The sequence below is a fragment of the Uloborus diversus genome, chromosome 3, assembly GCF_026930045.1.
Source record: "Uloborus diversus isolate 005 chromosome 3, Udiv.v.3.1, whole genome shotgun sequence".
Lineage (NCBI taxonomy): Eukaryota > Metazoa > Arthropoda > Arachnida > Araneae > Uloboridae > Uloborus > Uloborus diversus.
The window spans coordinates 28102955-28175043 of record NC_072733.1 but is presented as its reverse complement, the minus strand read 5'-3'; the positions used below and the strand labels follow the sequence as shown (position 1 = coordinate 28175043).

Sequence of the window (72089 nt, the reverse complement as noted above, 5' to 3'; positions counted from 1 at the left end):
CCAAAAGCTGTGCACGTGTAAGAAAAATACACATGTAAAATATTATCAAGTTTGAACAACTCCTTGAGGGTTCTACCAAGGCTTGAATTTCTCCAAAAATAGGAAAAAACGTCAATTTTCCAACATTTTTATAAAAATAATAAGATTCAAATTTTTTGTTCTAATACCATTAAAATGTTTCCTTTTAACACGCTTTTCATGTATCTTCAAAATTATTTACATTCTTTGCAGTATTAGCTCCACAAGTTCGTAAAATTTCGTGAAATTTCCAAAAACTGACTTCTTTCAAGCCTTTTTGCACATTGCAATATTTTTCCTTTTAAAGTCCAATTTTTTTGGCAATGACTGTGCAGAATGCAGTTTTAAATGGAAATGAAATTATACTTTATTATATTAACAGCCCAGCACTTACGACAAGGAGCGTAATTGCTTCAAACTGGACCGTGGTAAATTGTCGCACCTGTCTAGCAATTTACCTATTGGTCCTGCGAAAATTCACATGGACCAGCAGTTTCACCATCAAGTAATGCGAACAGGTGACGCAAAGGCTGCTCGTATGCAGTTCGCAGATTAATCATGGGACATGATGTCCAATTTTACTCTCTATGACCGCAATTGCACCGTTCTTTTTTCTGGTATTCGTGGCCGTGCCATCACAGCCAAAAGCTAAAAGATCCTTAAGGCTTAAACATTTTTTCAGTTCAAAAATCATTGCTGTCACGACATGTTTTTTCGTTCCAGAAGTTGGCGTCACATGACCCAAATAAAGAGAATTGGATTTTTCAACCATGGATGCCTCGCTTATGGTTCTTCTATGTAGCTGTCTCCAACCATTTCTTTTTGTCATAGTTTTGTCTTTTCGGCTATCGAAAAATGTACTATTCAAACCCTTTCACTTCTAGTTTGCAGGTTTTGAAGAGAGGCACGCACTTTGTCTGTGACACCTGTGACACTTCTGTCGCTGTCTTCGAATTTTATTCCTATCAACGACTTTAGAGCGATAATTATTTGACACAGTACCAAAATCCTATAATGTTTCTGAAGCAATTGCTGCAGCACATCGCACATCTGTCAGAAATACCGTACTGGTAGCATCTTGATAGCGTTGGAAGAGAAAGCCTCATTTGTTCCACTTTTGAAGTGACATCAACACCAAAAAATGTTGATGGCTCTGTTGACGGGAGTACAGTCGTTGCAAATTTTTCTTCTTCTGGAATTGAAACAAAACTTTGCTGTTCCTCATCAGTGTTATTACAGCATCTCGTTACGTAAGTGAAAATCTGAAAAAATTATTGATCCTGTCATTCAACGAAATGCCTATTTTTGCCACCTGGAAAATATTATTTTTACAATAATCACTGATGAACGAAGTACATCAGAGAACTGGTTTTGCGAAGATTTTAAAGACCAGACAAGTGGCTTCTGTTCATGAAGAAATAAGAGAATTCTATAATTCAAGGATTATATTTAATGCATCAGACTACTCTGATGTTACCAACCGGCAAGAATGTGCAATAACTGCCACCCCACTCCTATTTTAGCTGGCATATTTAATGAAAATCTTCAACAATAGATTGAAAACACCAACACCAATTTTGCATTCGTTTAGTTCTCCTGTCACACTCAGGTGGTGGAACGCTGTGCTAATATGGTGACAGAAGCTTCTTTTTTTGTGATTAGTCAATCGGCAAGAGATGGCTTCATAAGAGCAAAAATCAAATCTCGAAGTATCATGTCATCGTTTGAATCAAAAATGATTTCAACGAGGTTTCGTGAATGGATGTGACGAACTGACTATTTTCTGTGGCTTTAACTAACTGATGCTTTTCAAGTCCCTCATTTTGTGAAATATTGATGCTTATATGTCAGAGCGACTGTGTGTGAGTAAATATACATTCTTTGTAACCTATACACTTCTCTCTATGTTTTTTTTAGTTAGTACAACTAAATAATTTTGATAGTTTACTTCTAATGTAAAATGAGTAATAAATTTATATTTAGAACATGTTGCTCGGCAGATGGAAAAGGTAAAATCGAACTCGAAATGCAGCCACCTGTTTTTAGTGGATGCTGGGCTGTTAATGTAATAAAGTTTAACTTCATTTCCGTTTAAAACCGCATTCTGTACAGGCGTTGTAAAAAAGAAAACTGGACTTTGAAAAAAGAAATATTGCTATGTACAAAAAAGCTTTAAAAAAGTCAATTTTTGGTTAATTTCGCGAAACTTAACGACTTATGTATGAACTTAATGGTGCAAAGACTGTAAATAATTGTGAAGATGCATGAAAAGTGGGTTCAAAGGAAGCATTTTAACCATATCATAACAAAAAATTTAAACACTTGTAATTTCATAAAATTTTTGGAAAATAGATCTTTTTTTCTCTTTTTGGAGAAATTCAAGCCTTGGTAGGACCCTCAAAGAGTTGTTCAAACTTGATAATATTTTACATGTGTGTTGTACTTACGCATGCACAGCTTTTGGCAGGTATTCCAAATTAAAATTCAAAATTTCGCTTTTTTCGATCCACCCTACTCAACAGGCCTTTGTGAGCCCAAGAATCTTTTTTGTACAAAAATATTCTTATTTTTCTATGTCTTATACAAAAAGTGCACATTTTAAGTTGAAAATTTTGACAACTCATTATGCCCTTTTTCAGAATTAATAAATTTGATTCAATTATAATTAGGTTGCCAATGAAATAAAAATTTTGAAATAAGAAACAGATTTTAATTTAAATGGCATGAATTTTTACTATTTAAATTCTGGGACCTTTTGGAGTCACTGTAGATCCCTTGTCAGCTAGGGCTTGCCAGCCCTCCATAAATATATCACTTGGATTCCAAGCTAGGCCCACTATAGTTGGGGCAAACCTAACCTGGGAATATTGTGAAGGCTACGCAAATCCTAATCACAGCATTACAGAGCTGCCGGTTAGGTTTACACCAGGCAGACATGGCCTCTTGTTGACCCCGTCGAAATTTAAATTTCCTATAAGCAAGCCTGTCATTTAGGAGGGTCAATTGCCTCACCCCTAGCTTTGAGAAATTAATGTTACATATAAGGGGTTGTAATTCCTGCAATAAAATTTGCATTCAGTAAACACTCTCTCCCACCCCTCAAACCCTGGAAAAATTTGAAATGACAAGCCTGCTTATACGAAGTATTAGCAGTTCAGGAATACTAAGAAATTAAGAATTTCTGTACTTATTCATGTCTTGAGCAAACCAATGTGATTTTAGCCAATTGTAATAATTACTGTGAATAAGAAACAATTACCTTTTCACAGATTATAGGTAGTTCAAGTATTTGGTAAATATTCACTTCAAATTACTTCAGAGTTACCAGAAGATTAGTTTTCAGTGGCTGATTATTTATGGGTTTAAGAGGCCCATTGAAATATATTTTTGGGAACCCCTTTGTCTGTAATTATCATCATAATTGGCTGGATAGCCCATTGCGAGCCTTGGCCGCAAGAGATCCAGCCAGGAGATCCCGCCAGGCTGTCCTCCTCTTTGTCGTTGACCTCCAGTTTTGATTTTAATGAAATCAAATTCAGAGTCCACACAGTTGACCTATCTTGCTTTTGGTCTACCCATTGGTAGCTGTCCAAATGGGACCGCACTAAAGACCGTCAACGCAGCTCTGTCATTTTCCATTCTTGAGAAATGACCAGCCCATCTCATTGTTTAGTTTGGTAAATTTCAAAATATTGATATTTCTAAAAAGTTTATTAAGTCTTTGTCTATCGTAGAACTAAGTAAAAAAAATAAAAAAAGGCTGCAATTTTGAATCATCTTTCTAGCCTTATGGTCCTGGGAGCCCCTTACAATTGCAACATGGTAGATCTGCCATTCCATCTTTAGAATTTTTTTTTTTACTCGTCTTGATGCTGCCTAGATATTTTGGTCTAAACTCGGATTTTTTTATGCAAAAACAAAATACATCATAGCTTCAGAACAACAGTAACATACCTAATCACAGATATAACACCAAGATATCTTACTGTTGATTTGAGGGGACAATATAGGTTTTTTTTTAAGAAACATAACCGAGATTTTATTGGTATTTAAAATAAATTGATATGATATTCCGTTATCATTCTTTATTTTCAACTTTAACTTTTTAATCACCAGTAGGATTGCCAGAAAGGTAGGAAAAATTATTAATATTTTTTGACTGTTCCACAATACAACTAGTTTTTAACTCATAAGTAAAATGCATTTTAATATTTTTCGGAAAATATAAAAGGAATATCGTCTGCAATTTGAATTATGCGTAACTTCAACACACAGAAAAATTAAACTGAAGTATATTTACGAATTCAAATTCATTGAATCAATACTGAATTAAAAGAAATGTCAAATATATCCTAAAAAAATCATATATTTTTTACATTATATTAGTCGACAATGTAACAACTTTTTAGTAACGCTAACAAAATTCGTGGTTGTTTCACAAAATAAGATTGTATGTGACAAAACATAAGTTTCAAGGATTTTAAATATAATACGAGTTAAAATTTGTAGTATTTGTAAACAAAATTTATAAGTCTCAATACAAAATTTAACTAGCGTAATATCCATACACGACTTGCAACATTTAAAAACTTGATACATATTGTGTTCAAATAATTGTTTAATTAGACCAAGAATATCGTTCAGAGTTTTAAAAATTCAGAACTTTATGACAATCACGACTATTACAGAGAGCGCTTGAGCAAAGCATAAGCAGCATTGCGCTCCGCAAAGAGCAGCACTGCGAAATTCTCGCCAACCATTTTGGCAGCTTCCGAATTTCGCCAATGCACTGTAATTGAGAGGGTTTCAAAATTCGCTTGCCGGCGCCTAAAATGCTCGGCGCCCAAAGTTCCCGGCGCCCAAAGTGCTCGGCGCCCGAAACGCTCGTTGCCCAAAGTTCCCGGCGCCCAAAATGCTCGTCGCCCAAAGTTCCCGGCGCCCAAAACGCTCGTCGCCCAAAGTTCCCGGCGCCCAAAGTGCTCGGCGCCCAATGTTCCCGGCGCCCAATACGCGGCGCCCAATAGTCGGCGCCCAATCTTCCCATTTCGAGAAAGAACGACCGAAAAGGGGAAGAGCAGCTCATGCAGGAGGGGATTCCGTCTATCCTTCATCGTCGGATGGCGGAAGATCTTCAAATTCAATATCCTCGTCCTCTTCTTGGGGAGGAAGTTGTTAGGATTTTTCAGTTAATGATTTCGTCAATTTTACTTTCTTGATAGAAAGTAAAAAGTCCTCCTTTTTAAAGTTATGAAATTTTGGGAGCCTCTGTTTAGAGGCTACCCCAATTTTTGCGCGCGTTCGGATAATTTTCTTTTTTTTTTCAATTGTTTTCTTTTGCTTTTTATCAAATGGTTTGTTCGAAATGAATTTAGTTGAATAACTTGTGCTGGGGTTTTGTGTACTTTGTATTTTAATTTCGTTACTATTTTTTTGTTGAGGCTTAAGAGTATTAAGCTGTTAATTTTTTGATTTAGGAGAGTTAGTTGATTTTGTGCTAGTTACTGTGTTAATTTGAGGATCTGTTTGTGTACTTAAGGAATTGAATACTTTTCTTACTGCTGCAGCATATGATCGTCCAGCTGAAGGCGTACGAGACTGGACAATTTTTTTTGCGTCGGGGTATCATATATTCTGCGTGGTTTTGATTACTTGGATTTCTTTTTCAGAGAGCCATTTAGGGCACTTTCTAGAGTAAGAGGGGTGGTCTCCTTTGCAGTTGACACATTTATATTCCTTTCTGCATTCATTGCTGTCGTGCCCGGGTTCAGCGCACCTGGCACAAGTTTCTGTACCACGGCATGACAGCTTGGAATGCCCAAAGCGCTGGCACTTAAGGCTCTTCTAAACCTCTCCGTAAAATCTGACACGGCGAAATCACGAAATCTGTGGCAACAGGGTGTATCTGGGAGGGTCTAACTCTATTTTTTTCGCACTGCTAATTGGTCAGATTTCATGATGGACAGCGTCAATCACTGAGTACGTGAATGGACAGCCATAAATCTAAGCTGTGCCCGAAGGTACTGTCTTTGCGATCGGACGAGGGCAGAGAGAGAAAGATTCGAAGGATCCTGTTCCAAAACATGTTTCCCACCCGGCCTGTTTCCCCACCTAAACATGTGTTTTCGTTTCAAAGTGTTTCTAGAGCTGACTGCTTACGATTTCCGAGAATTTGGTATTCAGCGAAAGGAATAGCAGGGAAAGCTGTCTGAATTGTCCACTCAAGTTCTCCCTCCAAAGGGTGACAAAAGAAAAGAAGAAAGAAGACCATGTGTCAGGAAATTAACTTATTCTGCAAGCTAGAAAATTTGCAGAATGCGTAGAGGCAGAAACAAAAGAGAGAGAAGAAAAGTTATAACATAAATTCAAGTGCTTTATTAATCATCTAAATTTCAATATTGAACATGGTGCGCACAAATGATGAACAAAATTTTTAAAAATCGAATTTCCGAAACTACTGCACATATCACAATAAGTGATACTTGAGAATAAATAGGAACAAGGGGTGGAGGGCGGGAACAGAAATTAATGTTGCGAGGGGGGAGGGGGATGTATAATAGTCATTGAGATAAAAGGCGCAATTTCAAGAACTACACTGTTAAAACTACAGGTTGCATTTGGCACTTTTCGAGGGTGAAAAGCTTGTTCACCAGCGGCACTCTTTACGGTGCCGAAATTGCACCCTTAACACGGGCGAAAAACCGGCACCCTTCACCCAGCGTGCACCGCGGTGAAAAACGGAACCCTATGGCAGAACATTGGCACCCTCTATTTTCTGTTGCTGAGCACCCCCCCCCCCCCTCGGTTTTGTGTGCATTTCCGTAAACAATTGTATACATTATTATTTATTGTTTTGAGTTATAAAAAGCTAAGTCTTGGTACATTTTCCACATTGAATAGTTCTGAAAATGATTAAAACTTGTACTTTAAGGCATTTGATCACATTTCAACTTTCGAACATAGTTTAGAAGTGTTCATGACTTAAATTTGTCTGCCGTGCACTAATTTTCGTACATCCACTTGGATTGCTCAGTAATTTTAATATGTTATTGACATTTACTGCAGCACGATCGTACCGAAAATGAAGAACGTAGGTACTATATGTAAATCATTTACACGAACAATAAATATTCAATTATGTTGCAATTATGGAAAAATAAAACCTTTCATCACGTTCAAAATTTTAATCAAAGAGCACCATATTAGTACGTACGTATATATGATTCGACATTTGAATATCCGTAAAGAATATAAAAGAACAAAAGTCTTTCGATAAATTAAGAGCCAAAACAAATTCTAACGAGTTATTCATTCTTACTATTACTAGAGTGACGAAAAAAGTTCAGTCATTCGCTTTAAGCAATAACGCCGAGGAAAGCTAGTTAACTTAGACACGAGATAATAAATAAAAAAAAAAAAAATCGAGACGGAGAAGAAATTTCTTTTTCTCAATCCGCTTTCCTTTTTTTTTTCGTGCTTTTATGTTTTTGCTATTTGCATCATCGTAATTAGAGTTTCCGTTCACTTGCTGAGTGCATCACATTGCTAACAATGAATCTCTTAGTTAAAAATCCACAAGATTGTTGATAATACAAGCAAGTAAAACCACATAGTCAAAATTAATAGTTGAAATAACTTTTCAAATATCATCTAATTTAAGCGTTTTGATTATTAAATGTTACTTATCCGGTGCTGATAGCTATTTTTAGGTAAAATTTATGCATGATAGGAATAGCAAATGTATATAACGGCTAACTGAAGAATCAACGTACCTTTGAAACAATTTTAAATATGTTCGAAAGCCTTAAAAGCTACACTATGATCAATTGCATGTACTTACGCGAAACTTTGAAGAGTAAATCGCAGAAACTTATAAGTTTTAATCCAATTTCGTACTTTATTCAATGGGAAAGTGCATGTGCGTAATTATTCTTGCGTCCGCCATTGATTGTGGTTGAATGATGTCAGAGCGGAGAGCGCATGCGCCAGCGTTTCACCCATGCATTTAGGAGGTCCGTTTTCACATTTATTAGCGTCATTCACCTTGATCACACTTCCTAGCCTCTACTGCACCCTGAGGCCCGGTGTTTTCACCCCAGGGAGCCAAATAGTTAGTCAAAGGCACCCGTAGTTTTGACAGTGTATCACTAACAAAAACATACTCCACTATAAATATGGATGTTATTCTCAGACATTAGTCATTCGCCCTGAATAAAATTTTATCAGTTCCACAATGCTACAAGTTAGAAATGAATTCCCGTTCCTTGAATCTATTTTTTCATATCAATTGATGTATTTGACTGTACTCGGGTTTTCAACGCAACATTTCAATCCGAAGAAAGGAGTAAGTAATAAAAACTACCTAATAACATAACATAAAATCAAGTTACATGATATAAAGTGGAAACAATAGATCGCAGTCCGACGGAAAAAGTATTTCTACTTCTTTCATTCGATTTAAAACTGCTCAGGGTTTGAATTTTTTAATGCAGTAATGAAAATAATTGAGATCAATATCATTAAGTACAATAATGACACCTTGAGAACAAAAATTAACATTACACAAAAACGGTGAACTGTGCACTGGAAAATTGTTAAAAGCCATTTTATAACTGCCGAGCACAGACCAGGCATTAAAACAAAAGGTTCGCGTACATTCAAGGAGGATATGATAAAAATTCTAATTTTATCAACCCAGTATGTCGAAGGGAAACATGTTAGGAAATATTTTTTTATCATTTCATTGAACAAAAGAACCTTTCAGTAATTCATGCATTAGAGACGTACCGAGTAGCACTTTGGTCGAGTATCGAGTTCCAAGTTCCAATTATGTTTTAAGAAGAACCACCGACACACACGTGACGAATTTTGAACTCAGTGGTCAGTGGAAGAGTAGTATATACCTCCATGTCCACACACACACATACACAAATAATAGTTTTAAAAACAAAATTCCAGTCGAAATTTAATTGCGCATTATTGAAAAGATTTGTTTCTGTCAATAATTTTGACAAATAAGTTATTTTTTAAATTAAAAATAAACAAATACATAAAAGGTAGTGTTAATCAAGTTGGAATTAAAACAAATTATATCAATCCATACTTCTAGTCCGCCAAACGTAAATAATGTTTAAAAGCAAGTGGAACAACGTTAAAAGCACAAATGTGCAGGAGCACTGCAGACACGTGTTTCTGCATCACAAGGAACATCTTTTTCAGTGCATAAAATGTGAGCTAATGAATGTTTAATAATACGACTTTTGTCGGATGTCTTCAAATCCATAAGCTCACGTTTTGTGCATTGAAAAAAGCATTTCCTGTAATGCCAGAACACGTGTCTGCAGTATTCCTGCACATTTGTGCTTTTAACGTTGTTTTATTTTTTAAGAAAAGGTACTTTTATGCTGCAAAAATCCATTTAATAACATAAAAATTTTATATTTTCTGTACTTACCTTTTTTGCTCCATTTTTAATAAATAAGTTTCACTAACTTTGGGTATTAAAATATAAGATTTACTCCATTGAAGCATAAAAAAATTCATTATTCTCAAAATTTGAATTTGACTTTTAAATTTGAATTGTAAATGATTGCAGTATATTATATGCTTGTACTTTTTTATTAATTGTAAAATCTGCTTTGAACAATATTCAATTTTTTATAACTACGCGGTATTGGCCGAGTTCATGTTCAAAATATGGCCGAGTACCGAGTACTAGATGCGTCTGTAGCATGCATGTTGCAACAGGGAAACTGACAAAAAAATTTTTAAAAGTTAATGACAATGTCTGAAAAATATCTACTTCACACTCTTGCAAAACTCTACCTCGCAATAATCTATTCTGTTGTGCTAGTAATTAAACTTTCCATAGCTGTAATTCTGTGATCAAAATATAAATATGCTACAATCCTACAAAGTTTTTTTAAAAAGGTTTCTTTTGGTATTTCTGCTTTATTTTCGTTCACGTGGAATAGGAATGAGGCTCTTTTCCGTTACGATTAAAATTTGTAATTAACGTATGAATGCTTGGTGTTTTTTCAAGTTTTCTTGAAGATGTAAAATATGAGCACCTAACATATTTGATTAAAAATTTATTTTAAAATGAGGGAGAAGAAGAAGGAGAAAGCTATAAAGATATTTTTTAAAGTTTAAAACATCTTCAGGGGTGCCAGTGCCAAATCTTTCTGCGATGCTCGAGTATACTGTTAAAACTACAGATTGCATTCGGCACCTTTCAGGGGTTGAACACTTGACCACTAGCGGCACCCAATACGGAGCCGAAATGGTACCTCTAACTATGGTGAAAAACAGGCACTTTTTAAAAAATAGGCAGCTGGGGTGAAAAATAATCATTCTCAAAGAAAGAAAACGGCAAATTAAAAGTCCCGAAAAAATTAAACACAACCCTCCATAAATACAATTAAAATCCACCCCCCCCCCCCCCCAAAAAAAAAGAGAAGATAAATCGCCAAACAATAATTAAAAGAGGAATTTTTTACCTCAAAACAAAAACAAAATTTTATTTAGGCACAACCGAGAAAAAAATACCTAGCAACCAACTGAACGCTAATTTAAAATGAGATCGTGCAAACGATAGTTTTTTCCCGGTGATTTAACGGCCTTTTTTTTTTTCAATTCGAAAGAAATGAATGAACTGTATGGGAGTTTTACGAGCGTTTTCGAATGGCGCCAAAATCGAACTGAACGGAGCCAAAATCGAACTAGTTATTTCGGGTAGAAAGAGTCATTTAATGTCATTTTCGGACTCTAAAATTAAAATTCGAATGGTTCGGTTCTTTTTTGGCGTTTGAACCTCCCCCCCCCCCCTACGTTCCTTCTCGGGTGCCCAAGTACCTCCCTGCTAAATTTGGTCCAGATCCGACGAAAACTGTGGATTGGTATAGGGAACATATACACACACACACACATATATATATATATATATATATATATATATACACACATATAGGGTAAACCTACCCAATTTCGTGATACTAAGGATTCAAACAGTATAATCGATAATTTTTTCTGAATTTATTGACTTAATATTTTTTCCATAGACATAGTAAACTTTATTCTTAATTATTAAACCATCAAACAGAATTAATACATGATAATATAATGTAATTTAATTATTTTCCAAAAAAAGTATCACATGTACCTAAATTCGTGATAGTCTACCTTATTCCGTGAGTCAGTGTACCTAACTTCGTGGTAATGACTTAATCACTGTCACTGTCATTTTCTTCATTACGTGCACATACACTACACATGAACACTGTTGGTGGATTTTTTGAGTCAACTGCCTGGCAACTTTCATGATACCAATTTAAACAAAAACAACATTGGATCCATGGGCTCTTGTTATGTCCTTTGTAGTAACTTTCATTACAGTTGGGGCAGAACCATTCATCTTCAGCTTCACCTTTGCTCTTATTGGTGTTCTTTTTGGCTTTAACCAAACTGCTGGTACTGGCACTGACACAGGATTTGGTAGTGTCACTAGTACTGGAACTGGTACTGGCGGTGGAAGTATTACCACATGATTTCTCCCCTGGAAGATGAACTGCAGCTGATGGATCACGCCTCTTCCTTGCAGGTTTTGGAGCACGTGCTGTAAAATCAGGTAGTTTTAACACATCATCGATGCCTTCCTTTGTAGCAGGTGCATTGCTGACTGACAGGGAATTTTCATCCATACACCTGTTATCCACGTTTGTTGTCAGGGCTTCATCAGGAATTTTCATCTTGTTTAGTGGGAAAACACCAGCCTTGCAAAATGCAGAAATGATATTTTCTCTGCTGAATGCTTCCAGAAAAGCGGGACTGAACATCCCATGGAAATCGAATCTTCCTGGTCTTCTCAGCGGATTACCTTCTTGAAACTGCCTCAGGTGTTTCTGCCAAGCCAATTTCAAAGGCCGGTATACTGCTACATCCAAAGGCTGTAGCAAATGACTTGTGTACCAAGTACCTCCCTGCCGTGTGTGTGTGTAACGGAAACAAACTGTTGATTATATATAACTAGCGACGATTATTCATAATTTTCAATAGACTTGGTAAATATGATACATTATGTAATGTTTATCAAATTTACTAGTTTATTCACATACTTTCCTATTCTTCGTGGATAATGCAATAAATTAGGATTATTTGTGGAGTAATGAGATCTTAATTGCAAAAACTGAACATTTTCAAGCAACGCAAGAAAACTCAATCGTCTAAAAAAGGAAAAATGTCTCGGTTGCAATTAAAATTTCTAATAATATTTCAATTAAAAAACTGAAAAGTGCCTTTTTTTGCACATTACTTCCATTTCTTGCCTTGGAAAATGTATATTAGATAATAGTATTAATTCTATTTAAAAAAAGTTTATATTATTAACTATTTAATGTTTACCTAAACAAAACGGAACTTCAAATTTAATTACATATTTAGAATTCTATATATTGTCAAAGTCTTGAAAATTAAAGATCTGAAAGTAAATGCATAACACACAAAGCCTCCATATCAAAAAGCAAACCAAGCCAATATTCTAAAGAAAAACATTTTCTTGTAAGATAACCTATTCAGACTCATTCTGCTGTGACTTTCCGAATTATTACCAACTTTTTTACTTAACTTCATTTTCAAAGGCATCGTTGTGTGTGATATATCTGATCCTTCCAGTAAGAGACGATTATTTTTAATTAATATTGCTAGTTCAGGAACATTGTCAAGCAAAATATTTTTTCTATACAAATTGACCTGATTTTTAGTAAAGCTATGGACTTTTATTGGATTCACCACTACGAGTCAAGAAATATATTTGATAAATATTAAATAGTAGTCGTACCCACACGGCTTTGCTTGTGGTAGAAAATTAAAAGGTCTTATGGTTCGCCTGTATAATTACAAAAAATGTATGGTGAATTTTTCGCCTATTGGCTTACCATATTACGGTTCCACGTTATGATAACTTGGTAATTTACTCGTCCGTCGTATGATAATTTTGCTCAGGAAAGTGTTCTTAAAATTGGAGTAGAAAAAGAACAAAATCGAATTTTCGAAAAATTGCTTCGAGGTGCACACCCCACGCTACAAACTAACTTTGTGCCAAATTTCCTGAAAATCGGCCGAACGGTCTAGGCACTATGCGCGTCACAGAGATCCAGACAACCAGACATCCAGACAGACAGACTTTCAGCTTTATTATAACAAAGACTATTTCCCAACTTTAGTGGCAATGGGGTTGTTTCCAAAATTAAAAGTTTTTTTTTTTTTTCTGAAAGAGCATGCTTAAAAACATTCGCAACTCCAATAAACTATAGGGGGCGCTGCAATCACTGTCTAATGGTGGATGAAAAAGGTAGAACAAACAGATGCCGTAACTTATAACCTGCTTTGACGGTGAATGACAGTAATTTTTGATCGTGTTTGTGGGAAGCTTTCTTTTCTATTCTTCTGAAATTACATTACACAACAAACTGTCTGAAGCCTGTAATTTACCCCAAAGAAAACACGTGGAATGGAATGTTTTACCTTTTTCTTTAGTATTGTTAATCACCGCAAGGTAGCGTATTCGAGCTCTGGAGTTGCAAATAGAATCTGACCGTTCTTTAAATAATTTGAATAAGTTTAATAATTTTAAAAATTTATTTTAATCGGTACGCTTTTATTATGTACGCTTCTGCCGATGACATCACAAATGATGAAATACCATTCACTATTCCCATTCGTAGAGCGTAATATTTAATTCGCATCTTTACTCAAGTGTAATGGCAACGATATGGTTGATAGCAAGCGTAGAGCGCAATATTTAATTCGCTTCTTGATTACAATAACGTGAAAACGCAATACACAAATGCGCATAAGTACATCATTTGTGACGTCATAAAGACCACGTCTTATTTTCAAAATCGGACATGTTAAAAAATAAGCATCTGGAAATGAAAGTTTTTTTCTCGCTTCATGTTTTTTTTTTTTTTTTTTGCTTATTCTATCAATTTCAATGACTAAAAATAGTACTTTTGACTGAAGGAAACAACCCCATTTTGAATAATCTCTGCGGAATATGTATAATCGCCAGATTAATCTCATTCTACTGCACATACACTCAGGAGTGGGAAATTTCATGATTTACTCGCCACTTTTCCCCTAATGTGGCTAGTGTATTTTAAGTGAATTCGTTTAAATTTTTGCAAATTTCACATCGAGATATAAATCGCAATCACTGTACTTGGGTATATATATTTTTTAAATTAATAATTTAATAAAGAAATACATAAATAAAAATGGCATTTCGAATTTTTTTCCCATTATAAGATGCGGTAATTTTCACTGATTTTTCAAACAAAATAACTTCTACATTTAAACGGGGGGGGGTACTTATATTAAAACAGCATTGAAAAATATATCACCTAAATAATTACAAAAACTTATCGAATAGAACTCGAAAGAAGAAAAAAACTGTTCTTTTTAGAACGAGTTTCGTCGATGTCACAGAAATACAAGACCAACACACAAAACGACAAAGAATGAATGGTCATTAGTAGGGATTCAGTAATTTATTGCCTGCCATTGAGGCAAAGCGGAGGAGCGGAGAAGCAGAAGACAAGACCCTGAAGACCCTGAGGGAGAAGAGAAAGTGGTCCCTCAAAGTGGGAGGAAATGGGTGTGGTCTGGTGAAAGGCGTGTTTTTCGCAGTTTTTCACAATTTTTCGAAAACAAGGCTTTACTCCGTGGATAATATCAAGAGAACAAATTGTCTCAGAAACAAACTCAAAATATGTTTTTAAAGAGGAATGTTCAATCTTTTGCGCTCCTTTTTCAGTTTTTCCATATCATTTTTCAAACGTGTTAAAATAGTCGTTTTAAAATGCTATTAAAAAAATTTCAAAATAACTACAGAAAAAATAAAAAAGCGCATATCTAGTTCTGTGTCATAGCCATCGTTTAAAACAAATCGCATGAAAATATTCCAGTAATTTCTCGCGTTATGCTTTGCATAGGTAGCAGATTTTCCCGTAGAGAAAGCATTAGCGTCGAAAACCAAGATGGACGGTATAGAAGAGCCTTAAAGCACCGTAGCGGGTTAGGAATGTAAGGTCTTACAGGACATGAGAGGTAACCAGCTTTGACACGTGAAGGAAGGATAGACATACTAAAGGCCAGAATGACATGTTTTGTATTCTGCATTACGCCATTGCGTTTGATAGTGATCCTCTTCACTCCACTTACGTGTTGGTCTTTCATTTCTTCTAGAATTTCCTCCTCTGGTGTGAATAGAAGGTCTGGCTCCGAAATGATTCCCCGAGAAAGGTTTAATGTTGAGTGTGCCGAAACAGTACATAAATATGAAACTAACTGTTTGATCGCTAAGATAAATTGAACTTGTTTAGGGTGCTTAATTTCGACTAATAATTCGCCAGTACAGGTTTTTTTTTACAGATTGAAACTCACCGATGAGATTTACTAGAGCTTTGTTAATAAGGAAAGGGGAGACAGCAGTAAATGTGAGGTTTTCATTTCTTGTATAATAACAAAAAATTTAGCGGAAGTAAGCGGTTCATTCTGACGCTCCCCACAAGGGGGAGAGGTATTCTTTATGTTATCATCCATAAATTAACCTGGGAACTGAGGGGAAAAAGCTGGGGTCTAGCTCCTGTGTAGCCCCCTGCACAGGGGGTAAGACTTTTACACCAAGGTTCGCCTGCTATCCCTGACGTCAACCGTTTGGGGCACCGACTACCCCCGGTACCACGCAGCCATCGGCACGGCAGACACACCTTGGCTTAGGGGATTTTGTCCAAATTTGGTAAGTGTGATGAGAGAAGGAAGGGAATAAAAGTCCCTTCCCGCCGCACAGTGGCCGATTTGCCCGATTTAGGTGGACAAAATTGAAGTTTCAGTTTTTTTGTGTTGGATCTTGTTCTGACATGTCTGGAAGAAACGAAAATGACAATAAAAGTTTCGGAGTTCGTTCGTTACTCGTGGAGGAACGCGTGAATGAGAGTTTTCGACGATTTTAAAGGCGATTTTGACAAAAACTTTATACTCATAAAAGCTCATCTCCTGGCAGACCATGGTTTAATGTACGTTTGTGGCGAATTTTCTTGGGTTATGTAGACTCTGAAGAAGCTATTCCAATTTTTTATTAATTTTTTTAACCATCTACTTGAAATCGGCGCATTTTTTCACTCAAGTTTTTAGCGAAAAATTTTCACATCTGCGACTTCAATTGCCTCGAATCGACGAAAATCAGAAAAAACCAGAATGATTTTGCCACCAAAATTACCACTGAAACCTCCTCTTTCCAGCCATCCTAAACTTTTTTTGCGCTAGGTATTTTATTTCTGAAATTAAGTGTCTATTGTTTTACGAAATTATGTTTAATTGTATTAAAGAAATTATGTTTTTATTTATACAAAACAACTAAGGTATACCTTAGTTATTCTGGAAAGAGAGAGAGAGAGAGACTATCCATATTATGTTTTGAAATTTGGGAACAGTTACCATTCGATATTCTTCCTTCTTGTCATTAAAAGAAATTTCTTCATCTAAATTTTTAATTCTTTATTCAATTTTCCTCATTTTAAATAGATTTGTGAGAACTGTTTATTTTTACCACATCAAATAAATCAGAGAAAATGTTGCAATTAAAAAAAAAAAAAAACTGTCAGTCACGCAGCATAACTAAATATGCGAATTTTCACCATTTTCCTTGTCTATCAAGTAAGTCGTTTCTGGGTGAATGTAGGGACTAATTTCTTCATCATGTGGGGTATCATATGTTACATTTATTTTTCTACTCTAAATCGATTGAGACTATATCCGTCTTCGTAGTTTGCTTCTGGACCGAGATAGAGCCAAAAACGTACGAAAAACAAAGTTTTTCGACCTGTAGCGTGCTCTAGCTCCACCGCTATTGCACCTAGAGGGTCCATCTTCGAACTTAGCCTGTTCAATTACCTAAAGAATGCGTGTAATTTTTTCGGATTTTTAAATGCAAAATTGCGACCTGTAGAGCGCAAAGCTGTACATACATATATACATACATATATACATATATAGAGGTTTTGACAGAGAAAATTGACAAAATGGATCGACTTACAAAAATTGGATATTTCGGTTTCAACCGTGCGTCTTCAGCAAAGTGACGTCATACACATATACATATATATATACGTGTATACACACACACACACACATATATATATATATATATATATATATATATATATATATATATATATATATATATATATATATATATATATATATATATATATATATATATATATATACATACGACAAAAGCGTCAAAATTCACAATTCTATTCTTTGAGGTCTGAAACACATTTTGAGTGGGTCCGCTGACCAGGTGCACCCCTTTTTGCAAACTCGATCAAACGCAATAAGTCCTGTGAAAATTCGCTAAAAAAAAAAACACTAGTTTTAGTGATTTGTGGGGGGGGAAAACAAGATTTTTAGTGTTTTTTTGGCAAAAAACAAGGGAAGGAAGCATTTTAGACCTATGAACTAGGGTATATTCGTGATCAGCGTAAAATTTCCTGTAAGGCAGGCTCATTAAATAATTTTGTCCACCTAAATCGGGCAAATCGGAAACTGTGCGGCGGCTCTGTTTACATTTCCCAGCTAGCACACGAACATTGGCCCAACGTTATCATATTACATCGGACCAGCGTCGGCATCTTACGTCGGAACGTACCTTAAAACGGTACGTCGGAAAACGGTTATCCAACGGTTGGTTATTGGTTAGTTTCCAACGTTATTCTAATGTAAAATACAACTGTAAACTAACCATTTACAAACGTAATTTCGATGTAAAATACAACGTTCAACCAATGTTATTCCAATGTAAAATACAACAGTAAACTAACCATTTAAAAACGTAATTTCGATGTAAAAAGCAACACTTAACCAACATTTTCTAACGTTGTTCCAATGTAAAACACAACAGTAAACTAACACTTTCCAAACGTAATTTCGATGTAAAAAAAACAACGCTTAACCTACATTTTCTAACGTTATTCCACTATGAATTTCAACGCTAAACCAACTATCTTCCAATGTTATCTACTTTAACTGTAGCATTTCATTAATAAAATAAGTATTACGAGGTGCTCTTAGAAGAACGAGTGTAAAGAATAATTTTCAGTCATTTTAACATAAAATGATAAAATGGCTGAATTTAATACAATTTATCATTTCCCTATCATTTACAAACGTTTCAATAAAATATGAACAAAAATTAAGATATTGATAATGCTTACCTTTTATTTTTCTGAATAATTACTCCAAAATTATCTTCATAAGCATACATTAGTTTCTTTTTTTCTTTTTCAGGAAATATTAATTACCAGCAAGGTTATTCTTAAGACAGAATAAAATTTTTGACTTTAAAATTCTGCCATGAAAAATAACCTAGCTTGTTTGAAGGTTCAATTTTGCTTTGACCTGAAATAAGAATAAAAATTAAAAAAAAAAAAAACATACGCGTAAACATTTAGTTAGTAAATCTTCATAGCAATTAAAATGACGTGGGTGAAACTTGAATATTATGATAAGTACTTATTTTATTGTTTTGCCGAACTATTATACTCTCCCATTTCATTCAAAAGTTCATGTTCACTGTTTTTTTTTTAATTTTTTTTTATTATTAGGGAAGGAATTTTAATGTCTTTTATCCATCAACGAGAAAAGCTCATTCAAAGACACAATTTTATTTCTATGGTAAATTGCACATGTAATTTGTATGATGAGGAAACTATTTTTAAATATTATGCGTTTAAAATTACCGAAGCTAAACAAAGAACAATACGAAATTCTGAAACGAATTCAAAGCATTCACAAAAATCTCCAGAAAACTAGTTACAGCATCTATCAAAAAAAAAAAACCTCCCCCCCCCCGAAAAAGAGAAAATACCCCTAGAAACAACCTCCCCCTAAAAACCCCTGCCAAAACGAATTTGTAGAAAAAATTCAAGTAGTTTAAAACGAAAAAATCTGGGCCTGCACACCCACAATGATTTGTCGTGCTTGGAAAACAAATTAATGTAGAATGCATTTAATAATCACACACACACAAAAAAAAAAAATGTTTTATCTTAGTTTTAAATTTATTGAAAGAAAGAAAAATAGTTGGAAAAATGAATTGATTTACTTTGAAAGACTTGAGTACTTGCGAGGATTCAACACTCGCCGTTAGCAAGTACGACACGTGTGAATGCGTATGAGACCCTGGAATGAAGAAGAAAATGGCTATGCTCCGGCGCACCCCTCCCTCTCCCCTTTCAAGTCCTGGGCTCTTAACAAAACTGCAGAGGGGGGGGGGGGCTTATGGAACGCATTACGCACGCTTCGCTGAACGTGCAAATCAGCAACGAGCTTGCAATAAATGGGCGTAAATGTGAAACAGGTTTGAAGGTTAAAAATAAGTTGGGAATGCGTTTAGTCGGATATAGGTTGGTTTTAAACCATCCCTCCGATGCTTCGAATGATCGGATGAGCGTATGAAAAAAACCAATATCTAACCAAAACATATTTCCAACCATTGCGATGCATTTTCAACCTTTCTCCAACGTAAATCCGATGGTTTGTGCTACCTGGGTTTACGCTGGGGTTGCTTTAATGTATCCAGGTTACCATGCTTTTCAATAGAACGCGCACGCTTTTATTTCTCGTTTTGCCAATGCACTGTAATTGAGAGGGTTTCAAAATTCGCTTTCCGGCACCCAAAATGCTCGGCACCCAATGTTCTCGGCGCCCAATCTTCTCATTTTGGGTCGATCGGTTGCTCTACAAGTACCCAAGATTTAATATATAGTTCGCCGGTGATAGCGGGCGGACCGGTTGACCGATTTAAATATACCCGAAATATCCTCTTATTCAAAGACATCAACAACTGACTTAATAAAAACCTGAAAATTTCCTCTGAACTACGCAGTTTAATTCTGCTCTTCCTGCATTCATACTATCTAGTTGTACCACTGTTGTCGTAAACACTGGCATAGCCTACGGGGATGCAAACTACATTAACTACTGCCACCTATGGTGACATTTGCAATCATGACTTACGTTCGACGAGCCTCACCGGTAGCGCTCGGCTAGTTAGTTACGTGACAGCTAATGATCACGTGCTCCAATCCACCAATCAACAGCTTAAAATGGTAACCGGTGAGGTAACCGATAGATGATAGAACGCTGCGGTTTGTACCGGTTACTTACCGGTAGACCGGTGAGGTTCTTCGAACGCAACCGTGCAAAGCAGAGCTGTTTTCATTCTTTTTTTTTTTTTTTTCCCGAGAAGTTGACCTCACCTCAATGTACCACGTTTAGGCGAAGTGCGAAACGGAATGACGGCTGGCTTACTTATATTTGAACCATAATATTTAATTTGCTTGAAAACTGTATTTTGTAACTGATGCAAATCTAAGAAAATATATATATTTTTTAAAAATGAGCTCTGATTGTTATGCTGCGTTATCTTGTGTGAGAGATTTAATCTCGAATAATTGCGTGTGTAGAGAAGGTAAATATGTTACTGAAGATTCTTTGATTGAAGATGGAGATTCACCTGAAGATCAAATGTATGACTTGTTGGATGAAGATGCTCTGGAAGAGGTTCGCTTTTGTCATTTAATTTTGAACCAAAATTTTTCTTAGTTTCCAGACTACATGATCAGTTGTCACTGGTTTTCCTATGGCTTGTAAGCTGGGTTTTTTTTTTTTTTTTTTTAAATTTTAGCATAAGCCTCAGTTTATTTTGCGTGTCCATCATAATATAAACATTGCGTATGTCCCAAATCCGTTAGTCGGGAAACCTCTGTACATCATGCAAAGGATGTGCGTTGGAATATCATGTTTGTTAAGGGATCTCATAAGACAAGGAATCTCATGTTTGTGAAGGGTTTAAATATCATGCTTGCCTTACAAGTGATGTCACTTTGTTTTTCAACATATATGAATCCTCTTTTTCTTTGTCACAAAGTTACACACTTCACTTTACCCCATCTCTCACATGTCACGTTATATTATGCAAATGTATTGTTATAAATTATATTTTATTTCAACCAAGATTTGATGTCACTTGATTTGTTTCCCTCCCCCTTCCCCGGGGCATCCCAAACTCAAAATTTTGGGAGAATGGAAATTCTCAACTTGCTGAATAGAACTCCAAATTTTACCAAATGAAGATGAATTTGCCAAATGGAGCTCCAAATTTTGTCATGTAATGATAGTTTTGCCAAATAGAGCTCCAAGTTTTGCTGGATTGTTAGATAAAATTTGACGAATATGGAAATTTTCGGTAGGTCACTGGACCCTCCCACTGGGGTGCCCCTGCTCTTGGGATTCCCTGCTATGCTGCAAATACAGATTCACAACAATATTTGGATAAAAAATTAAAAAATGATGATAGTGTCAAAAATATTCCCACTTGACTTCCAAAATGAATAAGTTATAGCGAGAGTTACTTTTTTACTCTATTTTTGGAATACATTCACTCCTCCTTTGAAATTCTTTTATGCCCCCTTAGTAGGCGCCTCCCGTGAGGTTAAGAATCCCCTCTCTAGATTACTTGTGCAACTACAGTCGTCCCTACTTAATCGGATAATGGATAATCAAATACGTTGCTTATAAAAATATTAATCTATAGAAAAAAAAATTCTTAAAGCACTAATGTTAATTTTCCTCGTTTTAAGAAAAATATTTTTCATTGATACCCTGCTTAATTGCATACATATTCAAAGTTTCTTGAGCGAACCTCTTCATTTCAAGTCGAATTTTTAGTTTCTTTTTTGTGAAAGGTCACTTTTAACCAAGCACAAAAGGGGCTGACTGTAATCTTAGTTGGCTTCTAGCTGTAATCTTATCCAGCTTTAGAAATCAGTAAAAAATCCAACTGGTCCTTCGGACCAGTCAGCATGAATATGTACTGGTCCTCAGCAACTTCACTGGTCCGCTTTAAATTAAACACTAAATATGTTTATACCAAAAATTATTTACACTTTATGATGATTACATTTATTAAGTTTTCTTAAATATAACTGTTTCATTTTTAGCTCATTGATTAAACATTAAATAAAATACTTAACTGTTCAAAATGGTAAACATAATATTGAATAACAATGTGAACACTTAATATTAAATAACAATCCAAAACAGATAAGCACTTTTTTCTACTGACAAGGATTTTTCAATGTACTTGAATGTTTCAGGATTTAAAATTTTTGTTTGGCAATAAACATTTAAATCCGCCAAATATACGGTAGGCAACCAAAAATTTGAATTTAATTTGATCATTTTTACTTAGTTTCAGGACGTTATTTTCCCATCCAAGCGTAATAAATACTGAGTAAAATGTTCATGTGTGATTTAAAACTATATAAAACTTTTGAAAAAGAAAACAACTTAATTGTAAAAAAAGTCAACTAACTGTTTGACTAATAAATAGCTAAACATTGGCTAGACAAATGATTTTGAATTTTTTTAAGCAGAGTGTGATCAAAAATAGATAGCGGTTGGTGGTCCCAGGGACCACCAATTATTTTTTTATGGTGGTCCGAGACTGGTTTTACTGGTCTGGGACCAGTGGACCAGCAATAATTAACGCTGTTATCTATGACTGTAACATGCATCAAGGGTTGGGTGCTAGGAAAGTTGGAAGAACTGGACCACATACAGTGAGGAGGGATTGAAATGTTACTTTGATTGGCTCTCTGGTCCTGTCCGGTCCGGTCTAATGACCCAAGGAACTCCCATGCTTCCCAGAGGCGTAGCTAGACCCGACTTTTGGGGGGGGGGGGTTACTTCTTTATATATATATATATATATATATATACATATATACATATGTGTGTGTAAACTTTTTTTAGTATTAAAAAAAATAAGAGGTAGGTGAATCTTAAATATCTTAAATACTTTGGAATGGGGTGCCCCAAGTCCGATACACTTGTGTCTGAACAAAACAAAAGCAAAGAAATTTTTTTTAAATTTTTTTAATGTTATGGAAAATTCAACTTTTTTTTCTTTTCCCTCCATTTAATTTAAAGTGAAATTCTCTAGCAACGGGGTGTTGTCAAAAGCCAGTCTATCCAAATCAGGGGGAAATCAAATATCTGATGAGCATGTTCCGTTCATTTCAGTGTGACTGCTTAATTTAGAGGCTGACACACATCTGCAAATGCTGGTATCCCTGAAAGCTAATAGATGCATCCATTTCCGCCTGTAAACTGGATGTTTGACTTTCAATCTCATCGGTAGTCAGACTATAAAGACTATTTTTACTAACTTGGTTAGCACTAAAAGTATGAAATAAAATAAAAAAAGACTTCTGGAATGAAATTGCTTTTCATATCGTTATATTTATATGTTTCTTTTTATGTATTTACATTTGTGCTAATTCTAAAGCAGTTAATAAAATTTGAATTTAAAAAAAATTAGGGAAGAAATATAGACGGTAGAAAGTTATTCGCTCAAAGCTGCATACCATCTGTTCTCCTTTCAAGTTTTTATTTTTAATTTTATTAACTGCTTTAGAATTTACATAAATATCTATTTGAGAGAGCAACAGCAATTTTCGAGTGTTATAAACAGAAGTCTTTTTTATTTTCTACTTTTTAATGGGAACCAAGCTAACAGAAATTATCTAGATTCATTTCGTTTTTAAACATTTTATTCATGTAATGCTATGCAGTTTTTCTTTTGAATTAAAATAAAATTACCTTTAGAAGGGTCAGATGGGACTAATGCTGTTTTGCAGACTGTACTTCGTTTTCTTCAGAGACGTTAACTTTCTCTTTTTAGAACAATCCTTTTCGTCATTTTCATTTTTTTCTTTGTGTTTAAAAAAGCTTGTCATCGGTTTTGCTCGCTTCATTATGCAGCAACTTTCACTTAGAATGTACTATTCTAAACAGACTGTACGTTTTCAAAAGAATACGCAGTTAATTCTGGCTGAAAAATCAATGTGATTGCAATAGATATTCTGGTTAGCAAAGGTAGTTTTGACTATTACCTATGAAACACACAAGACCAGACCAACAAAAACCTCTATCGTCTCGAATCCCGGTTATGCTATCATTTTCGGATTCGAAGCCCAGTGATCTTTAAAGCAGCAAACAAAAACATTTTCTTCAACTCAGAAACAGAGGAATTATCTTCAAGATTTGAGAAGGCAGTGGAGAAAAGAGAGAAATGCGTTCCACAAATAGGCTTTCTAGGAAGATTTAAACAAAAGGACAGTCGTTTCGCGCACTTTCTTGGAAGAAGAGTAAAGGGGTGAAATTCAATTCAGAGGTTTCACATGTAAGATGAACTCTTCAAGTTCATGGTTAAACGTCATTCAAATTAAAAGCCATTTCGCTCTGTTATCTGGATTAGAAGTTCTTTGGTTGCTCTCTTTCTTAAAATTGTGATTCCTAAGAAAAACGAAATGATAGGAGTGAAAAGAAAGTATAAGATTTTTTCAAGTGATGAAAAAAGGAAAATCGTAGAATATTGGCCAAGATAGATTTGCAGCAATTGCTAACCTCAAAAGGACAAATGATGAATCAAAAAAAAAAAAAAATCAGGGATAAAAAAAATAAGACTTTCTTGAAAAAGATATGCTTAAATTTTCTTTTACTATCAAAATGATTCCTTAAACTTGCAATAAAGCACTTAATAATGTAATAAAGGAATAAATACCTAACAAAAATTATTCAGAGGAATTTTAATCAAGAGCCCATATTGTCTTTAGTATCAATTTCAAATTTTCACCATCATATTCCAAATTTCTATAAAGTTTCCTAAAGCCCCCGTATCTCCAAAACTCTTTATCTCGATTTTTTTTTCCTGTGAAATTCGAAACATACAGATTCGACTGTATACAATATTCCCACTGCGCCGCTCATAAAATTAAACAAATTTAACAATTTGCAGAATCAATGACAAAGAAAGGCTACATATACGTGAATGTAACAAATCAATCTCATTTCTGAAGCAAAGTGTCAAATTTCACTCAATTATCGAAAAATTTTCGCAGCAGAGGGAGGCGTCTTTATACTTGAGGGTCACTCATGGAGCAGATTTTCAATGGCATTGGGGGGGGGGGGGAGTGAAGTGAATTTTTAACCTTTGTTGCTTAGAAAAATGTCGTTCTGATTTTTTTTTTCTTCTTTCTCTTTTCTTTTCTCTTTGAGACAAGCGTTTCGGGGTTGTCCCCCAACCCTCCCCCCTTAGCTACGCCCCTGATGCTTCCTGTATAGAAAAGTGGTTCGCAGGGTTATATAGTTCTTGTTCTTGAAAGAGACATTTGTCAATGACATTGTAAGACTTGGTTTGACTTTTGACGAGTTTCTGTAGATTATGGAAAGGTTTTTTCCTGAATCGGTTGATTTTCTCGTAACTGCTTCGGACTGATTGCGTGGTAAAATGAATGCAAAAATTAACTATAAAAGACAGATGGATATTGTGAAAGAATTAGGGATTTCCCAGACTTGGCGTTTGAAAGTAATCCAAAACGCAGATTAAACTGAGGAAAAGGTATTTCTCAGAAAAGATGAACCTAAGTAAATATAAATTTTTTATGTATTCATTTATGTGTTACATATGTGTATTTTTTTCATAATTTATATAAAAACATTAGATATTTAATTTTGGTAAAACGCATGTCAATATTTCAGTAACAAATAATTGTTTTCCATTTATTGTAGTAATAATGAATGTTGTACCAGCAAAATACCTCAAAAGATATGTTTCTTGTAACCCCGTATACTGTCTATACTCGCATATAAGTCAATCTCGCTAATAAGTCGACCCCCCTTACTTTTAGGAGGAAAATTGGGGAAAAATTGAAAACCCACGTATAATTGGAGCCCCTACTCTGAAAAAATTGGGAATGTTTAGCTGCTAATTTTGAACATAAATGTTATAAAAACGAGAATATTTTTATGTTGAGAAACATCCGATTATATATATATATATATATTTGCATAAAAAGGGTTCCCTTCATCAATGGCAATTTTTTAAAGGGTTCGATTTTGCTATTTCGTTTTTGTTACTGTTTGCTTTTATTTTGAATGACTATCAATAAAATTTTGCGCTATAGCCTTATTACATTATTTGAAAAAAAATGAGCATTAATTCATGACTATCGGAAAAATTTGCGATTACAGAAATTTCCGGTTTTTTCATGTAGTTGGCCGATTACTGTGATTATTTAGTCTTTATTTTACAGTCCGACCATTTAAAATTATACCAGAATATGTAAGTATTTACTTATATAGAGTCTGCTTAAAAGGGTTGGTCTGAAATTGAGAAAACCTTCACATTTTGAAGTGTTTTTCTTCCAAGAATTTTTCTGGGAAAATCTTTCAGAAGTTCTGCTCTGCATATATAAGTTGACCCCAGACGTAGATAAATGAAAAGCTTTCTGCAAACACAAATCCTAACTGGAAAATTATCTGCAAATAATTATTTTGCCTAACTCACCCTTGAATAAAAAATTAAATTTATGTTCAAATATGAAAGAGACAAAAATAAAAGTGCTCTAAATCATTTAATTTTTTTTTTTTTGCAATAACATATAGTTTGCTTATTTTTCACAAACTGAAGAAACCCTTTTTTTTTTTGCACATGTGCTTTAAAAGGCTTTTGGATAAAGGCTTTAATAGAAATAAACTCTGTGATTTTTTTTAAAAATTCCCTTTAAAAAAAATTTTTTTTTAAAAAAAATCAACGTTAGCAGTTTGAAAAAAAATTTCTGCAGAGCCAAGAAAGTTCGCACGTTTGTCTATATTATGCAAGACTGGTTGACCCCTACCTTTTATCCTCATTTTTTAAACTAATTTTCTAGACTTATATGCCAGTATATACGGTAATCGAATATCCTACTTAATAGGATAAGGCATGTTGGAACAGTTACTTATACACCAGTATACACGGTAATCGAATAGAATATCCCGCTTAATCGAATAAGGCATGTTAGAACCATTGATATTTGTTTAATCAGGGCTGACTTTATGAATGAAGCATAACTTTTATTGGGATTATTTACGTTTGAAATATTTTCATAAAGGTATTTGCTGATCATGTGCTAATGAGTGAAAGGTTGCAAAAGACATTATATGCTGGAAAATTAGATGATGACTTTCCTGACCATCCTCCTATAGCTCTTACAGGTTTGTAATATTTCTTGTTTTTAGCTTATCATTATTTTTTCATGAAATGAAACTTATGTTATTACTTTGCTTTTATAGGATTGGCACTGGAACTGTTTTCAAAGGCTGCACCAAATTATGGAATTGATATATTGGATATGGATTATGTTTCTTCAATTTCGGAGTAAGTTTTATTGGTAAAAGTGTTTTTAGTTCAGTGTATTGTAGTTTAGGATATTTTATTGTAACATATTTTCATTCACAGCTTTTCATCAAACACTTCATATTCCAGAATGTAAGCACACTTTATAATTTTCTCTGACTTATAAAGAGAAGTTATAACTTCTTTTAGGCTTCAAAACTAAATTTGGACTATAGAAGCGGTATAACACACACACATTATACTGCAAAACCTTGATACAAACTTACTTTGGGGACCTGATACAATTATCTCGAGATTGAGAGGTGATATACTTTTTATTTAAATGACTTATTTAAATAAAAATGTATTTTTGACTAAATCAGAGTTAGTATGCATTCTTACAAGTTTTTCCTTTTATATAAGTCCTTATTTTAATGTCCTACTTTATAAAAACCTTGAAAGACTATTTTTTACTCTTTTCCCATAGAGCACTTGTGACAAACATCATCTCACCATCTGTTGAGGGGCAAGTTATGGTATATATCAAAAGTTTGAAACCGGAAAAGATGGTGTAGCCTGGTATTTTTCTTTGGTTAGACAGTGGCTACTAACGTCAAAAACTTGGTCACAACTTCAATTTTTGATAGCCAAACACACATATATCTGTATATCTATCTCTTTCTCTCTATATATATATACGGTATATATATATAGCGTATATATATTAGAGTGCATCTTATAATGCACTTTTTGAAAAAAATTTTAATTTCTAATGGGGCACCCCTTTAATTGCTTCCTTTTGATGAAAAAATACCCACTCATAGAATTTGAACAAAATTTAGAGGTTGCTACCAGCGATTAAAATTATGTTCATTGTGAAAAAATAAAATAAAATATATTCTCAATTTTCTATTGCAATATTTGACACCAACATGAAATTGGGTTGGTTAGAGTAGAAACACAACTCAAATACTTATTTCCTATACATACAAAAAAATAATAAGCATTTCATGATTGCTATGTTGTATAATAATGTCAAACAAAAATCATGCAAAAGTTCCACTACGCCATTCATTATCATTGGTTTACAAATTCAGTCTTTTACATTCACCAATATTGTAATTTTCCCCCTTTTTTTCTAGTAATGTGAAATATACAAGCCTTTTTCTGATTGCAACTCATCATCCAAACTATTTTATAATATATTTTCAAACAAACTTGATGAAAAGACCTTTATGGTGAAAAATCTGAATATTAATAATGAAAGCCTCTATTTTCTTTCCTTTGGTTTTAGTTCTACAACATCTGCTGTACAGTGTTTCTTTGGAGGAGTTGTTTTTTTAGGTTTCTTTAAGAAAGAGATCAATTTGAAGTTTGTCTCTTCAGAAATGACACATAGATCAAATAAAATTACTTGAAGCAACAGTTTCCTTCTTGTGAGTGAAAATGCTTTTCAACAACAAAAGACCAAATCTAGATAAACTTTATTGCAAATTCTTGTTCTTCAGAAAGCAGGGTTCGTACGCCCTTGAAAAACCTTGAAAAGTGCTTGAAAAAAAAAAGTTCATTTTCAAGTGCTTGAAAACCTTGAAAAAGTTTTAAAACCTTGAAAAAGTTTCTTAGTGCTTAAATTCTCCCAAAAAATCAACCAATTGTGCTTAGAAGTTTTAAAAAAGTATTTCACCAATGCAATTTTCTGAACATGTGTTCAGTATGCAACATCGCGAAAAATTGCTTCCGTGTTTGGGATTTCAATCCTTTTGCATCTTGTAAATATTTTGATGTTTTTTACAACCGAAAGATATTTTGACATATGGTACCTTAGATTAGTTTATTTTTTGTTTAATTTCATTAATTAACAAAGAAATTAATTTGGAAACCATGACAACATTGACCTTACTCGGGTTTCGCGGAAAATTGCTCTTGTGTTTGAAATTTCAATCTTTTTGCATCCTGCAAATATTTAAATATTTTGGCTAATCAAATGTTAGTTTCGCATATGCTACCTTAGATTAGTATATTTTTTGTTTAATTTTAATAAAAAAACAAATTTACTTTAATGGGAAACATGCCACGTCGAACGAACTCAGACTTTGCGAAAAATTGCTTCTCGTGTTTGAAATTTCAATCTTTTTGCATCTTGCAAATATTTAAATATATTCACTAATCGGATGTTATTTTCATATTTGCTACCGTAGATTAGCATATTTTATGTTTAATTTCAGTAAAATATAAGTTTATTTTATGGGAAACATGACAACATTAAACTTAATTCGCGAAAATTTGCTTCCCTTGTTTGAGATTTCAATCCTTTTGCATTTTGTAAATATTTTTGGCAATTAGTAGTTATTTTGACACTGCTACATCAGATTAGCTTATTTTATTTTTTATTTTAATAACTAAAGAGTTAAAGAATTTATTACCTTGGTCTTGTTTAATTATTTGCTAATTTATTTTTGCAATTTTGAATGATTATCTTTACCTAATTTTTGGTCATAGCAGATTTTTTTTTTTTAATTTAAATTTCAGCAGTTGAGCACCTAACAAATTAACTTAAAGTTTGTATTTTAAATATAAAGTTGATTTATATAATTTTATTTATAAGTACATCATTTTTTTATGTTTGCTAAAATAAATAAGGTGTATAACAGGGGTGGTTGTGTTATGATTATTCACTTGAAATCCAGTAGTGTTCGTTTTTATGCTTTTACCTCTCTATATCTCCAATTTTCCCCTTTTCCTCAAATGTTCAAAATTACTACTTTATTAAGGTTGTGGGTACTTGGAGCTTATCGAAAGAGGCTTTAATCAGCAAAGGGGTAGATAGCTTAAGGAGGGTCATTCATCTTCATTTGGAACTAATAAATTGACCAGTACAAGCCTAGCTAGGCCCAGTGCCTGTTGCTGGTTATCAACAGCACTGGGCATGGTATTTCTATGGAAAATATTTTGACTTAATAAACTATTTTATGAATTGTATGCATAGCAAAAGTTGTTGTTGTACATATGTATACTCAAGTAATAGGGGTCTTAGTTTTAAAAATTATCCCCCCCCCCCCTCGCCCCATTTTGCTCTTTGAAACTTTCAGGTAATTTTTTATGAACTCACAAATCACCTGAATATTATTGCCTTTCTAAATTTAAATTCTAATTTCAACAATAACCCATTTTTTCCCAAAATAAAACTACTTTTGTCATAATATATGTCAACTTCTTGTGAATCTTTTCAATTTCGAAATATGGCTCTATAAATCTGAACTTGCACATTTATTGTCTATTGCAAGTTAATCAATGAAAGCTGAATAGGCTCAAGTTTGCATTCAGAGTATTTATCACTGCTTAAGCTGCTTTTGTATATTTTGAGGTGTAGAGACTGGACTGTGGACTTTCATAAACTTTTCTTACTTCCTAATTTTTAAATTTACTCGAGGACAGTTGAATTGCCTTATTGTCTGAACAGCTAATAAATACATACGAATAATTGATTTTGCATACTTATAAATGATTTGCAAACCTAATATTTTTAGAACTTAATAGTGAAAACTGAAATAACTTTCTGGGTAGTGTTTTTGTCCTAACCGCCCTTATATTGTAATAAACCACTGTATAGATATTGGAAATAAATGTTGAAACCCGGGGGGGGGGGGGGGGAGTGACTTCAAAAACTCCTCTCTGGCAATGCCATTGAACTTGGGTATTTTAGTTTCTTCCCATAAAATTTAAAAGCACTTATGAAAGGTTTTTTTTTTTTTTTTTTAAGTATTAATTTGCTGATTCTAGAAAATATACATACCTCTGACTGCTGCAACCTTTGAAAAACCTCAAAATTAAACCTCTTGGTATCTGCTTCTCTTTATGACCAAACTTTTCAAACATTTTCAGAAAAACTTTCAACGCAGTAGATCTTTCATCAAAGCGTCTCTCGTTGTAGAAAAAGCAATTTTGCTTTCCTATACTTTTTTGTATTATTGCCTTATTTCTATGTGTTTGTAGTAAATGAAATCTGCATACAATATTTTTAGTACAAATTTATGATATTGCCTTGAAAACAAAATTTTTTACCTTGAAAAGTACTTGAAAAGTGCTTGAATTTTTTTCTGCCTAAAGGGTATGAACCCTGAGAAAGAGTGAAAGTACATTCAGTTACAACAGAGGCTAAAAAAAATAATTTCACTACAGATGATTCAGATTCTTCATGATTTTCTTTCTTTCAAAATTTCTTCTTTTCACACAAGTTCTATTGCCTTTTTAAATAGATATTTATTGGTTACCAATTTCGCCTTGTCCTCCTAGTTTTCTTTCAGTTAGAAATAATTTCTCACCTGGAAGTGAAATCTTGCGTAAAGTATCATCAGCAAGAGCAAGGTCAAGCAAATCATCTAATGATGGATTCCAATATTTTTTTTTTTTTTTTTTGATTATTGAAATAGAACTCTTTTAATTTTCTTTTTGAGTTCTTAACTGACAACTTGTGTTTCTTTGAGTTGCGAACCAACAGTTAGCTAAGAGGTTGAGAATTGATTGTAGCTGCAGTTAATTAACATGATTTAATAAAATATGAAATAATTTCAAAGTCAGTAACAATCTAATTTATTAGTAATTAAAATTAATGACAAAAAGATAACATAAATAAATATTATAACAATCAATGCAAAAAAAAGTTAGATTTCAAATTTTGCAGCAATGGTAGCAACCTCTAAATTTTATTCAATTTTTATTTTTAAGGTATATGATTTTTTTTTCATCCAAAAGAACAAAATGAGAGGGTGCCTCATGAAAAAATAACATCTTCAAAAATAAGACCCACCCTAATATATATATACACACACAGGCTACCTTTTAAATTTTTACAAAATGTAAGAGGGGAGTGTATCAAGGGTCTGTAAAGGATTTTTTACAGGGTCTTTTATGTGAAAAATCAAATAATTTTGCAAAAAAAAAAAATGTAAAAACAAAGTTTTAGAATTTTGAGATGGCACAAACTGCATCATTGAAACTTAAAGTTGAGTGTTTTCCTTCTTTCTGTTTAGAATATCATTCTTGAGTGTTTTCCTAGTATTGGGGGGGGGGGGCATCCCTAGTGTATCAATATTTATCTATCATTCTACATTGTGTTAAATTATATTTGAAATGTTATGTACAGCAATAATTGTAAAAAAAAAAAAAAATGAAGCAGGGGTTCAGCATTTAACTTTGATCCAAGACACTCTAAAACAGGGTGGCGACAGATCAGGGAAATCAGGGAGATCAGGGAAAAGTCAGGGGACTTTATGAATCAGGGAAAAGTCAGGGAAATATCAGGGAATTTTGAAAAAATTACAAAAAATCAGGGAAATTTTATTTTATGAAGAAATTTTTTTTTTTTTTTTTTTGCTTTACAAAATTTAGTACTCTAATTCCCTATGCATTTTCCGCCAATTATCTGTTCAAACAAAAAGTAAAATTAATGAGGTGCGATTATACACTGCCGCATATTTGTGCATCTTTTTTCCCCCACATCAAAGTACTGAATCTTACTTATTAACCACAGGATGACTTCCTAAGATTGCTTCTGTGTCTGTTAGGTTGTTTATTTTACCTAGCTTGAAATTTCCTTTTACGCTTTCAATGCTACGTAAAATAAACAACCATACAGGCAAAGAGGAAACCTTCATTAATGCCTTAGCTCCTTTGCCTTTATTCCATTGTCTCGAAGTAATTAGCATACTGTAATCACGATTTCAAGAAGAAATCTTTGGTTTTTGAATTAATACTATAAAAGCTTAAAAGTTATTACTTCTTCGCGTTTTTAATTTAATTGCTAAAATTGAACTTTCAATTAAAAAAACTTTGCTTTTTGCCATTTTACTATTTGTTGTCGCCGCAAATTATAAAGGTTTTCTTTTCTTCAGACTGAAGTGATTCTTTAATTTTATAACCAAGTTGTATTCTTCTTTTATATATTTTGAAATTAACTAATTGCTTTTTTCTTCTTCTTTTTTTTCTTGCATTTCAAAGTTGTTTGTTACAAAAGCAATCTAAGATTTTTTTTCGTTACGTACTGAAATCATTTGAAATAGAGTTAACTTGTGTACTTAAGTAAATATCTTTATTTTTTTATTGTTAAAATGCTGTATTCATTCATTAAAACCTATGTTCTTGATTAGAGAAAAGCTCCCTATGAATGGATGTCAAATGGTTTCATCTGTTTTGCATAAATATGTCAATTAGTTATATAAGAATAACTACATTACTTCTATTCTTTCACTATTACTTGTTATTCTTGCAACAATTATTATACTGTTTGAAAACTTAGTTCAAAATAATTTCAATTACTTTTTAGTTCTATCAGAAATACACATATGTTTTTAAGAGTAATTTTAATAGTTTCTTAAAATTCTTATGCTAAGTGGTTTCTGGAAGTAAAGTATTTTTTTTTTAAATTTTCTATAATCTTTCCATGTAGAAAAAATTAATATACTGTTTTGTAGGGTTTTTTTCCCAAAAAAAATTGACTTGATATTATTTTTTAACCATTTTATTAAAAAAAGTAGCATTTTTTAAACACATATCTGTAGTTCAACAACTTTGCACAACTTAAAACGTTTAAAATACTTTATTTTATACAAACATACAATGGATTTCAAGTAGAGTAAAGAAAGAAAACCATTATCATTGGTAACGTAAATCAGGGAATTTTGGTGAACTTAATCAGGGAAATCAGGGAAAAGTCAGGGAACTTTTTTTCACAGTTCCTGTCGCCACCCTGTAAAAGAAGAATTTCGTTTAAAACTTATAAACTCTGACTTTAATGAAAATAGAAAGAAATTTTATTCGTTTAACTCTCTTAACAAAGCATACTAAACATCAAAAATTTGAAAAATTCCCATAGCGGATGCAAAGAGATCGGAATCCTCAAAGTGAAGGCATCAAAAGTATAAAAACGGCTTGTAAAAGAAAAATTTTTGACAAAATTATTTTAAAATTGCATTTTAGAGTCCTATGATAAACATGTCATTAATATCTGTGGATACAGTTGAAGCAAAAAGAAAATAAACCATCGATTCTGCATTTTAATTTTTGACTCATAAAAGAAAATGGAATTTGTCTTTAAAAACTTGAAATAGACTTTGTAACATAAATAGAGACTTTTCATTTATTTGAATCCTAATAAAGCGAAGTTAACTTTGAAAAAGAATAAAATATAATTCTCATGTTGGATGTAAAAAGATTGCATTTTTGAAAATCTAGGCATCTAAAGAAAAAGAGATAAATAAAAGAGTTTATTTAAAGTTGATCATCCTTGTTAGCATCGAAACATCAAAACCATATAATTTTCTCCCAAAATAAGTTAAACATCTCACCATAAAAAAGCAAGTATTGCAAAGCTGGTAAAATGAGAATATTTTCTAATCAAGTCACAAAAATGTTAAACGATAGACAGTAAGTGGCGATAAGTTTGAAGTTGGTAACCTTATCTAAAGCGATCACATTTTCCCCACCCCTACTCTCCGTTTGCAGTTCTAAGTCCATTTGGCTGTATGTTGTTATTATTGTTTATTAAATCATGAGGGAGAGAAAAGTGCTTACACGATGCCTTTTCAAGGAAGTTTAGAACAACACCCCTGCAAAATATCCATGATAAAACAAACAAGCAAAATTATTTAAAACCAAACTGACTTTCAGCTGTTAATTTCTTTTGAAGAAAAAACAACAAGCATTATATTTATTTGACAGTAGTAGTTATTTATTGTTTGCAGGAGCATAAAAAGAGTGCCTTATTTTTAAAATTTATTTATTTATTTATTTATTTATTTTTTGCAAGATTAGCAGATTTTGTATTAGCCGATTCCTCTAATTTAGCTTTTAAAAAGGTTCCAAAAATTACCCATTTTATACATGGAAATATGCGTTATTTTGATTTCAAATTTGCTTTTTCAATAAACAATCTGAGAAAGATCCGGTTTTGTTAATCAGCATTTTGTGAAAGGTCCGTTTTGGTTGATTGTTATTTTGTGAAAGGTCCGTTTTGGTTGATCGGATTTTTGTGAAGCGTCCGTTAACAAACCCAAATTTCCTCTGGCCAGACCCCTGATTATAATTAGGAAGTGTTTGATAAAATATATATCGTCAACACGCTCTCTTTTACGTATAATCACGTTGATTGTGTTTTATTTCGAGTTTTACTTTTGCCAGGTTAGTAGTTAGGCATCAGTTTATTATTCATAAAATTCAGTTTCCTAATCTTAATAATCTTACATGTTTTACTCAAAGTTTTAATGCTTAATTATACCTTTTGATGAAAATTTCATAGATTTTTCTTTCTTTTCAGATCAGCAAAAATATCACCTTATGCGATGATTGTGGCTATGATTTATCTTGAACGACTTCAGTTAAAAAATAGTGAATATCTGGAAACTGTTTCTCCTTCTGGCCTTTTTGTTGTAACAATGGTAAAAAAAAAATCAATATGAAATTTGAACAATGTCATATTCTATACACATTAAATATTTTGTGCATACGTTTCTAAAATTAAAACAATATTTTTGTTTTACCATAAAATGTGCTTTACAAACTGATTATCTGTTCTTATCTTAGTTGGTAGCTTCTAAATTTCTGTTTGAGAATGAAGAAGATATTGTGACGAACCAACTGTGGGCTGAATATTTGAATTTTGAAGTTAAAGAGTTAAACAACTTGGAGCGGGATTTCCTTGCAGCAATTGTAAGGTTTTTTTATACGACCTACAAAAATTTAATGATGCAAAAAGTATGATTAATGAAATCAATGTTTTATTAGATATTCTTTATTAACAAGTATTAAAACTAAAAAATGTATTATTTGCTTGCTTTTTAAAGATATATCCCTGATAGCTAAATCATTTTGAATAATGTACTTAATAAAAGCAGTCAATAAGGTATTACCTCTATCTATGTCTTTCCACTCTTTAATTAGTGAAAAATTTGTTCTTTAATGCCACAATCTATATTTTCACAGCAATTATTCCTCGTAAACCCTTACTGTTTACTTAAATCATTTAAAGATTTCACTATTTCCGAAACATATTACTTATGTTTACAAAGTTATAAAAATAGTTAGGGGGGTTGCAAAGTAATGGTTTTTTTTTCGGAACAATTTAATTTTTGATTTTAATTAATGATGTAATTTCCTTGGTTATCAACTACCTTTTGCCTTGCAGTGTTCCAATTTTCAATCCCATATCCATAAAAATCTATCGGCGATCTATCTTTTCTCGGGCAAAATATCTGGAGATGACATTTTGGATATCAGCCAAATTTTCATGTCTGTTGTTACATAGCATCAGGTAGTCTGTTGTGGTTTAAGTATAAAAGTGAGGCAACCTACCAAAATGCATTAATTTATTTTAAGGTTCATTTTGAGCAGTGTGGTATTGCTTGTTCATGTTTCAAAAGCACTCCTTCTCTGTTGACAATTGCTGGAGCGTATTTGCCTGACATTGCTCTATCTGATTTCCCTTTATTCCAATCTACAGCACTTTCTGAGCGGCAAAAACTTGAGAAATAAGCTGATATCCTAGGTGATCATCTTCATAGTTTACTCCAAATCTTGCTAATTTTTAACAATGAGCTATTTGCGCGCTTTTAGTTTTTAGCTCCACAATGTAGATCAGAAAAATACATGAAAAACAATACCTATTTTTAATTAAACGATCTCTGTGAAAAAGGTTTAAAGTTAACTCTAAAAAGTTGCGAAAAAAAACCCCAACAAATCAACGTGATTGCTGATTTGACATCACTGTGCACACCGGCGAGGTTCACTTGCAGTAGAACAACAGTTCAGCTTGCATCTTATAATTGTAGTTTCCTACTCTTTATTAATTGTGTTACCTATTTAATTAACTTAGCGTAGTTATCAAGGCAGGGACTAAAAAATTTAGTTATATTCTGTTTTTTTTTTTTTTTTTGGAAAAATGGAAAAATTGATTTTGTACAAATTAAAATGTATTTAACGGATATATTTTCGTAGAAATCTTGGATTTTTTTTTCTTTTTAACAGAAATTTTCATAAAACTTTTACTATTACAAAAATTCACCAATAGTATTCATTGTTCAAACACCAAAGATTATTTAAATTAGGCAAATTATTAATCAACCATTAATTTTGAGTAAGATGTGATTTTTATTAACTGTATCAAATCAAATTTTTGACAGATATTTTCAGCTTTTCAAAAATAGTATGTGTGTGTGTACACACACACATATATCGAATGAAAATATACAAAAGAATTATTTGAATTGATACACTAATTCTGTTTTGTGTATACAGTCTAGTCTTGACTTACGCGAGGGATGCGTTCCAAGACTCCTCGCGTAAGTCGAAATTTCGCATTGTGGAAAAATATATGTATACATTTTTTTAGAAGCATGCCAAATTCATTCAGACACTTATGAGCATCCCTCAAATTGCTTTAAATTATTCCTCAACTTTACACTACATTTTCTTACATAAATAACTGAATTTTTACTGTATTTAAAAAATACAAAACTGTTTTATTCTACATTAAATACTAAAGATGCACAAAATGATCATTGGAAGAGATAGACCTTACACAGTTCACATAGTATGTAGTAATAATAAAATTCTGCACTATAATAGTGCTGTACAGTAGATATAGTAACAATATTTGTGAGTTAAAAATTGAAGATAATGGTCATCCTCCATGCTCCATAAGATAATGTTCCTTGATCAGATACAGTTATTCTTTCCTGATACATTTTTAAATATGGTTGCTTTGCCGTTTCTTTTTTCACATTTCAATTTTTGGCAACAGCCCCTCTTACTGATCTCTTTTTTTTCCCAGAATACAAGAGCAGTTTCCATTCTCATAATATTTACTTTACAAGACTGCAATGCAAGCTTCAATATTGAAACTAAGTTCTGAACTTTTACGGATATATTTTTGTTTTGACTTTTAATTTGCGTATGGAAGACTCAGTCATACTTATTGTCCTGCTACCGTCGGCGTTTTGTAGCTATTCAAGCATATCAAGAATCTTGGCTTTTTTTTTCTTAATCAGAAACTTTTTTTTTCTTAATCAGAAACTTTTTTTTTTCTTCCCATCTTCACAAACTTAAGATGAAGGTGCCATTATATTTCATCAACTTTAACATTTAGAATGAAAAAAATGAATAAATGAAAGTTGCTGAGTAGTTAGTTGGTGCACTAACAACGCAATGCGTAGACAAGTTTGCTGTGGAATTTTTCGCTATCAGTGATGCTTAAAGGGATGTAATAACATTCACAAAATCAATATTTAGTAGCTTATGATGAAGCCGATGTTTCCTTCCAAAAGACCTCGTGTTGTGGACAAAAAACTCACGTTAGATCTAAAATTCGTTGTTCCTGAAAAATTCGCATTATAGCCATTTCGTGCAAGTCGAATCGCGTTGTAGTAGGAGTTGACTGTACATTTAAAATGTGAATAAGAAAAGTAGCAAATGAAGCTTTGGTGGAGGAAAGTTAACTTATCTTACAGCGTTTATTCTCATAGTTTGTATTTTTATGCAGAGTACTGAACATAAAAAATATTTAGACAAAAAAAGCATTGGAATGTAAATGTTATAAATTTCTGATGAATGCATCTTTTGTGCTAGAAATTGTTCAATAAATTGAGAAAAAAACTTTTTCCTCTCAAAACTCTTCTGGTTTTTTCCAGATCATTCCCATCTTTAACAATAATAATAAAACCTATGCGGTCCGAAAAAGCAGTACAAAAAAAGGTTTGTGTGCAAATGCCAACAATAACACGTGGTAACATTTACTGCTAAAAAAAAATAAATAAATAAAGATTGCGTTTACAAAAATATCTAAATTACTCTGAAATGTAATATCTATTACAGTGTGTTTCCGTATTGTTTCTATTTAGTTAGGAAAAAAGAAAAAAAAATCTGTTCAAGGGTTGAAAAAAAGAGAAATAGTGTTACACCGTAATTGTCATCAACACTGACGTTTTGTTACATACACCGGGGCAGTTCTCAAAAGGTGGATGCAAACACAGACCTCAACTTTGAAGCTTTATCACCAAATAACTTTCATTTTAATTAACTCAAAAATTTTTGAGTTGAATTGTAATACTGTATAGAGACAAGAATTGATACAAATTATGGAAAAAATGCTCTTCAAATACCCTTAAAAATATATTTTCTTTGCTAAAAGGCACAGTTTTTTGGACATTCAAAACGTTAACTGGAAAAATGTAAAGTCAAAAAAATTTTTTTTTAATCATTCCATACATTTAAAAAAAATTAAGGGTATGAATCTCAAACTGAATAATTTTTTGATAATATTTTCCACGAACTACAAAGGTAAAGTCATTATTTATTTTCTAAACAATTTTAGAAAAAAAGGAAGTTCGAAGTTTGATGTATGTCCGAAAGTTACGACCTGGACATGCCGTATTTTTTATGCCGTATCTTTGAAGCAAAATCATTTTTCTTAAGCATATGGCTCTGTCCACGGTGACTGACGTTACAATTTCACTCTATTTTTAACTTACAAATTCAGTGCTGTCTTGAAATTAAATTTTGTTTCTTATGAAATTGATTGAAAACATCATGATATGGTACATCACTGCCCCCCCCCCCCCACGTGTTTTCAGACTTGAGGAAATTTTTTTGTGTGAAATTGAAGGGAATAAAAAAACGTGACTGATGTTACACAGAAGAGACATTGAGAAAATTGGCTTATATACAATTTGAAATTCTCTTCAAACTAATGACGTAAAATCTAAACAGATTTTTTCCCCTTAAAGTACAGATTTTAGACTTGATGAAAACTTTGTTTTATCAGAAAAACTTAAAAACGGAGAGTATAAAAATTATTTAACACCCGTGACTGATGATACAAAGATTTTGTGACTGATGTTAAATTTACAATAAATTGCTGCAATTATAAATTATTTCTCCTTAAAAATGAAATTAGCACATGTTTTGTTTAAAATTGTATTTAAATTACAAGAAAAGTGCATTTATAAAGTTTTAAAAGATATATTTTTGATGTATTTCATAAACTAAAAAGTCCTCTTGAATTTATTACATCTAGTGTGCTAAATATTTTATTTCTTTCTCATGTGAATAATAAATTTCATTCACATGGACAGGCTATTTCCAATGTCTTTCTGCTTGAATCTTGACAGTCACTAAATACTCTTAGTTTTTAATTTCAATGCATCTAACTTCTCGTGATACAATTGTTAATGATATTCTTCAAGAACCCGTTCTCCAGTAGCAGTCAACAATTTTGGAACATCTTCTACTGGAAGTGATTCCTGCCTTTACTGCAAAGAAAGTGTTGTTGCTAAGCACCTGCTGCAGATTATAAATTAAAAAAAAAAAGCATTACTCAAATATAACTCTTTATAACATGGCTTCAAGTCGGATGGTGATAGCTCTGAAATTTGCATGAAGCTGTGACATTTAGAAATAATTCTGTATCTATGATATAGCACTTTTCAAATGTATTACATTCAGAATTAGTTGTACATGTTTGTCAAATTTCATGTTGGAAAATTTTTTACGGTTTCGGTTTTTTTTTGTGAAGATATAACAAAGAGCACTTTGAATAACTAACATATTTTACCAAGGTTTCATTATTTTGAAGAGGGGTAATGCAGCTAATAATTAAAACCTGGGACTTCAATACTTTAAATTTTTTCTACTCTTGTTCTACTTCATCATCTAATTTCTCTTTTTAGTTCCATTCTGAACTAACTTTGGGAATTATGCTAGGTTTAAAAAAATTAATGTACTTATTTTTTATCGTCCGCTCTTCTTAGCTCCTACTTTTACTTTTTTGTCATTTTCATGTTTTTCTTTATTTCTTAATTATCTTGCCTCCTTTTTTGCTTTTCTGCAGAAATCAATGGCATTTGTGCAATTTGTTTGAGGTTTATTACGGAAAAGAGAAATGTGACTGATGTTACTGTGACTGATGTTACATATTTTAAATAAGTTTTAAATAATTAAATTCAAGTATTTTTAAGTATTTAAGGAATTAATATTAAAGATATCATCATAAATGAAGAGAATATGACTTTTTATTAGTTTTGGGTTTGTTTTTGTTTAAGCAATGCAAACTTTTACACAATTTTGTGACTGATGTTACATTAGTATGAGGCCTAGTTTTAAAAAAAAATGTTAAAAGGCAATTATAACAGTTTAAAGTTTCTTTCTTGGTCTAATCTCTTCCTGTGTAAACTAAATTTCTATAAAAAAAAATAAGATTGTAGACATAACAATTAATTTCCTAAGTGAAAAAAAGGATTAACTTTTAGAGCCGCTTATACAACGACACATGGGGACGAGTAGTGTTGTTCCAATTTGCCTATAAAATTTACAAAAAACGTTGCGTTTATGACTTTTTTTTACATAGTTTTATAAAAATAGTCTTTTTCTCCTCATATGAAAGAAAAAAAATACTGATACAATGAATTTTTTTTACTGTGATGTCTCTAGTTTCATTTAATCGCCCATATGTGTGAGATGTCTAAATTGCGTTACGATCTAGACACCAATAATTCTATCCATTTATTCATTATTATAAATGATCTTCTATCTTGTACCCTTAATAAAAAGGGCTATTATAATGTACATTTCATCAATCCATTGGTATTTTGCACAATTAATAGGTTATTCATTGAACATTACATAAATAACAGTAGAAACACAAGTTTCAATTGTAACTAATGCATTTAAGGAAACAAAACGGCGGCAGCTCATAACTCTGCAACATTTTAAACATTATTATCTGTTATTTTGCTAATATTTTGGATAAAAGTTTTTCAAATTACGACAACAAATCGATATCAAAACACTTCAATCACTTCAAAATAAATGCTTTTTCCAATAAAATATGGTAGAAATTTGTTTGAAAAAATCATGTTACTTTCCAACCCCTTAATACAATGTAAATTCAAAAGAACGTGTTCAATTGAAAATCTTTGTTAAGAAAAGGATACTTGCTTAATAATAATACTTGCTAATAATCCCTCGAAAAATTTGTATAAAGTGATAATCATATTGAAAAACTAATTTTATCTCATAGCTATGATTCATTTTGTGTGACGAAATATTTGTAAAATAAACGGGATATTTTTTATAGTAAGCAGCTGGGGGTATTCCCTAGGATTTTTAAAGACAAGCTTTCTGATTTAATCATTTCAATGTAGAGCTGAGGGAGGATGTTGATAACTAAGTTTAATTGCATCATGGACAAAACATTAAAAACCTGTTGAAAAATTTCTTATGAAAGAATCTCATTACTTTCTAAGCTCCTCTGTACAACAAAAATTTAAAACAACTTACTCAATTTAAAATACTTGTTAAAAAATACATGCTTGTTTAATAATATGTATCTCTCAAAACATTGGTAAAATAATAATCATATTGAAAAAAATATTTTGTCTTATAAGCCAAATTCAATTTATGCGACAAAATATTTGCAAGAATAATTGGCTATGTTTTATACTAACAAATAAGGTTTTTTCCCAAATATTTTCAAAAACACTAATTCTGTTCACAAACTCTGTTTTTTGTGATTTCCTTTTAGATTCTAAATCACATAATTGAGAAGAAGGAAATTGTCTCTTTTGACCTGGAAACAATAACTCTTTTGAGAATAAGCAATTAGAAGATCACTTTAATGGAATATACATTGGTATTATATCTGTAGAGAAAAATTCTGTACTGTTAAACTACTGTTGCTTTGGTGGGAAGGTTGAGGGAGGAGGGGGGTTAACAAACTTTTTTTTTTTTTAAAGAACCGGTATACTTTATGATATATGCATTGTTTAATTTCTACTCTTAAAAGCCTCCTCCCTTCAAAGTGGACCATTTTTTATTTATTTTCTGTAGTTTGTATCTTGCTTAATCTCAAACTGAAAAGCCAACATAAAAAACATATTGAAACGTTGCATAGTAATTTTGCTCGCCCATTAGTTTATCACAAATTTTGATTGCTTTCAAATCCATGATTTTTGAAATTTTATTGTTAGTTACTTTTTTTCTAATGGTTTTGTATTGGGTATCATAGAATGATTGTGTATTTGTTTAAACAGAATGTACTTAAATTTTCTGTCAATTTTCTTTGATACTTATTTCCACACATTTAGGATTGGAAAATATTTGTGGAACCATCTGATTATTTGCAGCAATTATCTGAAGTTGAAAAAATGTAAGTGAACCTTTATTTGTATTTTTGAATTTAACACAGCAGTTGACGCTCAATTTTTCAATCCTCTGATTTATGAGCCCTAATTTTTACGGGCTGTTCGCTAGTTGCAAAAAATCTTCCACTGAAGATTCTTTTTTTACAAACATGCCAAAAATCTCTTTCTTACAAACTAGATGTAAGGATGAAATAATTTTTCCCTAATGATTCCAGCAGCAATCAGGAAAAAAGCTAATCCTTTTCATTTAATTGTAATTTTATTTGCCTTCATGCTGCTTTTATTGTTATGTTTAAATTAATTTATAAGCGGTTAGTTAACTTTTCTCACCATGTTTTTTGGACATCTGTGTTTATTTTTTTTTATTTTTTGCTAAACAAACAATGAAATGCCTATTAGTATTAACAGAAATCACCGCAAAAATATGTATACCATATATAATACATTGTTTTTGATGTATTTTGATTTTATGAACTCTTTTTTTTTTTAAAAAAAAAAGAGCTTTTTTTCTGGTCCCAAGAAGTTTATAAAATCGAGCATAAACTAGCTTACAGACTTTCTTTTAAAATTTTCCGTTCCAATTAGATGTGGTCAGTACTGTGATTTCCTTAGCTTAGAATAGAATAGGGAAGTTTTCAATTTTATTTTTATATGACAGAGTAACATGTATGAACATCATAGGTGAAAAAAAATTTGCGATACGATAAGTAGTTTTTTAAAATTAATTTTTAAAGTTCAAGCGATTGTGACGTCAAATGGCACAGGAAGTGATGTCATGCGCTCTTCCACCACGGGAGAAGCCGAAAGGCGTGCAGTTGGCTTCGAAGCTGAAACGTAAGGCTTACCTCCTCGCGTTTCTGGAACATTAAACCTCTTTTCCTCTCGGAAATATTCAAATACCATCATTTTTGTTACACGAGGAAGATTCTTAGATTGTGCTTTAATGAAACCGGCCTCCATAGTGTGTTCAAAAGGATTATTGAATTTCTAAAAAAATAAAAATATCAGCACGCTCAAAATTTTCGTAGCGAAAACGGGATATTCGGTGGAAAGCTGCCCATTAATGCCATGTGACGTAAGCTCGTGACGTTTCAGAAGAGCGCACTTTTGCGCATGGATTTTTAAAAATTCATTAAAAATCAATCACGGTGTTTTAAAATTCGGCGATGGTGAATTTTTTAGTTTTGAGGGTCAATTAACAATATCCAATAGTCAAAATATGAACATTTAATAGGTTGCAACTTTCCTATTCAACTTGAAACAATTAATTAAGGATTGTTTCATTAAAGCAGGGTTTTCAAACATTAAACTAAATAAATGTGAACTCCATGATGAAAATTATGTTGATGAAGATGATATTGAAACTGTGATCATAGTTAAAGAAGACAAGAGACGTCTATGATCAGAGATCAATTTTGAGGAATACATGTATTGTTGATAGCAATATCTTGACTTCAGAATTATGCATAACAAAAAATTTAATAAATGACACATTATCTGGGCCTAATTTAAGTGATGATGAGGAAGATTGTGAGAAAGTGATTCCATCTTCCTTTAAGAATGCAATTTACAATGTTAATAACGTTAGAGCTTATATTCTTTTCAAAACACTATTGAAATTTTTTTTCATGAACATCATGTAATTCATAACCCCATAATAAAGTTAATAATGATATTCAGTAAAAACCCTCTAATGCGGACACTAATGGGACAAATTTTTTTATCCGCAATAAAGATGCGTCCGCAGGACAGGGCTTTAATAATGTTATTTGCCTTGGATTCCAGGAATTAAAAGTTGTCCGCATAAGAGGGGTGTCCATTAGGAGGGGTTTTAATGTACGATCATCATGTCAGATAACTTGAAAATATTTTTTAAGTTAAATATCTGTGTATACTTATACCCCCAGGGCTGCGGAGTTGGAAGGAAAATGGCAGACTCCTGGATTTTGAAACGTCAGACTCCCTACTCTTACTCTGGTTTTATTTATTCATTTATTTTTTTTTTTCAATCCTCTCCCCCTATGGGAAGGGGATAACATAGATTTAAATATAATTTCCTTTTTATGAAATTTTAGCGTTGTATTTTATTGCAAACCTAAGGAGCACACAACATTAGAAATTAAATTTGAAAATCAAATTTTCCAATAACTATGATTTTAAAAGTGAGATTACTTAAATATACTTGCCAATTCTACTGTTTTTAATGAGATACTCCTTTTTTTTCCATCCATCTCCCGATTAACTGTGTTTAACCATTTTCTCCCGTTTTTGCACTTTTTTCAATCACTCATCAAAAAGTTTCACTTTCTCCTCAATAGTTGGCGCCCGTTTCTAGTCATCCACCAATGCCAGGTGCCAAGGGAATGTACAACTCCATTGTAATGCATAAGAATATGAACTATAACCAATTTTCTTTCCAGGGCTAAGAATTTTAGAACACTCATACTAGAGAGCTCCAAAATAGGTTTTCTGCACCAACTTGCAACAAAGCTACTTTCATGTGTGATTCTACGCTATTTTTTCCTAAGCATAATCTATAAGTGCGCTAGAAACGAGTAGCTGCAAATCACACCATTTTCCCGCCTGATTTATTTGTGTTGCAAAAATTCGCTTTTCCCCCCTGAAAAATCGGACTATTTCCTTTTTTTTTTAAATTGGCGCTAAATTCAGTGTGCTGAAGGAATTGATTTGTTCTAGAGTTTTACCCTGAAGAATTTTTACAATTAATTACTCATTTAGTTATTTGGAAGCTTTCCTCATTGCTTGTTCAACCAAGCACGTGCTTTGGCAAAAATGCAGCAGTTTTCAATCCTTTTGCATCTTGAAAATATTTCAGTAGTTTTGAAAGTTGCAAGTTATTTCAACATATGCTACCTTACACCTTTATACTTTTACCTTACACTTTATACTTTATTCCAATAATTTATTTAAATTTTTTTCCGGATTTTAATAATTAAATTTTTGTAGCTACTATTTTGGTGGAGACTTGGGAATATGCAAAATTTTAAGCAATTACACTCCATATTATTTGATTTTTCATTTGCAGTATGTTGTATTTTCTTGCTACTACCAATTAGCTTACACCTGAAAAAAAATTCCTATATCATTTTATATTTAATATTCAATACATTTAATAGCATTATAAAACAGTTTTGATGTGAAATTTGTCCCTAGTGACTCATCAATACACCTCTAATGGAATCTCCTGTTTTTTTTCCTTTGAGGTTTGGCAATCATGCTTAAAAATCCCATGTTTAAAAAAAAATTGAAAAAGATTAATTTGCTCTCCTTTAATGTTTAATGAATAGATGTTGATCAAATTGTGTGCTGCAAATTTTTGAAAGCTGTAACTTGAGAGAAAAAAAAAGCTGTTTTGCGATATCAGAAAACCTTTCTTGCTAGGCGGCGACATGGTTGCAAGACCTTCCGTCTCAGGACGGATTTCCATCTTGGACAAAATTTCCGAGACGGAGGTCGGGATGGAAAGAAATTCCATGACTTTCTTTCAGTTTTTACTTAAAAAAGAAAAATTGAGTTTGAAAAACGTGCTTTAATATATTACTGGACCATTCCATAACCACGAATTTGCTTCGACATTCTCTCCGTTTTCCGTCATGGGCTTGTTTTGTTTGCAACGTGCTTTTGGAGGAGTGGCTTTTAGACTCGCGACGTTTGACTTTTTCTAGGTATAGCTCTGTTCTTTCCAACTCACTGCATTGCCGACTGAGGAGTTGCTTGTTATTCTCCCTGATTTTTCGAAATAATCAGCTCTAATTGAAAATTTAGCCTTTTCTCATACTATTTTCTATCATCCTTTCATTTTTTTCATTTGCGTTTTTTTTTTTTTTTTTTTTTTGCAAACTTTACACGCATAAATGAAAATTATGTACGCTCTTAAGAGTTGAATCTGAATCACTGATTGAGAGTGATTGCTGACAAGATGAAATGTTTTCGCCACAGTAAGGGCGTTCACCCGTACCAGGTAAAACGGAAACTATGAGGCATTTTGAAGATATTAATGAAAATGGCAATTTTGGAAATAATCGAGGGGAAATTTCAAGCTGGTTGGAAACACCGATGGGCAACCGTTCCTGCATTTTTGACAAAGACTTGAGGAATCACTAAATTTCAATGTCATTGAATCTAAAACTCACTAGAATGGAAATACGGGAGGGGGGGAGAGAAAGGAAAGGAGAAAAATAACGGCAGCACAAGTTTGCGGAAAAACGCTGCTTTTGCAAAGAGGGTAATCAGTTCGCAAATTAACCCGCAATACTGAGGTTTTAAAATTTCTCCATGTTGAAGTATTGAAATGCCATTTTGGCTGTTTTTGAGTGAGCAAGGACTTTGGGAATCGGGGGTCTTTCTCTAAACGTTTTCGAAGTTGAAGTCTTAAAACTTTGGGTTGTCTTTGGCGATGTGTGGAGAGGAGTTGCTCTCTCAATAGAAAAATAAATCTAAAACAAAAACTTACACTGCGTTTACTGAACACAATGAGGGGGGGGGGGGTATTCCGCAAACCAGTCCGAAATATTTTCGTTTCTGAAATTTTAAGAGCTTTGTTTTGGGCTATCTTTGGATGACTTAAGGGAGAACTATGTAGGAAGATTCTTTAAAAAAGTTTCCAAAATTAAAGTATGAAAACTTTTAGGCGGTCATAAGTCATGTTTATAGGTAAGAGGGGTACAATTCCTACAAAACAATTTAGAAACTGAAGCCTTAAAAATTGAAATTTAGAACATTTGTGGTGAACTCAGAGGAAGGGTTTCGGGAGTTCTCTTCCGAAAATGTTTTGATGCTGAAATATTTAAAGCGCCACTTTAGGCTATATTTGAATGCCTTAAGAGGGATGTGATTTGGGAACCCTGCCTGGGGTTAGGATTCAGTTCCCCTATTTCTTTTTTTAATTAATGAATATTGGAAAGGGTACCTTGTTTAAAAAATATATCTACTTCACTGAAGCGATTTTTTATTGATAATTTCACCACCTGCTATCTTATAAAAGAATTCTTTTTCAAAAGAAGACTGGGGGGGTGCCAATTCATTATCATTAGTCGGCCATACCCTTCCCCCACCTTTCCGGTCACCCTTTTCTGGTTTGTTGGCGCTCCCTTGGGTAGACTTTCCAATCAGAACTGATTTATGTTGCAAAAGTGAAAATCTTATGTCCTGAGCGATTTTATTGCTACAATGAAAATGTTTACGATCGGTAAAAAACTAATGGTGGGGCGCTGCAAACGTTTTACCCCTAACATTATCCAACATCGTCTAAAATTGCATTTTTGGAACTTCAATTTCGAAATATTGCCGAAGGAGGTTCCTGAACTCCATCCCTTCAATAGTGCATTCAAAAAGCGTATGAAGTTTTGAAAGATGGAGTTCAATTTCGTTTTTGAAGCTTCAATTTCGGGGAGAGCGCAGAGCGTCCCCTCCCTCTTTCTCTAATATTTTTGGAGGTTGCCCAATATTATGATTTTGGGACTATCGTTTGAAATAATTGATGTAAGAGTCCATGAACCCTTCCTTTCCCAGAACTTTACCAAAATGGCCTACCATAGCGTTTTTTGGACTTCAATTTGAAAAAAATTTTGTGGGAGTGCCCCCAGACCCCCCACTTATTGCTGGATTTTAGATTTTTTGGAATTATGATGTCAAAACGCTTAAATATTACAATTAGAAGCTTAAAATTTAAATCAAACACAGATTCCAAAACTGGCATTATTAAAATCTACAACATTTATACACATAAATTTTTCATTTAGCCCGCATGCGGAAGGGGGGGGAGGGGCTGAAAATATTTTCCGTCTTGAACACATCACCAAACTTGCACCCATGGGCGGCGATCAACCCCGAGTGAGACCCATCTGGTGGGTGACACCCTAATTTAATTTCGGAGTTTATAAAAATATAAATACTTTAAAAAATTATTTAGAATATTAAAATCATGTTCTACTGTTAAATTAATGCTTGTAATAACCTACTGATATGATTAAATATTAATCTATTATTTCAAGCATTTATCTAGAAATTTTTTTGCTTTAATCCACTAATCTAAAATAAATATTTAGATTTTAATTATTTAGAACAAATATTTAGAATGTAGATCTAGGGTGAATGTTTTACTAATGGACTAGACTCCTTTCACATACTTTGATTTGTACAAGAAAAAATTAATTAATAAAAATATTGCTGTAATTTATATATTGACAATTATCTGACTGTTTTACAATCCTGTGTTATTGTTAATAATCTCGATCTATGAATACAAAATAAGTTGAAATATGTTGACAGCTTAATGCATGTATTCAAATCCTGAATTATTGTACCTATAACTAATAAATAAAATATAATTTTGAAACAAATTACTTAAGGATATTTATAAGTCGCACATTCACCCTTGTATATATAAATAACGTCACTATTGTTTTAAGTTTCAAAGCTAGAAGTATTTGAAAATGAAAGAATGTTTAATGCTGTATATTTATATGGCGTCATTTTAGAACTTCAGTTTTTTAATAAAATTATAAACTAAATATATCGTGATGTAACTTTCAATAGAATATATTTAAATAAATATTTTTATGTTGTTGAGCGAATTCTGACTCCAAATGTTCTGTGCACTCAAATTTTAAAATTAAATATATATTTCTGTTATGATCTATCAAAAGGTACAATTTTGAAATTTAAAAGACAATATCTTATCTAACAATAATTTTAAATGAAAATTCGCAAAGTCTAGTTTTGACTTTTTAACAGTTGGAAAAGCTTAGAGATGTGTCAAGTTTTACTTACAAAATGGGGAAACAATTCTATTTTTATAGTCACTATTTGGTTAGTTCTTCAAAGCTGTGCTCTCCTAATAGTTTTTTACATGAGTATTATTTTTTAGTTGCAGAAACACAGTGTTGTTTAAAATCTTGAAGTTATGTTGCAAATTGTTAGATCTTGACTTTTGTTTGCCACATTATTCTGGAGAACATACCTACCTCGTATTCATGTTTTCAAACTTTTATTCTGTTTTTTTGGCAACATTTCTTGCACTTCCAAAGTTTTTGGGATTAAATGATAAGTTCGAAACTCGCCAAATAAAAAATGTCTGATATATAATGTGTTTAGCAGCATTTTTGTGAATAGTTTTTGCATGCTATCTTTTTAGTTATGCTCAATATCAAAGTTTTTATTGTATAGTTATACACCTGTTTTCTCCCCCCAAAAATAGTTTATTCTTAGGCTAATGTTTTCACCTCTCTGCTGTAGACTTAGATAAAATGAAAAGCTTTCTGCAAACACAAATCCTAACTGCAAAATTTTCTGCAAGTAATTATTTTGCCGAATTCACTCTTGAATAGAGAATTACATTATTCAATTATTAAAAAAGTCAAAAAAAAAAAAGAAAACCCTTTAAAATCATTTACATTTTTTTTTTTGCAATAATATCTAGTTTATGCTTATTTTTTGCCCAATATGAAGCACATGATCATTATTATTACTTTCATTTCGTAGTGAAAAAATTCATGTAGATCTGAAACTACTCAAATTGTTGACTAAGATAAAACATAAACTACCTGCTTTTTACTTGAAAAATTTATGAAGGTGCTTGACTTTGTAAACAAATCAACAAAAACTGCTCATTTGTTTAAAATTAAGTATTTCCGTTCCGTAGTCTGTAAAGTTGTTTATTTTACATAGCTTGAATTTTCTTCTTACGACGCGATTAAGACTAAAAATAACTGTTTGTTTTTTTGCCTTGAGACTTTGTCAATAAGTAATTAGCATACTATAATCATGATTTCAAGAAACAATCATTATTTTATGCACAAGAAAAAAGCAAAGGAGAGAGGGCAAGAATAGCAGACAGGGAAATATTTGAAAGAAACAGAAATAAACTGGGACTTTGTTTTCCCCCTTTATTAAAAAAAAAAATAACTTTAGTAGTTTAAAAATATTTTCTGCAGAGCCAAAAATTTTCTGCGAACGCTGTTCGTGTGTTTGTCTATATTATGCAAAAATGGTCTGTTGTACTTAGTTAATTTTTTGAAATAAATTAACATTGCATTGATCACTACCATATGTAATGAATATGACATTTATATTCTGTTCCTTTTTCTCTGTCTTTATTAACTTATTTTCTTCCAGCATTGCCCTTAGACAATCATCAGTTCGTGGGTGGTTATCATACAGTGACATGTGTGTCATGATGCAGGATGCAGTTCTAAAAGCCTTGTTATCATCTTGTCTTAAAAGAATTGCTAAGGTAAATTCAAAAAGAAAAGAGCCTACTGTTATTTTGTTTTTAAACAAAATTGTTAGAATGTAGTCTTAGAGGGAAAAAAAATTCTGTTTGGTAAAACTTTTTTGTAATTCAGTTTTATATTTTCTTACTCCTATGAATAAATGTTAATTTTTTTTTTTTGAATTTTAATATTTTTGGTAAAAAGTTCATTATTACTTGCACTTTACTGAAACATAATATCTAAGATTTTGAGTAAATGCTTCTTTACCTTTCTACAGTATCGGAGAGACCAGGGCTAGTATGCGAAGGGGTAAGCGTGCAAATGTTAAATAATTTTCTCGTTTTTGGTTCGACAGCTCTTTGCCTTGCTACTGTCAGTGTGTTTTCAGTGAAATCTGCTAAACCAAATGTGTTGCACGAGAGATAGTTGTTTTTTCGTAGTGACAAGTAATTTTTTTCATCCTTAGTTATCTTCTTATGAAACATATATATTAGTCGAGTAATTTACCAAAACTTATTAGTATTGAATATCCCATGCTTCTACGCAACAAATGATGGCTTATTCAGATTATTTTATGAAACTATTTTTAAACCAGTGTAACTTGATTTCAATACGGCGAGTTGGGGCTAATAGGCGAACTTTTTTTGGGGTAAGTGTGCGAATTCGCATATTTGCCCCAAGTTAAGTTTTTAGAGTCAAAACATTAAACAATTGAAATTTAAATTCTGTAAATTGTCAATGTTATGAAATAATTGCATTAGTTGCACTATTCTTGAGCTTATCATTTCTTATGGACATGCTCATTCAATTGCCAACGTGCGTGCTCTTCTTTCCGGAACTGAGAAAAAACATCGGGGAAAACCGCACCAGATGTAATGCTGCATGTATGGAGCATTCCTTAATATGTGGATGACAGCTGAAATATTTCCAGATTTCTTAAAGAATTTTGCTAAAAACACTAGACGTTCAAAAAAAAAAAAACTCTTTTCCTTCTAGATGTTTAAGACTCCTATGTCAATAGAAGGGCTTGATTTTTACGAGGAAACTATACACTACTAAAAATAATAACACTACTCTCTTTCCCACCACATTGTAGTCATAAACTGGTGCCTCTTGATAAGAGTGTACATGTACATGGCAAATTGAAAAAGTATGTTGATTCCGCCTTTGATTCTTAAATGATGAATAATCTAGGAAAGCCAATGACAATTTACGACGTACCAACGGTGGTCCAGGTGCTTTTCCACAAGAAGCAATCCCCACAAATATTATGAATGGTTTCAAAAGAGCTAGTGTGTTTCCCTGCAGTTCAAACATTTTTCAGGACTAACTTCATGCCAAGTTATATCACTAATCGGTCGGACTCCCAATCTCTTGGATCTATGAGTGAATCAGTTTTTCCCAGCAGCAACCATGTTGGAAAAAAGTAATAAAACTGGATGTACCTGTCCTACAGTGGATACAGTTGCTACTTCATTCAATAATTCAGGTTTAGAGTTTCTTACTCAAGATAGCACTATGTATCGGCTATACCCACATACGTCTCTGAGCATTATTTCAGATCATATACAACCTTATCCTAAAGCTGGAGAGGGTCAGGTCAAAATGGATGGAAACGAAAGAAGTCTACAGCAATACTCTTTAATACTCCAGTCAAAAAGGCTCTTCAGGGAGAAAGAATCTTAGCAGAAAAATGCAAATCATCACAAGAAGTCCCCAAAACATATAAGAAATCTTTGAATCCAAGAAAAAAGGAATGTAAACCCAAAAGAAATATAAAAAAGAAGAACGGAGGCAAATAAAATAGTTCATTTCAAATAATGTTTGCATTTTTCTGCATTTACTTCTAAAATCAATTAAACCTTTTACTTGGCATAACATACCCTAATTTTAAAGCAATTACAATACTAATTTCACTTTTTTTTTCATTCATTGCTAAGAATTACTTGATTATTAAAAACATTATTGAGGCTTTATGGGAAATTTTCTGTGTCTATTATGAGTTTTTCTCAATTCGCTAATTTACCCCATACAGCTCGTCAACTTACCCCGTGACAGGGCAAGTGTGCGAACTCTGCGAAGGTTCACAAACAATTATGTAAAAAATAGACAAAGCATAGTACTGTCAAAACAAAAATATGACTTTATTGCTGATACCATATAGATCATTCAATCAATAAAAAACACTTTTTTACTTTATTTACAACCTTTAAAAAAATAAAGTTTAAAAAGTTCGCCAACTATCCCCGGTGTCCCCTACCATGTCCGAAATTTTTGCCATTCTCACCCTCAATTTTTGAGTTATTATAAATCAGTGGTTTCAAACCTTTTTTCTGTTGCGACTCTTTTTCTTTAGTTTCATCAAGTTGAATCAAATAGAGTGTAGAAAGCTTAATTTCCTTTTTGTTCCCCGTAGTGTATTGCTGGACACTAATATTTGTCGCACCTTTTTCGACACTGGATTCTCTAAGTACTAAGTTCAGTTTTCAATAAAGATGTCTTAGTAAGCGTTGCATAAATCATGTGGAGAGGCTTTTGCTTTGCAATTTCCAAAGCAACTGTATGTGATGCCTGCATTACTGCCAAACTCTGATAAAAATATATTTCATTGGTTCATGTTTCTCATGTATGAGTCCAGTTTCATGAGGTCGAAAGCATTCCAAGTCTTTTTTTTTTACATGTTGGGAGTACTGAAATCCAAACCTCAAATATTCTTTTGAATACTTACTCCTTCTCTCCATTGACTTAAATTTCTAAATGTAGGAATGATATTTTACTTAAAATTCATTAATTGAACTGTTTGTTTAGATTTTTATATATTGACTAAGATTAGGGCATGTTTTTTTTAAATTAATTTATGCAATTTAAAAAATTATTTTATAAATTTTGAAAATGTAAAATTTTGAATTCGAGATGTCAGAACTTATCTCATTAGAGAAAAATATAGTAAGTACGCCTTTAATAATCAGAAATGTACAACCATAAAACTTTTAGGGAATATTCAGTCTGCAATTCTAGTTAATCGTTAGATGAGGAAGCTATAAAAACTTGAAATTAAAGGTATTTAAAAAGTAAAATAAAGAAAGCATTTTACAATAAAAAAAAACACAACTGCTCTAAAATAACAAGAGCCAATATTTTCTGTGAATACAATGATGGTTGGACAGTTGGAACTTGCAACAACTATGCAAAGTGCAACTAACATACACTGGTGTGCAAAAATTAAGGACGAAACGGTTTTTTCAATATGACTTTGTACAAATGCTTTCCAAATCAACACATTTAATATCGTAAGATCCCCAATACGTAAGGACATGTGTAATGTAAGCAACACTTACTAAAAGAGAAATCAGAGGGAGAAAAAGAAGCTTTATTGAAAAAGTAGCATGGAGCGCAATGCGACTGAAGACCGAAACGTCCCTGTGATGGGTGTCCAGCAAGAAACATCCGGTCTTTAGTAGGAGATATGATCTCCCCCAACTGCTAGGCAGGTTTCACAGCGTCTGCCCATGCTGGGAATGAGGGTGTCAATGAGTTGTTGAGGCATTGCTGCCCATTTGTCTTCCAGCGCCAACCGAGAGCTCCCGAATCGTTACTGGTGGTAAGGTATGAGCTGCCAAGCATCTGCCTAGAAAATCTCATACATGCTCGATGGGATTGAGATCCGGAGATCGTGCCGGCCAATTCATACGTTCAATATCCTCACTCTCTAAGAGCTGTTTGGCAGCTACTGTGCAATGACATGGTGCATTGTCGTCCATGAAAAGGAACTGCTGACCCATAGCGCTTCTAAAAAGACGCACAAGGAAGAAGAATCTCGTTACAATAACGGGTCCCGTTGACTGAACCTGCGTCGAAGATGTGAAGGTCTGTACGATTACCAAGCATGATGCCTCCCCAAACGAAAACACCGCGATCTCCATACCTGTCCCTTTCAGTGGTTCGAGGGATGATTGCGGCTTCCCCGCTCTCTCCAGATGAGTATGCGATGAGAATCGCTACTCAGACTGAATCTGCTCTCATCTGTAAAGAGTACTCGTCCCCATTCATTGTCTCTCCAATTCCGGTGTTCCTGGCACCGCAGAGAACGCCTTCTCTGATGGGCAGGCATTAGAGGTACACACCGTATAGGGCGTCGTGCAAACAGACCACCACCGTGCCGTCTTATGGCCATGGTAAAACGAGATATCGGTCGTCCAGTCGCCTGTGTCGTGTGTCTAGCGATTTCTCCCGCTGTCTGCCGCCTGTTTCTTCTGACCTGTAAGACAATATAGCGGTCATCTGCGGGTGTGGTTCCTTGTGGACGACCACTACTGAACCCCCGGATAGCTGTTTCTGTAGTTTGAAATTGTGTCCGAAGTCGTGAAGCGATGCTGTGAGCAATTCCGAACTCTGCAGCCTCACTTGTCACACTACGACCTTCCTCCAACTTCCCAATGATTAGACCTCGGGTAAAAGCATCCAGAATTCGTCTAACAGATTGATTATTCGCCATTTCTCGCTGAGGCAGCGACTCGGTGTGAATTTAACTGCTATACGGCATGCAATCTCTTTGCCAGAAATACTGATCTTACACCAACAACATGCTTTATACTACTCAGACACTCCCCCATTACGTCTGCCTGCATATCTGTGCATGTGCTACCGTACATCACCTTACTTAATCTCCTGATTGGTCTTTCTGTCCGCTCTGCCTCTTCGTTCAGCTGATATGTTAATTTTTCGACTTCGTCCTTAATTTTTGCACACCAGTGTATACAGTACAGTACACTCCTGATTATCCGTGAATAGAGTTTCATGATAACTGGATAAATAAATTAATGGATAATCTGCAAACTGGGTAAAAACAATGCCAGAAGTGTGCAATAGCCTTATAATATCAATAACAAATGCATGCATTTGAGCTATCACTAAAAGTAACATTGTGTGTAAAAAATTCATATAAAAGATTCAAAAGGCTGGCTCATTTTTAAAAACGGATTACACACATATGCAAGCAAATTGTGCAAGAGATGAAACTAGGTTACACCAATAATAGGGTGGTCTAAAAAAGGCCCTTTTAAAAAAATTTCTGATTTTTACTGGTCATACCCTCCCATTTGTTTCCACCAAAGTAAAAAATAATTATTGTGAAGTTTCAGCTCATAATTTTAACTTTTAGAGGTAGCTCAACATCCTCAAAGATCGGTTAATATTTGATTTTACGCAATAAATGCAAAAGGGAAAAAAAAGGTTGAAAAAAAGCAATACAACTATATTTCATTTAAATCTTGTGTGTATACGTTGAAAATTCTACCACAATACAACAACTATATTTAAGTGACTATGGATGTAGTTCTGCTTGTACGTACCTAAATTTTTTTTGCTGTCGCTTTAAGTGCGCAATGTTTTTCGATAACCTGCAACAAGAATTGAAATTGATCTTCAATGATTTATATTTTTTCATTAAATTATGAAATAATATTATTCTTTCTTACAAGATTATTAATAACTGACTTCCTCAAATAAATTCTAGTGCTTTGTGAAGATCATTCTCCCAAAACTCACATATTTGTTTGATCTCCCAAGTTTTGCATGATAAAATATCAGTTAAAATTCTTTTTTTTTTTCAGTTAATGAAACTGATCATAAGTTAGGAAGTCCTCAAATTTAATGAGATTTTTGGGCATAATCTCAGGTTCTTTGCAGCAATATTTTTTCATTGACTTCTTGAACAGCTTTAACCATTATCTTATATTTGAGTGTATCATTAGATTGTAAAAAAGAGCCATGAAATTTTATTCACTTCTTCATCAATATTTTTGTATTACAATTATGAAATTTATATTTCATTAAGTTAAACTCATTATACATAGTTTATTTCTATTCTGAATATACAATAGTTATTTCTATTCTGAAGTATAGAAACTATTACCCAAGGTTTTAACTAAACACATTCCATAAATATACTAAATCTTTTGAAGTTCAAAATCTTCTACTGAAGTGATGGTGAACTAGTGGATAAAAACTCATATTCCAAAACAGTACAAGATTTTTAACATTCATTGAGTATAGTGCATAGCTCTAGGTACAATAATTCTGATTCTAGGAAAAGGGTTTTATGCTGAACTATTAAAATCAGTTCAAGAAATTTTCTATAACCATCTGTTGAGTCATACAGCAATTTTTTAACAGATTGTATTCTATAGCCCTTTACATCAGCCTCTTTTCCTTACTATTAAGCTTTGTAATGTATTTATCCTTATGAATAAACTCCCAGCAGGCCTAGAATTTGTTAGAGAAGTAATTTTGGTGCACAAGTATAGAAACTGCATTTGTTAAAAATGACACTAATAATCAATTCTATAATGTGGTGTTGACATTCCAGAATTAGTTTTTTTTTTTTTAATTGTTTTGTACTAATAAAACAAGTGCTATTGCTTTTGCCAGTATTGAAGCTTCTTCGGTCAAAGCGCAACACTTTGTCAACTTACAAAGAATTGGACAGAATTGCATTAACTGCTACATATTACAAAAAACATTTTTATATTTACAGAATATATTTCATGTCTAATGTAATGTTGAAACTGTGTACATAAAATAGCAATTTTACAATGCAATTAATTTCTGTTTATGGAAAAATCAATCATATTTGTGATTAGTTGAGTCCCTTGTCAACACACTTATATTCGGCAATGTTACAAACTTCATTGACTTTGAGCTACCTCTAAACATTATTCAAAAGTTATAAAATTTTGTCCTACTTATTTTCTAATTTATTGGAACCAAATGGGAGGGTAGGACTCAAAAAATTTTCGCATTCAAAATTTTGGACCACCCTAACTAATAATGTACAGAGGAAGGGTGGAGAATGTTTCCAAGACTGGTACAGTCACTCATTTACATGTATAAGTAGTGTAGATGTATAATTCAGTAAGTTGGGTGAATCTGAAAATCAGTAAGTAGTGTAAATGTAAAGTAGTAAGTAGTGTAGATTAAAAAACCAGGTTTCAACTGGACAGACTTTAGGTGACCTTGGAAGGTTAGATGTCATTGGAAGGCAGGAGAAAGAATGAAATAAGAATGTTGAAATATAGATATTGCTTTTCTTTAGTTTTAATGTATGTATTTGTCTACATTTAGTTAATCATGGTCGATTTTTTTTTCTTTGAAAGTGTGAAAGGCCGCGAATTGTCTGCCTTGCGGATAAGCTGCCCATGGATAATCGAGAGTTTACTGTATTTTGATACCTAAATCAATAATTATTAAACATTTCTTGTTTTCTAAACAAAATACACTTATTATGCAATTTGAGTGCTAAATAAAATGAGAGAGTAATTAACAATTCAGCCGTAAGAGCATCCATTTGAGTTTAACAAAAGCTTTGTCTTTATCACTGTAGGAAGAAAATTTACGTTCAGCCGTAATTAATACCACTACAAAGGGAAATAAAATTGATGGTATCTTTTTCTCTTAAGGAAACAAAAGTTTTAAAACTCTGATATACTATGCATCTTAAAGTAGAAATAATGCCGCTACCCCATGAGAAAAGCTTTGCGACGGGGTCGCAACCCACAGGTTGGGATCTCCTGTTCTAAATGCATAGAATTTAATATTAATTTTAGTTCTCATTCAAATGTTATCAGTACTTGTATATGTATATGTGTGTTTTTTCGTTATTAGGCTGCTTTACTATGGACTTTGGGGTATGCAACGACTGCTTTTGCTTTGTATGGTTCTGCAATCTTGTTACAGCGATGTGCAAAATCAGATAAACCATCAGAAATTACTATATCAAAAGAAAATTTAACAAGCTTGACTTTACCTATCACCAATACCAATGAATCATGTGATATTAATAATCAAGTTCATATTTCTGACCAACTGTCTGTTGCTTCACTGCCAAATCTGAGTATTTGTGCGCATCAAGATAGCAAAAGTAAAGTTCATCTGCACAAAGAATCCCTAGCTTGCCGGTCATTTTCTAAATCGAAAGTTACAGTTTCCATTTCATGGAGCTCTAATCAAGAATTTAGAATTGGTGCTCTAGGCAATTTTGATCCTTGTTTCATAAAATTTTCTACAAAAGAATTCTTAGTTAATCACACATTTAGCAATATTAACTGGTTAGGAATAAAAAGATCTGTATCAGTTATATAGGTTGAAATAGTCAAATTTACTAAATTGGCTGTATTTATAAGTATTTTTACATACCTTTCTATAACCCTTTATAGAAATTTTACATCATTTGTGGTGTAGGACTTTCAAGACAATAAATACTGAACAAATGTTTTTTCAATACTGCAATACCTTTTTTTTTACTGAGCATGTCTGTAAATTGTTTTATTGAATGTAAATAACTTTTCTTATCTGTATTATTATACTTATTTTTGCTTGCAATACCAAATGTAGTGTTTATTTACTTAACATTTTGGTCAAGTTTCAGTATTTAATAAAATATAACTAGGATAACGGCACCACCCCTCATCCTTTCTTCATCCTTTCTGTTACTGGGTATTATCAGATTTTTTGGTGCCTGTTACTGGGGGGTCGGACTTTTTTTTCAAAATTGATCAAATGAAAATAAAATTAAATGTTTCAAAGGATCCAGAAGCAGCCGAACATTAGATAAGACGCAGTTGCATGAGAGAAAAATAGTTTTAAAAGTCTGAATACATAAAAAGGCTCAGAAAATTAAATTAACCTGAGAGCGATGTCTTAAGCATGTCTGTTACTGATGCTGTTACCCTACCAATAATAAACACAAGTTCTTTAGCAAAAAAAATTGTAACCAGAAAAAAAAAAGCTTTAGCAAAATGCTAAAATGTAAACGCTCGTATTAACCAACGCGAGTTGAGGAAGAGTAACTGCAGAGTAGGTGAACCCAGGGCTAACTCAAACCATGAGGTTACTTACGGTTGTTATTATCCAACAGCGAGTCACCCAGAACGCTGATTTTTTTTTCTCCCTAGATGTAAAAGCCGCTCTCATTGGTGGATTTTGGTCATGTGATGTTGTTTACAGGAGAGGCAAAGCCGACGGTCGGAAGCACGGCTGGCGCGGCCTCGTTGATTTTGAAGCACATTGTTAGGCTGATTTTTGAACGAAGGTGTTTTTTTTTTCTTCTATTTATCAAAGATAAGTTCTGCTTCCATAAAAACAAATTATACTCCTTTCAAAGCTAAAATTCTGGCTTCGCTGGGTGACAATTACAAAGAAATCAGTAGAAGAACTATTTTTCATTAAATGTCTTGGGAAATTCCATGAAAATTACAACAAATAATTTTGTTTTAAAACTAATTTTATTGATATGATTTTACAAATTGTTTCCCATTATACTTATTCACTAAATTTATATGAGCCAAGTGCAATATATATATATATTTTTTCATTTAAAATATTGTCACTTTTATCGTTATTAATGGAATATAAACATTCTTGTCATGGCGTCACAGCACCTAAACCTCAACTATTTTAATCCAATTCATAAATCATTATTCAGATTAACAGTTTCTTATTGTTACTTCAGTATCTTAAAAGTACTCATCACTTAAAAGAATTAATTTATACAGAATTGAGAATTCACATAAATTTCATTTTGTACTAAGAAGTCCGAAAGCTTTGTTGACAAAAATGTCACTCTCCACTCGTGAAACAAACAATAGCGTAAAAATTAAAAAATAAAAGCGATAAAAATACTATATCTTTCTGTTTTTGTTTTAGCATTTTAGTTATGAAAAAGGAAGTGGAAGAAGAAAAAATATCAGTTTTAATGAAAATTATTTTACTGTATAATACCTCAGACTTTTGTTTTCAATCAAAAATGTCATTCAGTCACACATGAGTTTGACGGTTATTAATGAGTAGACTTTGTTATAGATTGTGCTGCATACTCGTGGCTGCTTATTATTAATTTTAACCAGTCATGCGTCAATTGCAGGAGAGTCAGAGACGGTGGAAGGAATGGGACTGCTGTATATACACCGAAAGAAACTGTTTCTGGCTCTTTCCTGATTCTGACTTGTTGCGTTTACTTGACAAGAAATAGTTTTTCTTTTATTTCGGTATGAATGCAGCTCTCTCATTTTTCCCGACTTTCACAACTGATGTTTTTTAGATGACAATTAACCTCACGGTTTATGTTTGAGTTGTAAGATTTAAAGTTTTTAACTAGGAGGGAGAAATAATGGAGAGCTTTTACCAACCATAGTGTAACAATTCACTTAAGTTAGTGCAGAAAAATATTTTAAACAATAAAAAATTGAGACGTCACTTGTATTTAAAAGAAATCTCCAGTTATTTCCTCATCAGACTTTGATTTTCCTGTATGTTTATATCAGAACAAGGTTATTTAGGCACTTTTGACCAGCACTGCTCTTCAAATAGATCTGCCCCTCTTAAATTTTTTTTAATACATCAAAAATTTCCTTTACCACCCTTTCATCTTCTGCATGATCCATTCTCCTGATAAAATCGACGCTAATTTATTTGAGTAAATTTCAACGATTGGTTTCAGTTCGGAGAATTCTGATTTGATAACTGCCATAGATTAAGTCTTCAAGCAGGGTGTTAAAAATCAAACAATATGATAATACAAGCAATGTTTAAAAAAAATGATACGTATATTGTAATATTTTGTTTTCAAAAATTATTTTTGGTAATATTAAAGGATAAAGTTCTTGTTATTAACGTTTGAAATATTAAATGAGGCTTACTAATATTCAGTGCAGCATTATTTACTTAATATTAAGCATATTTGTATAGTAAATGCTTTGTACAATGAAGCATGTCCTGTCCATGCAGAGCAAAGTGGATGGGGCTAAGTGAAATAGTTCATATTATTTACTCATTCAGTCTTATCAAATCATGTAGGTGTTCATTTATTAATTAGTACAGAGGTTCTCAAACTTCAGACCCCCGTGGACCTCCTCCGAAAAAATTATGAACTTCGCGGAGCCCCGCCCCCCCTTCCTTGCTCAAAACTATATATATATGACACAGTTATCTATTCTTTTTTTCTAATATAATTTCACGCTTTTTTTCCATAAAATTTATTTATTCATTGAACTTTTGAAGTTCTGAACAAAACAGTGATGAACTTTGGCGTGTGCTCCACAGACTCGCTGAATACTTACGCTTGCTGTCTACCGCACTTTCAGATTATGATAAGAAGCGAATTAAATATTGGGGTCTGTGCTAATGGCATCAGTTGTGAAGCCTTGTGCAGAAGCGTAAAAAATGAAATCGAAGCTGCGCACTGATTAAAATAATTGTTGAAAAATATTAAACTTTGTCAAATTATTTCAAAAATTGCCAAATCCTATGTTTTTAAGCATGCTCTTTGAGAAAAAAAATACTTTTAAAATTTTGGAAACGAACCCATTATTAAAATCGACTGCAAACTATAGCATTATATCTACTTCAGCCTTTGCTACAAATTTTGAATGTTGACTTTTAAATTCAGTTTTAAAAAATTTGGAGCAAAGGTTTTATTTAAAGTATAATATCACAGCTGTAAAAATGTGCTTTAATGTTTGCACTATCCTCAATATAGTTTTGTAGCAATATGAACTTCGTCATGTACACAAAATTAATTAATGTCTAGTGTGTTTACTTCTGAGAGTTCCGGGATGGGGGGGGGGGGGGATTGCTGCGTCCTGCATGTACTTAAGCGAGAACTTTTTTATTACTCATAAATGGGCTTTCTTTTTGAATTAAAATATCGTTACTCGCCCTTCAATCTCAGTTCTATTTAACGTTTTAGCTGGTAGCACTGTGAATCCACTGTTTTGGAAAAATTTAATTATTCCCTTTTCTGCTCCATTCATTTATTTTCTTATTAATTTGCTATTTTATTCTCTCATTTAAATTATTTTAAGCACTGGTAGCACTGTGAAACCACTGTTTTGGAAAGATTTAATTATTCCCTGGTCTATTCATTCATTTATTTTCATATTAATTTGCTATTTTATTATCTCATTTAAATTATTTTTGTTTATTCATTTTCTTCTCATTTATGAATTCACTCTTTTATTTACCCATTTATTTGATAAAAAATATCTGTAATGATGAAATTGAAAACAGTTCATTAGAAAAATATTTCCTTTTTTACTTTGCCTCATGAAAAAAAAAGATGAAAAATTTCCACCTTTTTTCTGAAGCACAAATTTATTGCTAAAAATGAAAAATAATATTTAATTGCGAGTTTTATCGTAAAATATAATGTTCTTCCTTCATGTACCGTTATTTTTAGAAAAAAATTCCAATTTGTTCATTTTGAAAAAAAGTAAGTTACCTTAAATATTTCACTTTGCCTCCACATACAAAAAAAGACACATGCAAAATATTTCATTTATTCACATGTCACCATTATCAAAAAAATTTAGTTAGTAATTACCAAAAATCAAGTATATTCAATTCTCACGATTAGTGTTTAATGTTAAATAATTTCAAATTTCATGACCAGAATCAGTGGCAGATTAATCATGTTGCAGTTGCGAGGAGTCCCTATGACATTAGATCCCTTTCTTTTATTTAAGCCGAATTTTTCGAGGCTTACATTCAATTAATTCCAGCAATCCCAAATCCTCCAGCATGAACAAGTCATAGTTGGGTAGTTTTCCGATGTCCGCCATGCTTTAGTTAACTCGCTATAACCGAGGGGCTAGATTTGGAGCTGAAAAACTAGTTCACAACATGGCATTAACTCCAATCTGCGTTGGTTAATAACATCAACCCTTCCATTGGCAGGTAACCTTTGGATGCCAGAGTTACTCGCATTGGTTAATAAGAGCATTAGGGATGTAAGTATGAGTATTATTTCCAGATATTTCATTGTGTTTCACTTTCCTTTTCAAAATGAATTTTGAAATTTTGTCATGACATTTTCAAAGACAGTAGAAACCCAATGCAGTGTTCACATTTTGGTAATACTGAATATTGTTAAATTTTATGTTATTTTAAACATCTTAGCTCTAATTTATGTGTTTTTTTTTTTTTTTTTTTTTTTCAGTAGATATAGTTACTATTTAAAACTGTTTTATATCAAGTTTAAAGTGTAAAACTGCTCTGAAATTTAATAGCTGAATGTACAGGACTAAAGGAAGTGGCGAATAAAACTTATTTACAGTTTTAAGCAGGCTTACAGCTCAAAATATTTCTTCCTTTTCAATTTGCTTATTTTACAAATGTCCCTTAGTTGTTAAGCCCACTTTCAAGCATTTAAAAAAAAATGCATGAAAGTGACTTGAAGATAACATTTAGTGAAATACTTAAGGAGAAACCCTTCATGAAAGTAAACATCCCAATAAATGGCTTGTTTAAAATGTAATATGTTCAGCATAAATTAAATTGATATTTGTTTCACATAAACATTAATATGCATTTCTGCTTGAGTTTTTTTTTTTTTTTTTTTTGGAGGTTTACACAAACTAAGGCGTAGTGAATAGTAATTTTGGCAGGCAAAGAAAATATTCTGTCTTAATAGTCACAGATGTTACTGAGATTAGTAGATGTTCAAATACATGGCAATGACACTTGTATTTTTTGTTTTGTACAGAGCTTGGTTGTAGAGCATTGTGCCAATAACTGACTTTGTATGATCCTCCTTCAGGCATATCTTGTTCAGCACTAAGTGCCCTTATAGAATGCTAGGGCACCTACAGCTTCCAGTGGGTTCCCATTCCTTTGGACATGATCAGAAGTGCTGTAGCTATAAATACATCAAATGCATGGGATCTGCTATATTGCCTATGCCAATGGACTTTGGGCAGCTTTTGTTTTATGCATGAAAAGTCCTAACCTGAAATACCCGCTGCTAAATTTGCCTCGTCAGAGGCCATTTCTCATATTTCATTTTTGACATGTTAAAATGTTCTGTTTCTGGAATAGTTCTAAATATTTTGTTTTTTGCTTAATCTGAAAGATGATGCAATGTTAAAAATGAAGATTGCCATTTGTAAATATACTACTGTATCTTTCTTACCTTTTGTGAATTATATACAGTTGGCTCTCTGTTTAACGACTTTCGAGTTACCATAAAAAATCGTCCTTAAGTAGAAAGCGTCCTTAAATAGAATGCTTTTAACACTGTAGTGGACCATCTGGGACTGTGAAAAGCCGCCTTTAAATAGAGAAAGTCGTTAACTAGAGCGTCATGAAAAAGAGAGCCTACTGTATATCAAAAATTTCTGCTCCTTTCTTTCTGTTGACCACCAATGCAGTAGTATTTTCCTAAAAGGGAAACATGTAATGAGTTCCATTTATGTATGTTTGTCTTTTAAATCAATATATACTACAGAGTTGCTTATTTGACTTGACATTTTTCTTCCCCATAACGTTATAGTGTTGTCTCACAGCAACCTTCAGACCTCTTATCCTCATAACACAGGGATGCGATTTTTCCGGCTTTTTTGTTGATTTTTAAAACCTTTCCTCCTTTTTTGCCTCTTTCAGGTCTTCTTTTTTTCAAAAATAGGGAAAAAATACGATTTTTTTTAAATTTTCAGTCCCCAATTTCTTATTTTTTATATTTTTCTCTCTCGAATCTTCATTCTCCGTGATATCTGCCAAAAACTTATGTTTCGGAATCATGCCAACGATGTCAAGCACGTGCTGAGCCGAAATTTGCATGCCTCATTTGAGATTTCAATCTTTTTGCATCCTGCTAGTATTTCAATTATTTTAAATGTTGGGTGTTTTTTTTACAATATGCTACCTTATATCTGCTTATTTTATTCATCATTTCAATAATATTTTAATTTTTTTAATTTACTTTCGAAAAAATGCAAAAGTCAATCAAAAAAAAAAGTGGCATAGCACCCAGTCTTGAATTTTATTGAAACTTAACATGGTATTTTTTTTTTTTTTTTTTTTTTGTATTTAAGAAAGTGCAAAAAATATTTATGGTGAATCTCAAACCCTTTATTCTTTACAGCCTATTAAAAGTTTTGAAATTTCATGATTAAATGAGGCGGCTGCAAGTTGCTCTTTTGATTCCAAAATCGTATTAGGAAGTTTTAAAGACAAATTTTGGGTTCCGATGCAAGGAAAAAGATAACCAATGGTTTGCCATCACATATATTTATTTCTACCACATGAAAAAATTTTAGATTTTTCTCTCTGTTGTAAATTTTTACTTTATAAGCAGACCCCTAATTTTAAAATTTGTTCTTACTCGTTTAACACTATAAACTCAAATGTTTTTAATGAAAAAAATGTGTTTTTCTCTAAAAAATATGAAAAGTTGACACTATTGTGTGATGCAGCCAAGATTCACCTCTAACTCCCCCAACCCTTAAGAACTCAGGTTTGAATTTGTTGCCTCTTTTTCAAAATTTAGATTTATTTAGGAATAAACACTCCTGCAAGAAATGGTACAACTGTAGCAAATTGTACAAAATTATTACTTATACTTAATTAAATACGTATTGCCTTTAAAACTGGTAAATTAGCAATTTTTTATTGAATTTTTGAATATCATGGCTTCCAGGTTCTATTTTGATGCGGTTTAGAATATCGTCGCTTTCACGTAATTTTTTTGAATTTCTTCCTTTTTGCTCTCTGACCACTCTCATCCCTGATAACAGCAATAAAATATCTTACTGCTACTCGGAGCCAATGATATATCAAAAATCAAAATCTTTTAATATTTGATTGAAACATAAGGTTGGTTAAGTGCTCTCTTTGTTTGTTCACCGAGAAGTGAATTGTGTTTGACAAAAGTTTCTGTTTCATTCAGGCTTACTCTGGATTGTTTTACATTATTCTAGAAGATTGTTATGTTATGAAAATGTTTGAAAATTTCAGATCCTTGTAGAAGTCCCCATTGTTATATTCTGGGATAAAAATCTGGATTGTTCCAAAATGTTTCAGTTGATTTTAACGATTGCAGAAAAAATTTAGGTGACTAAAATATTTCACTAGCTTAAACTTTGTTTTATTCATCAGTTTTATTCCATCACATTGAGCATATTAGTAAGAGTGAATTAAAAAAAAAAAAAGAAGGAGAAACAATAAAAATTAGAGGATTAAAAAGTAGTGTTCTCTTGTTCAAGACATAAATCACTGTAGCTATATTTATTTCTATAAAATAGCATTCTGAGTATTTTTTTAATTGTTGTTTCTGAGACCCAAAAAAAAAAGTGCAATAGAAATCTTGGCTATTCAAGTTGAACTATAAACGTAGTTTATAAAATGTGCCAGACTTGAGAGTGAGAGTTCTTTCTTTTAGGGATTGCAAGTACTGTATGAGTGTAGAAAATGCAAAATTTTAATATCAGCATTAAGGGGAGGAAAATGAATATTTTTCTCAAAAAGTAAGTGGACTTGGGCATATTTCCAAATGAAAAACTCGATTTTCACCAGCATGTTTTCTTCAAAAAGTGAAAAAATAGCAAACAGAAACAAAGTATCTGCAATCATTCCAGATGTAGCACATTTTAGAATTATGCCAAAAAATCAGTTGTAAAATGGTATCCGAGGCATTGTCTTGAGCATGGTTTCTTGCCAACAAAACAAAAGATGTATTAATTTCTTGCTTTAGCCTGAAACATCTGAGACTATGAAGGTACCCCCCCCCCCCTCCCCCCCCCACTGAAAGGTTTTGTACTCAATCAGAGAAAAGGAAATTATTTGATAAATATACCTATGAATTACTAATTTGTAATTGATATCCTCCTTTTTTTTGTATTAAAAATAGAGTACTTAGTATTCATATATGAATACCATTTGTTTTCTCTGTATTTTTAACAATTATTCTAAAATTAAAAGTTCTCACTTTTTGTAAGATTGCCTTTGTGCTTACTAAACATAAGTTAATTTTCCTACCCCAATAATCCATGAGTAGAATATGTCATTTTATCAGTTAGAAGATGAATACTGAGGATTAATAAAGCTATTATTTAAATAATGTTAAATGCATGAAATTGTATGTTTAAACTGACATTCTTTTTTAATATTTTGCTTTTATGATTTATAGTGACCATGGAGAGATGGCAGCAGAACTGGAAACGGAGATGGACCACTTCATTATGTAACAGACAGAATCAGTGAGATCGCTCTCGAAATAAAACCTTTACTGCTTGCATGTTTTCTTCTAGCGTGATCTAACTGATCCTGCCTATCATTAAATAAAGTGGTTCGTTTCAGCTTACAGTTCATCCGCAATCTCTCTGGTCAAGCTATACATAGATTGTATAATGTGTTTTGCTAAAAAATTTATGCAGTAAAATTTGACTTGTCTTGAAAGTTCATGGTTGCATAAAGTACCTTGAAATTGATGTTTCTAAATGTGATTGTGCATTATTAAATAGGTGTTGTAAACTTTCATATTGTATCATTACATCTGTGCCTTATAAATGATCGTGACATCTGGTTTTTACTTTCTGACATTTTATGAAACTTACACTTACTGTCAATTTGAAAAAAAAAATTGAGAGATAAAATAGTTCAGTTTTTTTTTTTTTTTTTTTTTTTTTTTTTTTTTTTTTTTTTTTTTTTTTTTTTTTTTGTGCGTGTGTGTTTGAAAATAGGTTAGTTTAAAATTCCAGATAAAAATGATTAATTGTAATTATATATTACATGAACAGACATGTCAGCTTTTTGCTTTTGACTGGAATCTTTATTGTACATATTCTTCTATACAGTTTTGTAATTTTGGTATTCCACTCTAAAATTGTTAATTTCTGCACTGAAAAGTATAATTTATACTTAAAAGGAAATCTTAATTTCTAAAGATTTCTACGTATGAAGACTGTATGTTAGGAAAAAAAAAATAATTAAGATAAGAGTCATGGTTATTCATCTTATCAAACTATTTGCTACAGAAAGTTTTACTAGTCGAGTTTTTCTTCAGCATCTGCTATTTTAAATCCTTACGTTATCAAACTATTGGCTGCATTTTACAGGTTTATCAGCAAAAAATTAAAAGGGGAAAGTAAGTGATTTAGTCTATATAATTATTGCTTATTTTATTCGGTATTTAGGAATAGCTGATCTTATTCTAATGTGGATTTTAGGAACAGTCATCCTTATTTGAGTGGAGAGTTTTTATAAATGTTGTCCTACTGATATTTTTTAACAACTTTTTATTCTAATGGAGATTTTGAGGAATTGTTAACGTTAATTTAATGGGGACTAGGGATGGGAAAGGTCGGTAAAAAAACTGAAACTTTGGGGGATTTTTCAAAAAAATTTCTTAGACGTTTATTTCCACTCAGGAAAAAATGGAAGTTTTGAATTTTCTAGCTCAAAATTAGGTGCAATCAAACCTCGTTATCGCGACACCCGGATTTCACGACACTCCGGATGTCACGTCACTTTTTCAAAGTCCCGAACTTATGCCATACAGTTTTAATGTTAAGTGGCTCCAGGTTTTACGACAGTTTTTTGGAGGCAACTCCGGTTACAATGTCACTTCGAGCTGCGCAGATTGGATCAAATATTTCTTTGCAATTGAAAAATTTTCCGTAAATTAATGAAAACTTCTGGAAATGTTTGTTGTAGAAACTTCGAACTCAGACAAAAGATTTGACCAGGCATGACACCTCAAAAATGGTGGGGGACGAGTAGATAAGTTCTGAAAGGTACATGTTTCAAACTTTGACAAGAGGGACAATGGAAAGAAATTCAAAGCGGGTGGATTGTAATACCAGCAATAAAATATCTTACTGCTACTCGGAGCCAATGATATATCAAAATCTTTTAATATTTGATTGAATACGGGATGAAGGAAATAGCAGGAGAAGAGGAAGACCATAGCTGCTTTAAGTTAAGCTGTAGGTGGTCACTACAAGCTTCTCCCATGAGAGAAAAAGAGATAAGAGCTCCTCGTTATATTGAAAAGGGTCACACAACTCTAAAGTGGATAAAGGAAGTAGAAAGGGTTTTTTCATCTTCGAAAGGTGGGGCTAGGCCGTCAAAATCTAATTGAATTGCGGACAAAAGTGAAGAGTCTTGAATTGGTTTCTTTCTTGCTGATAATTTCGTGGAAAGGAGGAGTATTAAAAATGTTATTCGAAACTTTAGCAAACATTTATTGAAAAGTATTGTAGAATTTTGAAAAAATTATAATAAGTGAAGTTTTTTTAAAAAGAATTTTTGTTATATCCATCAAGAACTCAAATTTACATTAATTGAATATATTTAAAAGCATAAACACTATTAATTTTTTCATTAAATTAATTTTATTGTGAACTAATGTTTAATAATGAATTTTTAAACTACTCCGATTATGACGTCGCTCCGGCTATGACGAAACTTTGTTGACAGTCCCAGAGGCGTCGTGATAATGAGGTTTGACTGTGTTCAGAAATTTATAATACTTATATTCCAATGCTTCTCAGTTAATAAGCTAGTAAAATTAGGACTCGATGCTAATTTGATAGATTAGGAAATTTACAAATTGCATTTAATATATATTTTTTTGACATGTCGAGAAAATGCAATTCAATTACTTTCAAAAATGTAATTCTTTGTAAGCATATTTTTTTCTAGAATTTTTCGTCTGACATAGGCATTGAACATTTTTCTATTTTTAAAATGTGCCCATTTTTATTGATAAAAGTTGAAGTAAATGCATCAAATGTGAATTTTAATAGTTCTGATTGTTTTTATTTAGTTTCCAACCAATTTGATCCTTTTGACGATTTATTTTCGCAAAAGATATTTGAGGGCTAACTACTTAAGTGCTAAAAAAATGGAACCCTTTTTTTTTACAGAAAAATGTCCTACAAACCAAGCTAAATAAAATGGAAAGCACCCTAAGTGTGAACTCAAGTAGTAACATTTAGCAGTAAGTTACTGCCCCTTAAGCCAGGGCTAAGGCAGAACTTCATGCAATATACCAAACAGCCTAGTTATCACATCCAGAGACTGCAGTTTTGTTCTTATTAGAACTTATCAGTCATTCAATGAGATGTCATCTGCTTTCAGGTTGGTTATTCATTATTCATGAGAATTCTCTTTAGCTTTCTCTGACCTATAAAATCTTGCTTGAGTATATCATTAGGTTCATATGTCTTTTTTCAAAATTTCATTGAAGGACATAAATTATCTAGATGGTGAATCTTTTTTCTCTGAATTCCTTTTTTATAAATTGAACTTTGCAGGTTGGGACTACGCAGGTTATGTGCTTTCACTTCAAGTATTTCAGCAAAACTATGAACAGTTTGAGTGAAATGTAAAATTTTGAAGGTCAATAGGACATTTTAGGGAATTAAATAACTTGAAATGATACGATATTTCAAATTACCCGAGTTTTAATTTGAAAATGTGCACAAAATTTGAAGGTTGCTTTCCTGAAAAATGATTTGATATTGTGCTAGTTAATTTTTTTTTTTCAGAGGTTAGCATGTCTGCGCCAATAATAAATGAGACTATGTTCATCTCA

The 72089-nt window shown here is 32.5% G+C and overlaps 1 protein-coding gene across 1 annotated transcript; it reads left to right on the top strand.

Annotated features, from left to right (window-relative positions):
- The first annotated feature begins 20317 nt into the window (after positions 1-20317).
- Positions 20318-59985, top strand: LOC129218606 (protein CNPPD1-like). Its single transcript, XM_054852926.1, has 8 exons — positions 20318-20640; positions 27077-27179; positions 27258-27342; positions 35612-35732; positions 35878-36003; positions 43431-43492; positions 51624-51741; positions 59384-59985. The coding sequence occupies exons 1-8, from the start codon at positions 20476-20478 to the stop codon at positions 59858-59860; spliced, it is 1257 nt and encodes a 418-aa protein (XP_054708901.1). The 5' UTR covers positions 20318-20475; the 3' UTR covers positions 59861-59985.
- Positions 59986-72089: the final 12104 nt, after the last annotated feature.

Coding starts and splice junctions, on each gene's coding strand:
- LOC129218606 (XM_054852926.1), top strand. CDS start 20,476: ATGAGCTCTGATTGTTATGCTGCGTTATCTTGTGTGAGAGATTTAATC. Junction 20,641..27,076: donor ATGAAGATGCTCTGGAAGAG/GTTCGCTTTTGT, acceptor ATTTTCATAAAG/GTATTTGCTGATCATGTGCT. Junction 35,733..35,877: donor GCCTTTTTGTTGTAACAATG/GTAAAAAAAAAA, acceptor TTCTTATCTTAG/TTGGTAGCTTCTAAATTTCT.